The sequence below is a fragment of the Astatotilapia calliptera genome, chromosome 9 (assembly GCF_964374335.1).
Source record: "Astatotilapia calliptera chromosome 9, fAstCal68.1, whole genome shotgun sequence".
Taxonomy (NCBI): Eukaryota; Metazoa; Chordata; class Actinopteri; order Cichliformes; family Cichlidae; genus Astatotilapia; species Astatotilapia calliptera.
Window position 1 is genome coordinate 2,942,862 of NC_137430.1, and position 72,089 is coordinate 3,014,950.

At 37.0% G+C, this 72,089-nt stretch overlaps 1 protein-coding gene and 3 long non-coding RNA genes across 8 annotated transcripts in view; all 4 read right to left on the bottom strand.

The window, feature by feature from the left end:
- LOC145430877 (uncharacterized) overlaps positions 1 to 1,233 on the bottom strand; it is a 3,447-nt gene extending 2,214 nt beyond the window's left edge. Inside the window, exons 1-2 of the long non-coding RNA XR_013911192.1 lie at positions 700 to 1,233; positions 1 to 613 (exon numbers count right to left, since the gene is read on the bottom strand). The exon at positions 1 to 613 is cut by the window's left edge and continues 2,214 nt beyond it. This is a non-coding gene — a long non-coding RNA (uncharacterized LOC145430877). The remainder of the gene's footprint in view (positions 614 to 699) is intronic.
- Positions 1,234 to 9,847: 8,614 nt separating this feature from the next.
- On the bottom strand, positions 9,848 to 16,120 carry LOC113029852 (uncharacterized). Its single transcript, XR_013911395.1, has 4 exons — positions 15,467 to 16,120; positions 13,445 to 13,476; positions 12,248 to 12,274; positions 9,848 to 10,959 (listed from the first exon to the last, which is right to left on the bottom strand). It is a non-coding gene; the product is annotated as an uncharacterized LOC113029852 (long non-coding RNA).
- A 20,961-nt stretch (positions 16,121 to 37,081) lies between these two features.
- LOC113037463 (ATP-dependent DNA helicase PIF1-like) lies at positions 37,082 to 43,593 on the bottom strand. Of its 5 annotated transcripts, none has more exons than XR_013911385.1 (3): positions 41,629 to 43,593; positions 40,312 to 40,680; positions 37,082 to 40,130 (listed from the first exon to the last, which is right to left on the bottom strand). XR_013911385.1 is itself a non-coding variant. In XM_080306297.1 (3 exons), exons 1-2 carry the CDS (start codon positions 43,414 to 43,416, stop codon positions 41,638 to 41,640), a joined length of 1,587 nt encoding a protein of 528 aa, XP_080162423.1. In that variant the 5' UTR covers positions 43,417 to 43,593; the 3' UTR covers positions 37,082 to 40,665; positions 41,629 to 41,637. The 5 variants fall into 5 exon arrangements, 4 of the variants coding, with proteins under 4 accessions (XP_080162423.1, XP_080162422.1, XP_080162421.1 ...); XM_080306297.1 differs by having other exon boundaries at positions 37,082 to 40,665; positions 41,629 to 41,727; positions 41,920 to 43,593; XM_080306296.1 differs by having other exon boundaries at positions 37,082 to 40,680; positions 41,629 to 41,727; positions 41,920 to 43,593.
- A 6,111-nt stretch (positions 43,594 to 49,704) lies between these two features.
- LOC145431018 (uncharacterized) lies at positions 49,705 to 53,436 on the bottom strand. The gene is made up of 3 exons (XR_013911393.1): positions 52,414 to 53,436; positions 51,565 to 51,590; positions 49,705 to 50,318 (listed from the first exon to the last, which is right to left on the bottom strand). It is a non-coding gene; the product is annotated as an uncharacterized LOC145431018 (long non-coding RNA).
- Positions 53,437 to 72,089: the final 18,653 nt, after the last annotated feature.

Below are 72,089 nucleotides of genomic sequence, written 5' to 3' on the forward strand. Positions count from 1 at the left end.
ATGACACAAACACAGTCAATAATTCATTGCTAGTGTGACATGTGGTCCTTTTTGCCTTTGACCAATGATATGCTGGGTACTTGGACCAGTTTAGTATTTGCTGTCACAGAGGAATGTTAACCAGAAATCCAGAAGATAAAACTTAAAAAAAATATGTTAATTGCAAACATGTTTTTGCTTAGTAAAAGGATTGAAATTACATGGAAACTGTCACCTTAAAGCCTCATTGTAAATATCATCACAAACAGATGTTTTCCACACAGTTAACAAAGCTCCACCACATCCGATCAGTGCACATAAATCTAAAAGAAAACAAAAACAAATAAAATAAAAAAAATTAACACAAGGGAAGACTTTTGATTTAATAACTAAGCTTAAAACAAGTGTTACCTTTGAATATTTGTGGGAAAAATCTGATGCTACCCCAAGAATACAAAGCCACACTGGAAACGATGACAGGCTTGCAGCCCTGTGTCTTCCTGGAGTGAGGTGCCTGATCAGTAGCAGTGAGTTGACAGAAGTTGGTGTCTGTAAGAGTGGCCAAACACTGATACTCTGTCCACTTGAGTAGAGTCTAAGAAGCTGGAATGCAGGCACACTGGACGAGCTTGTTCTAAAAAATACAGAAAAAGGAACATTTTATTTGTGTTAAGGCCTAAAAACTACAAATAAGTTATACAATGAACAATGTTGAAATACCTTATAGGTGCTGCAGGCCACATAACCAGAATCCAGAGCAATCTCACAGTCACATGATGGTGAGGAAAGACATGAGCTCTGCAATGAGGTTTGAAGGCCTCAGTTGGGACACGGAAGAACTCAGAAGACAGCAATACCTGCACAGAGAGACAGAGTAGAAAAAGCATAGATTTGTAATCCGTAATGTGAATTAAAACTCAAAAAGTGTCAACAAGTATAATCATTTGAGTGTGGAATTATTTATGCACTAAACAGGATTTTAATTAATTAATTGAATTAAAAACACTGCCATTTTTTATCAAAGATAAAGAATGATACCTCTCTCTGCTCTGAGGATCACTGAGCATCTCTGACAGGAAATAGTTTCCTCAGTAGGAGTCATCATTCATGGTCTCAGAGGTGTGTAGTGTGGCAGCATCATGACGGTCTCCAGATCAGGCAGGAGGTCAGGTGATGGGTGTGTCATCTTCTCCATTGAAGACACACTGGTATAGCAGTTCATAAAACAGCAGTCTCTGTGTGGCATGTGGTTATCTGTGCAGTCCAGCACTGATGGATCAGATTTGGCTTAGCAGTTCATGAAGATGGTGTTAAGATGTTGTTGTTTCAGCTGAGGATGGTGAAGTTTGAAGGTTTTCCCACAAAGGAAACAGGACTGTGTGTGCCCTGTCTGAAAAAAATACATCTACAAAACATACAGTGCTTTTAACACCACCCACCCACCCTCCCCACCCACCCATCTCTGCCCCCAAGTGTCTATATAATGCTGGTATGGGGTGTCAGTTACTAAATCTAATTAGTGCGTCAGAAAGCGGGGGCTACACCTAAAGCCCCCGCTTTCTGATGTCTTTGTTTATTATCAGCTTTTTCCAGCTGCTCAGAGAATTCTGACTTGGCCTTTATCCACCCAAACCCAAACCCACCCAGATAAAGGCCAAGTCAGAAAATGGATGCAGAAACTTTCCATGTACTTCTAAATCAGTTTTTATACAAATTCTGTAAGCTGTAAAAATGTTTTTCTCTACATAATGTATAATTATAGACATCTCTGTTAGCCTGAAGATAGTTTAAAACTTTAAAAAAAATTTACCTGTAAAACATGATAAGCAAAACCTCATTCATCCCAAAAACATTTGATTCTACAAAATTTACTATAATCAAGAAAATATAATTGTCTGTATTTATTCATGTGACCCATAATAAATACCTGCATTTATCTGGGATTTATTTATTTACTATTTCATATTTGAAAGCATCTTTGAGGGGAAGATCTCGTTTGTTGAGATACATACGTCAGAGTAAAAAAAGTATCAAAAAAGGAGATAACAATTAACATCCATGAAAAAATGTATAAGTAGATTTAGTCATTTAAAACATGAGAATAAAAAATAAATTATGTCCGTTTAATGCAGTATATTTCAGATCTGAGGTGCATGATAACAGAAAGCAGATCTCCCGGCTCTGCATGAAGTACAGCCATGATTTGGTGAAATGATTAATAACATTGCAATAAGAAAGGGTCTTCTTACAGACAGAGTAGGGAAGACAATTTTTTCCAATGAAAAATATTTTTCATACTCTACAATCAGTAAACTCTGTAACAAACATGATCTGTAATTGTTTCAAAACTCACCAGACGCCTTCATGATTGGCTCAAGGACAGGACACAAAACACAGGGTTGTGGTAACTGTAGTATGATCTCAGAACACCTGAATGACGACATAGCTGTGGCTGAGAAATAAAAATGAGGTCAAGCAGGGTGTTCTTGTCTGTAGTGGCAGAAGTGATCAGCTGTGAATACCCTCTCGACTGAAACTGCTCCAGAATCTGTTTTCTTCCACTCTGCAACTGGTTCTCATTAAAATCTCCACACACAATTATTGGGTGACAGTCCATTATTTCAAGTGAATCTAAAAGACTTACCAGGTTTTGCATGAATGGTGTCAAACTGTAGTCAGGAGGTCTGTACACAACAGCAATGAGTGCAGGGAATGGAGCCTGAACCTTCAACACTAAAAACTCAAGATCAGTGACATTATGCAGATACTGTTTTACCTGAACCTGAAAATGATTCCTCAAATACACAACAACTCCACCACCACTTCTGCTGGCCATGTGAGGAAAGTTTGTGTAGGACACATGTCTGTTGCGTTTGAACATGGTGTAGCCATCCAAATTAAGACTGTCTGCAACAAAGGAGCCTTGGAGGTGAGACTCTGTGAGACACAAAACATCTGCTAAACACATTTCATGATGACTCTTGATGTCACTGATGTGAGATGGCAAACCCTCCGTATTGTGATGGATCAGTGTAAGAGTGTCAAGTCTGTTGGCTGTTTCTCTGACCTGAAGAAGAGGCATCATTTCCTCAACACTGGCTTGTCTCATGGTTTGGAGCGCTGCAGTTACCTCGGGATTGGCGTAAATCTTTTTCTCATCCAAGTCCTGTAAATACAGTCCACTGAGAGACGTCACCCTGCTGAGAGCAACATAAGCCATACCTGGTTCAAAAATGTTCTTCATTGAAACTACAGCTGTCTGTGTTGTAAGACCCTGAGTTTTGTGAATTGTGCAGGCGAATGCTAGCTTTACAGGAAACTGTCTGCGTACCGCTCCTTTAAACTTCAGACTCTCCTCTGCTCTCTCAATGTAAACCAGATCATCAGATGCTGCATTAGCACTGCGGTTGTGTCTCATAGGCTGCCGGTTGTCCATTCTGAGCCCCAGTTTAATTATGTGTCCATCATTTTCAGATCTCACCACCTTTACCAGTATACCAAAAGCACCGTTGACCAAACCGTTTAGTGTGTCCAAGTTTCTGGTCAGCATAACTCGAGCTCCTTCAGCAACATTCAGAGTGTCAGGTAAATCATTTCGCCCACCTGTAAATGGTTTGTCTCTTCGTTCCATTCTGCCTGTACGTTTATCCTTCTGGAAATCGTCTGCAGTGATGATTATGATGTTTGAATGAAGCTTCTTCAGGGTATCTGTGTTATGGGATTCCACATTCTTGTTGGTGGCATAAATGTGTAAGACCTCAGTTGGACATTCTTCTGGTGCAGTCACAGCCTGTGACAACAAATCTCTGTCGCACTGAGAAAGCTCTTCTGTCTTTTCTTTGACTCTAATCCTGTTCAACATCTCTGCAAAGGCCACATCATCTTTCTGACGCATGATCTCGGTTAGAGTGATCATCTGAAAATGTTCCTGCCATAGGTCAATCTGTTCTGGATCGTAAACGCAGAGAGGTTTAGACTGTCGCACTGGTGGCAGCTGGTAAAAATCTCCAACAGCTAAAACTGACATTCCACCAAAAGGTCTCTGAGTGCCTTTGATTTGTTTCAGTCTTGCATCCACATAAGCAAAAAGGGGTTTTGAAACCATTGAAATCTCATCAATAACAATAATTTCAGCATTCATCAGCTCAGATCTGACTTCATCCAGTTGGTTACCAAGTCCTTGAATGGGTGGTTTCAGACTCCTGGGTAGTTTCAGTAGAGAATGTAATGTAGAGCCATTGATAGAAAAAGCTGCTGTCCCGGTAAATGAAGTCAGTAAAACAGTTGGATTTGATATGTCAGCTTCTTCTGCATTAGCAGGCAGTCTGCTCAGGATCTTTGATGCTTCAGAGTGAATACACTTAATCAGATGTGACTTTCCAGTTCCTGCACCACCGTTGATATAGAAGAAAAATGGATCTGGGTTCAAACCACAAACTCGCTGAATACACCAGTCTCTTATGGCATAGAACACGCAGGCCTGCTTCTGGTTCAGATTCTGATACATTACACGTACCACGGCTGGATCGACTGCAGGTTGTTCTCTGATGGCTCTGATCTCTGTTACAGCATCAGACTGACGACTGTAGTCGGGGACATTCTCCTGTTCGTTCTCATCATCAGAATGTCTCTCAGGAAGATTCTCATCACATTGCAGCCTCACAACTTCAGATTCAGGAGCCAGATTACACCATTCATCGATCACAACATCCCTATTTTGTTCAAACTCTTCCAGTGCACTCTCAATATCCTCAGAGTTCTTCTCATACTTGTCTTTATTTCTCTTCACAATCCGTTTCACAGACTCACTGTGGTCTGAACATGGAAGTCGCACAAAACCTGAGTTGTAGAAGGACTGATAGGTTTGGAAACATTGTGGTTTCAGTTCCTGCTCTGATCTGTGTGGAAGGTAAAGTCTCAACAGTCGACCATAATATTGCTCAGGATCTTTTTCCTGTGAACAGTGGTAATATCTGATTATAGCTGGTTTATCATTCTTTCGCCTTTGTACAAATCCAAGCTGGTTTAGAAGAGGAAGCACATCTTTTCCTTCATTTGGACCACTCACCAACCTGCACAAGGCAGCAAAATCAGCCAGTGACATTTCCTCATATTCTGGGGTCTCAGGTCTGCATTTGTATTTATCACTCAAACTTGTCATCCAAATATTACAACTGTCATGTGTTGTGGTTTCCAGGAAGCTCATGGGCCGACTCATTTTTACCGGGTTATCATCTGTTGGTACAAATACAACACTGCGGGAACATTTTTTCATTTTTAGGCCACAGACTCGAGTCACACACTCCTGTGCACTGATCTCTCTCTTTTTTGAGTAAGCCTGCATCACAGCTCTCATTTCATCACATTCATTGACCATGTTGTTTCCAGAGTTATCAATAACTGTCTTCAGGTATTCAGAGAGGCCAGATTCTTTCTTCGTTATATATTTACAGAGGTATTCTACACATGAATAGGCATTCAAAATGAATGAGACATCTAAATTAGAGTTCCAGGCTTCAAGCAGGTGTGGGTTGTAATTGTTGATCCAACAGTCCTTTGGGTCACGTTTCAGAATCAGACCTGTTTTCTTGTTTATGTTCTGGAGGCATTGTTCATACTCATTCATTGTCAAGTTGCATCGTGACAGAATCTGCTCTATGGTGAGGGAAGCAGCTTCAGGTTCCTTCAGCAGGTTCAACAAAGGTCTGAGTTTGGCTTTTGCAGCTTCAGTGTCTGAATCCTCATCCTGTCTCACAATCATTGTTCTTGTGGATGGTGGTTTTGGAAACCCAAATCTACAACCAGAGTTCACACTCTTAAAGCATGTTTTTGTGTGGTTTTTGCTGTGCTTTTGTAGTTCAGTGACTTTTTTGTGCAGTTCAGGTTGCTTTTCTGGATCAGGGAGTTGAGCTGAGATGTATCTGTCCACAAAGTCACAGACAGTTTGGTCGTCATCCACATCTGCTTCTACCTTTTCTCGAATCCACAGCAACATGTGTATATGCGGACTACCTCTGTGCTGGAACTCAACTCTGTAAAAGTAATCAATGATCTCACCAAGGGGCTGTGCAGGAGAAAAAAGCAAATCTCTGAACAAAGCCTCAACACGCTTATCAAACATCCGCATGGTAGTTACTGGATTTGATCTTAGAATTTCACACTTTTCTGACCAGTCCAGGGCTCCAAAATCAACCTCTTCACCTTGCTGTCTCTTTATTGCTTGAATCACTTCAGGCCATCTCATCTCAGCAGCAGAGAAAGTGACAAAGAACTGAGGTGTTCCTATTTGACGAATCATACTGAATAAATCTTTGGTAGTTTTCTGCCAGTAAGCTGGAGTTCCTCTGAGTGGCTGCATAAATCTGATTGCATCTTTATTTCTTACCAGCTTCTCTACTTCTGTCTTACTTTGTAACATTCCTGATGTGATTTTGCGTCCATCTTTGGTCATAGTTTTACCTTTCCTTAGCTGTATTGTCATGCTGGAATTAGCCAAATGTATTTCAGTGACAAACTGTGAGAAAAACAGGTAATTTGTGTCTTTAGCAAATCTTGCATCAATGTTGAAAAGCCTTGACTTGAAGTAAGCACTTGGTGTGAGTTTAAGAAGTCTCTTTTCATCCAGTGTATTCTGACCAGTAGGAAACTGCACAGGAAATGCCATGGCTTCCAAATGAGGAGTTCTGAAGAAGCTGACAGGATTGTTTCTTTCTGCAGGAGCCACACAATATGTGTTATCACTGAAACAGAGAATCTCTTCTGAAATGTCAACAGGCTGCAGACAACTTTCTAGAGCAAAACCTCCATTGTTCAAATCACTTTCTGGTTCATCTGGATTTTGTTCCTCTGGTTGTTCATCACAGGATTGCATATTAATAGCTTGTTCACTTTCAGACTCACTTTCGCACAAAAGGGCATCTTTTTCATAGTTGTCAATTTCCATTAAATCTGCTTCATCATAATCATCACTTCCCATGCTGGCTTCATCACTGCTGTCATCATCAGGTAATGTTGGATCACAAAGCAATGCATCATCTCTGATAACAATATCTGTGTACTGTGGGTGAATCTGTTTCAGTTTACGCAGGGCTTCGATCAGTTTAGACCAGGTGACAGTCTGGAACAGCTGATGGCCTTTGTAGCACAGTCGTCTTTTCAATTTCACCCTCATGATCTGTGATTGGCTTCTGAGCCGAGGTAGATAGTCAACTGTTTGTTGGACTTCAGATGGTACACACACCACATTACCACGTATGAGTCTTTGTCTGCCCTTTGGAAGAGGAATAATCTTTGCAAATGGTATGCATTTGGCAATCAGATGTCTCTCCAGAATGTTGAGATCACACAGTTCAGCTGGAATATCCTGCAGTTCTAAACCGTTGACAGCAGCAAGCCTGGGCATGCATCCACTTTTGAGGGAACTGTGACACGTGTGACAGATATACTCCTTTTTTCTCTCAACAGGAAAGCTGCAGTGATCATTACATGCTTCATCACACACATGAACAAATTTACCAGTTAGACACTGCTGAGCTACAGTTTGGTGTTTTGAGTAATTTTCTCTTTTGCAGATTTTCACCTGATTAGGAAAAGAAGCTTTTAGACAAACAGTACAAACATAAGATGGTGCTGACTTAATGTTGGATCTGAAACGAGATATGGCCTCATTCATTAAACTGTTATCTGGATGACACTGTAAACTTTCAGCTGGTCGATGCATCTGACGATATTTTCTTTTTATGTTCATTGCACATCTGATATTATGCATCTGTCTAAAAGAAAAACCGTTCCAATATTTTACTCTCATTCGTTCTCTCATATTCTCTTTGTGTTGTTGCTGAAATTGTCTCTCTTCTCCATAACGTTTAGTGATGTAACATTTTTTTTTCTGTCTAAATTCTACACTTTCTTTATATAGGTTAGAAACATATGACCTCATGTAAGCTTTATGTTTCTCTCTGAATTCGGCACAAGTTCTGTATGTTCTTGTTATTCGTTCCTTCTGCTTTTCTCGGAACACGGGAGATTCTCTGTATGTTCTTGTTATTCGTTCCTTCTGCTTTTCTCGGAACACGGGAGATTCTCTGTATGTTCTTGTTATTCGTTCCTTCTGCTTTTCTCGGAACACGGGAGATTCTTTGTATGTTCTTGTTATTCGTTCCTTCTGCTTTTCTCTGAATAAAGAATCTTCTTTATACATCCTTATGACACGTTCTCTTTTTCTCTCTCTAATTTTAGCACTTTCTCTATAGATCCTTCTCATTTGCGCCTTCTGTTTTTCCTTAAAATCATCTCTTTCCTTATAGATCTTTCTCAAATGTTCCCTCTGTTTCTCTCTATATATAGGATTTAGCTTATATAGATTACTTTTGTACACAGTCTTCTTTTGTCTGTGATCAGGATCCTTTCTTTTTGGTAGTTTTTGTTGGGCCAATGATCTTCTCCTCATTTTTTTCCTTCCCTGTTTACTATATTTCAGCAGTTTATGTGAAAGTTCCTGTGTTGTCTTTGTTGAACAGCGGTTGGCAGCGGTTGGATCCTTCTGAGGAACAGAATCTGATGTTACCTGAGGTTCTCTCACAGAAGATGCAGAGGTTTCTATTTCTAAATAATCAGAATTGTTCAGCTCAGCAGCTGGCTCATTTGAATAATCCACTCTGGATGACATCACTTCAGTAGCTAAAGTGTCGGCCACAGTTTTCTGTGTCTGCTCAGTGGACTTTGGGGTTTCAAATTCAGGTTCATTTAAAGCTGGTGCTGAAACAGTTGTAGCTGTTTGTCTGTTTTCATCAGCATTTCTTTGGTCAGCAGCGTTTTCACTGTGGAACTCAACAGGCTGTAGCTCATAAGCACAGGTTGGTGCGATGCTACACATTCGGTACAAACGTTTGATCCTGTCAATCATGTCGTTAAGACGTGTGAATTTTAACATAACTGCAGTTCCACCACTTACACTTAGCGACAATGGCATTCCTGTAGACTTACGTGGGTGAGGGTCAAAGTATGCGTATTCACCTGAAGTCAGCCTGGAAACTGCGATGGCTGTTCCTCCCATGACTAGCAAAGCGTAGCGAAACTCTGAAGCCAAACGCTGTAGTCCCTGTTCAAGGCTCGGAAGATGATCTGTACCGTCAAATGTGCCATAATGAGCAAACTGAGACATGTCGACTTGATACTCGTGTCTGCGGCTGATGATCACAGTGGGAAGTTCATCACAGGCTAGAAACACGCTGTTCACAAACCTCTTTCTGGCATCTGAATACACGGCATGGCCTTTGTCCAACACACGGTTGAGATCTGCTCTGGTAATGAATTCATCCTCGTGTAAGAATGACAGGAAAACCAAACTGTTCGCCATGCATTGCTGATTCCGGTACTTTCCATACTTAGCATTGGCCTGGCTTCGAGACGCACAGATGCTACTCACTCGTGGACGACTTTCACTGTTTGTAACCTGTACATGAGACGGTCCTGGAGCTTCTCCATCATGCTGCGTTTGCACAGTTAGCTGGGGTTCAGTCTGGATTACCTGTTGTTCTTTAGCATTTGGCACAGATGATGAGCAAACACCTCTCTTTACCACATCTGCATAAGACACTGCGGCCGTCTGAACGCTGAGCTGCACTTCTGGACTGGGAATACTTGTAACAGACACCTTTACCTGCTCACCGGTCTGAGAAAGATTTACCTGCTCCTTCTGCTTTTGCCATCTAAGCTTCTGGGACTGTGACCTTTGACCTTTCCTTGGCATTTTGTGCAAGTACAAACTGGACCTTATATGTATTTATACACAAATGTATACAAAACTCAACCTGTAAACACTGAAAAACTCAAGTTTCTATTAAATGGATCAACTATACAAATGGTAAAGTGTTCTTATGACCGTTTAATTGATGTAAAAGGCTGGCTTAAATACAAACTCAATATAAAAGTTATTGAAAGATCCTTAAAAACGTTTTATTGTAGCTTTTTCAACAACTGTATATTATTACTTCTTTTTTTTAACCAGACTGGTTAATGAATAGGTCTATACTTCTGTGAAGTAATATGCAGAATAAATCTCAACAATCAACAGGCTATAATAAAACTCTTAGCTTTGAAGTAGACTTTGTGTAAATCTTTGAGATATCTAAAATCTAAAGCAAATATAAGGAGCTGTGGTGGTGTGGTGATCAGATGACAGGCGATGAGGATTCTTCAGCTGGATGTTCTGCAGCAGTCAGGAAACAGGAAGTCTGGGTCCTCAGGGCAGCTTCTCAATGACAATTGTAACTCAATACTTACACTGAGTAATAGAAATGGGTTTTTCCTTAAATAATATTAGTATAAACTTACTGTAGTCAAATGTTATAGTCAATGAAACAGACTTGAAAAATGTATTTGAATCTAATTTAATATTTATGTAAATAGAGCAGTCTGAATGTATATATTACAAAATAACCAGATTGTCTTATTACAAATAAACCTTTAAGAGGTGTATATTTTATATAATTTATCAAAGCAATTGCACCTGTAAGCCAATCAATGTTTATTCCAAAGTGTAATGCAAAATTAAAATGACAAATGTAGGGCTGTGTAAGTAGTTTCTACAGTGACTTCTACTATACTGTATATTCAACTTCTTACTTGTAATTTCCAGTAAAATGAGTGGATATGAGAGAGTTTAACGACAGGAAAGAAGGAGCAGTGAGAGCAGAGATCTCTCAGATTTCTGAAAACAGATCGTCGAAGTTGCGGTAACTTCAATTTCCAAAAACTTGGTTTGTTGTCAACCTTGGTTTGTTGTCAAACTTGGTTTCTTGTCAAACTAGGGCTTATGCTTGTCAAAATTAGATAGAGTACATGGCGGAGAATGGATAGAAGATAGAATGGCTTGTCAAAAAAGATGGAGCAGGGAGAGGGAGAGTGATAGGACAGACTGAATTTGCTTGTTAATGGCTTGTTAATGATAGAGGGAGAGGGTTTTCTGCAGCAGGTCACCTGTAAGACAGAAAGAAAGTGGAATTAGACACACTTCCAATAAACCTGGCTTTACCGTATTTTTCAGACTATAAGGCACATTTAAAAGCCTTTAATTTTCTCAAAAATAGACAGTGCACCTTCTGTATGGTTGTGCTTACTGATTTCAAACCAATTCTATGTGGTACACGGCACTCTGTCAAATGTTTTAGTATGACTTTGGTAAGCTACAAAGCAGCACCACTTGATGTATTGTCGGAGCATGGCTTTTCTTTTTTTTTTTTTTCTTTTTTTCTAAGGAGCATGGCTAACATAGTCAGCACCCTCATAGAGTAATTCGTACTGTGCTTCAACATAATATGGTGTGTGTGTGTATAAGGGCCTGGCACCTGTTGAGAGCCATGCTTATGAAGCAGATTTCAAACTGATCAATCCACATTCATCAGTCCATAAATCCTGAAAAGTGAGTGTATTGTTCTGTATTTTATGTCTTACAACTGAACAATTTTGAGAGTTATTGTAAATGAGTTGAATAAAGTTTGACTTATCTGTTTTGTTTGGCTTAATGTGCCTTAGAATTTAGTGCGCCTTACAGTCCGAAAAATACAGAACATATATATCATTACACACTGAAGAGTCGTACAGTACATTATTAGATTCAACTGAATGAAAATGTTTATCATATGGTGGTGGAACATTTCTAAGGACATTTTTGCATTCTATTAACACAATAAAAACAAACACAGTCTGTAAACCAAGATGTGGTGCTACAGTAACTTACTATAAACATTATATGGTCAAGCTAAACCCACACAATGAAGTCAGAGCAGACAGTTTCAGACCACCTGCTTTAAACACTTCACAGCACTCAACTCACATGATCCTAAATGCCCAAAGGTCTCAAATTCCCGTTTCTGTGTGTACTTACCTGGTTCAACAGTATATCATAATGTCTGGGGAGCCGTTAACATAAAAGTAAAAAATAATTTACTCAGTATGACTTTTGGCAAAATGAAAAATTTGGAGACAGATGACTCCTAAACAGCAGTTTCTACATTTTTCAGTCAAATATGGGGCATGTTTAATACACACTCCACTAAATCTACAATAAACTTAGCATGGCCGATATTAGGGCCTAATTAAAAATGTACTATGATGATAAGAGAGATCTGTAAGTCTGGAAATGTTTACACAGACTTTTCTACGATCTGATTATTCCCAAGAGCTGTGCTGACTCACTCCACTAAACTGAATGTCCTATAATGAGAAACATTTCCCAGCACTGTACCTCAGACAAACCTTTACTTACCAGACTGGAGACGATCAGATCAGCAGTCTAGAGAAAGGAAACAATTAATCAGATCACTGTTTGATGATTCAGACTGTTGAGCCTCTTCACACACAATCCAATTTACTGTGACATAAATTAACTAGTAAAATTCTTAATTTATTTAAGGCTTTATGAGCTTAATGTAGTCTAAAGAGGAGATAAATGAACTGCAGCGTCTCACATGGCTGTAGCAAGTGTAATAAAAGCATTCCTTACTACAGAAATATAAAGAATAGCCACCAATATTTGTTGGCACAAGTGCAGGATATACCAAATATTTCCTACACAGAAGCTTTGTGGCTCCAACATTTTCTACAACAGGTCAGTACTACTAAAGTGTGAAAGCCAAAACTTTTAAAAATGTTAGATACAAAATAATTATATAAATCAGAAGCAACAGAAAACCTCGTCATGTCTGATATGAATATGTAAATCTTAAAATAGTTTTAAATATTGACATGTTACAATAGCAGAGGTGCACCATGTTTTGTAATTAAAATTAAATGTCTTAAATTTTTACACTAAAAAGTCCTTTCATTATACCTGTTGCTAGGAATATTTATGTATTTTGCAGTGTACCTTTTTGGCAACTTTTCTATTAAATTTTAAAACACATTATATTCACCAAATAAGTGATAAACTAATTAGACACACTGGCTGTAATGTACCTAACAATGTCCACTCACACCTCTGGTTTTCTTAGTTTTTCATTATTGCTTAACTGTACAAAATACTTCTACAGTGTTCTGACTTTAATGTAACACATCAGCAGAATTTGAGAGACAATATGAATCAATACCTGTGCAGCTCTTAAGTGTTTGAGCAACCACTTATACTGACTCCCCTAAAACACTTTCATTGTTTTGTCTGCTACTTAAATCCACAAACATAAGGAGAAAATGAACAACTGACATTTAGCTATGTTTGGATTCAATAAGCCATAAGAAATTTAAATCATACATAAATGGGCTATTAAACTTCAGGGACATTTTCAGGGACAGTCAGAGGTCCCGTGTGAGGACTTTGCTGCTACAGGTAATAAATCCTGACTTTGTGTTTTTGCCCATCAGTAAATGGAAACATATCACAAAAAGTCAAACTACTGTATGTAAGTTGTCAAATGTGCTACGCAATGCCAGGTTCATACTGCCTCAGTTACAATCACTGTTTACTTACCAGCAAAGGCAAAACCAAAGATCTCTTTCACTCTGTGTAACAAAAGACAAAGCAAAAAAATACAGAATGAGACAACTCAAATCAGCATCACAGTCAATACTGCATCACTCTGTGTAGTACAAAAGATTCAGTACATTCTTTGTTTACCACAGCAACAAACAACTCACCTTTTTCTACACCTTATTAAAGATTACTGTCTTCATTAAGGTAAAATATGGTTTCATCCATTTGTAATAAGCCACACACGTCTCTTAGTTATGTGATAGCTCTATTAGTTTGGTGCTATTAGATAACACAGTAGATTTAATAAGCAATGATTTGCTACACCTAGCTCTGCACACTTTATCAAATTCTGACATCACAATTTCAAAGCATGAACAATCATAAATGAAAGCTTGGATGATATTTTTGTAGGCTTCAACATTTGAGTTCGTCTGCATTCAAATTCTGCTTCCTAAAAATATTATCACCTGCACACAGTATCATTTAATATGCTGTTGTTTTAAATATCTACATATCATATTTATAATATTAATGGTGCACTGCTGCATTTTATTTATTTGAAGGTGGACTTTTTTATATTTCGTTAGTTTTTCACAAAGTGAGAAGTTAAACAGAGCTGCAGGTGTAGGTTTCATTTAAAAAAAAAAAAAAAAACCTGCACAAACAAGTGTTTGTTAAACAGTTCTTAAAATTTAACTAAAAAACTAAAATTACCTAATTAAAAAAAACTTCTTGTTAAGAGATGTTATTATTCTTATATTATGTGTTTCATCCTCACTCTCTCTCTCCCTTCTGTTAATTAACCCACAGCACAAAAACACACCGGTACAGGCACGTGACTCTTTTTCTCCCGGCTTTCAGTCAGAAGCTGTGTCCCAAAATGTCGGCTGCATCCTCCGGAGGCCGCATTTGAAGGCCGATTATGTCACAGCCAGTCGACGAAGGCTGTCTCAAATGCGGCCGACAAATGAGTCCTTCATTTCCCCGAATAAACTTTTAACATATTTTTAGGCGAGAAAGTAGCGGTGTAAATATCTGCTTGGTTTATCAAGACATCGCATATTTGCAAAAGTGTGCCGACGTTTTCAGAGACGTCTGTCACCCACCGGCTCGATGGCAAGCTGGGAGGGGGGTTCAGACCCCCGCTCTTTCGCTACTCAGGTTAAACATGATATACAAGTCACTCTGATAACTTAAAAATGTAATTGTTTGCCTTTTTCTGTGTTTTATTTGTTCTGGAGTAAATCGGTTTGGCTGAGATCAAAGTTATTAGATTATTAGATTAAATAAAGCTTTATTAATCAATCCGGTGGGTTCCTCCGGGATTTTCACACAGCTCAATAAACGTTAAACGGTCGAGAATTTACGCCAGTGTCCTGTTATATTTTAAATAGCAAGGAGCAGACGGCCGAGTTTATTAAACTCCAGCGAGACAGCGGTGACGCAAATCTGAAGGCTAGACCGTCCAGTTTCACAGCCTTCTCGGTCCACGTAGACCGCGAAGGCTGGGTCCTCCGAAAGATGCAGCCGACGTTTTGGGACACAGCTAATGGCGGTAAAATGGCTCCTTTGAAGTTGCCGACCCTGCTGCTTCAGCAGCTAATCAGTGGTTCTAAAATGACGGCTCATTACCTTACAACCGAAAGAATGAGGCCGTTTTTAACTGACTGATTTGTGAAGAGAATTAACTTCAGCTTCCCTAACAGACTCAGAAACACTAACACACCGAATGAACCAAATACAACACAATAACTGTAATAAACAATCAAATGAACCATATTAATTTCACACTGGGCCTATAGCAGCTAGGCTAGGCGTTAGCACTTAGTGCTAGCATACCAAACACTCCTTTTAAATAGTAAAATTACAACGTTTCACTAAAAAAGCAGCCATTGTGTTACTTTAACATGACTTATACTTCGACTGGCTTCATAAGTCACTAACAACAACTGGGTAAATCCCTCATACAGCTTATAGACATTTCATTTCAGAAAAGAGAGACAGAGAAGCAGCGCTTACCGGTGGGGATCGAGCTGAGAGTGGACGGAGATTCAGGAGTCAGGCAGAGACGTTAAAAAAAGAGGCATTCACGGGTAGTGGGAAACTCCGCAATTACACAAAATTGGCATGGAAAACGTGAAAAATATATGTAAATTTAAATATTATTATACTAGATTTTTTTGCAACAAAAAGCAACTAGCAGAAATTTAATTCTATAAGTTTAATAAATGTTTAAAACAGGATTCTTTGAATTTGAAATAATGGTTAAAAGACATAAATAAACACAAGGTCATTATGTTAAAATGTACTTTATTATGATAGATTTATTTAACTGACTGCAGTAATAAGAACAGTCTTCTGCTGAACACCAACACCAAGGAGCTGGTGTTGGTGATCGCCTAAGCATCCTCACAGTAGGAGCTGCAGAGGTTCATCTCACTCCACTGCAGGACTCAAGAGGTTCAGGAGGTCCCTTAACCACACTGCTATGAGACTTTTTAACAGGGACTCCTGATATGTTCATTGCACATTTGTTTCTTTTATTCTACTACATATTGGTTGTAATCATGAATTCTGAATTGCTTTAAAGCTGAAGCTGTCTGCTAAAACTAGCTGAAAAAGCTGAAAAGTTGCAGAAATTGTAAAAACTTTGCAGAAGCAAAGGAACTTTGCTAAAATGAACATTACAGAAACACTATGATTTAGAAAAATAGTACAACAGAGCAGAAATATTGTGATTTACCAGAGACACTGTGATGAACTATGAATATTGTAATTTTAAATTAAGACTATGTTTTAGCACAAATATTATAATTTGGCAGAAATACTATAATTTAGCAGAAATACTATAATTAATCAGAAATACTACATTTAGCAGAAATACTATATTAAGCACAAATCCTATGAAAAGCAGAAATAGTATGATTAAGCATAAATACTACATTTAGCAGAAATACTATATTAAGCACAAATCTTATAAAAAGCAGAAATACTATATTAAGCACAAATCCTATAAAAGCAGAAATACTATATTAAGCACAAATCTTATAAAATAGCAGAAATAGTATGACTTAGCACAATAGTAATAAGTTAAACAGAAAAATTGGAAAAGCAAAATGGACAGCTGAAAAAATGCTGAACATGCTGAGGGTCCCTCAAATATACTTGTTAAATGAAAAAAAAATCAGCAAAAAAATATATAACAGCCACACAATCACAAATATGTACACATAAGGAAACACACATGCACAGAGAGACACACACACAAGATCCAATTCAGTCAACCAGTCTAAATATATTGAATTTGAATCTTACAATGAGATCATCCCATTAAAAGGCTTTCTCTCTCTCTCTCTCTCTCTCTCTCTCTCTCTCTCTCTCTCTCTCTCTGTCACACACACACACACACACACACACACACACACACACACACACACACACACACACACACACACACACACACACACACACACAGGGAGAGAGGACTAAGTTTCTAGGTCAGCCTGGGAACTGCTGAATTTGAATCCACCAATCAGAGAGCCTGTGCACTTTTCCCCACCAAAACAGGTGCATCTGTTTACACACGCAGCAGCACAGAGAGACACAGGATTTTTGCAGTCTATTTCTCATAGTGACGACTCCCTCAAACAAATGACCGTAATTTCCTAACCGTAGGGGCTAGAACGGTCATTCTTACACCGTTTTGTTCAGAAGAGGTGGGGGAATCTTCAAGTGTTGACAATTTAATATTAAAATATGAATTTTTAGAGATATATGACATGGATGACTTGTTGACTTAGAAGCCACGAATTCCCCAATATGCAAATTTGAATGCCTGAGACCACATATGTGATTGGCTGGCTGGGAAGCCGTGCAGGCCCTGATTTGTGGATTTGAATTCCTCAGCCCTCAGATATGATTGGCTGGCTTAGAAGCCATGAAGTCCCCAATATGCAAATTTGAATGCCTCAGGACACATATATGATTGGCTGGGAAACCGTGCAGGACCTGATTTGAAAATTTGAATGTCTAAGTCCTCACAGAGGATTGGCTGCCTGGGGACCTGGCAGAAATATATAGAAATACTATGATTAAGCATAAATACTACATTTAGTAGAAATACTATGTTTTAGCACAAATCCTATAAAAAGCAGAAATACTATAATTTAGCAGAAATACTATATTAAGCACAAATCATATAAAAAGCAGAAATACTATATTAAGCACAAATCCTATAAAAAGCAGAAATACTATATTAAGCACAAATTCTATAAAAAGCAGAAATACTATATTAAGCACAAATTCTATAAAAAGCAGAAATACTATATTAAGCACAAATCCTATTAAAAGCAGAAATACTATATTAAGCACAAATCTTATAAAATAGCAGAAACAGTATGATTTAGCACAATAGTAATAAGTTAAACAGAAAAATTGGAAAAGCAAAATGGACAGCTGAAAAAATGCTGAACATGCTGAGGGTCCCTCAAATATACTTGTTAAATGAAAAAATCAGCAAAAAAATGCACAGGGAGAGAGAAGTAAGTTTCTAGGTCAGCCTGGGAGCTGCTGAATTTGAATCCACCAATCAGAGAGCCTGTGTACTTTTTCCCGCCAAAACATGTGCCTCTTTTTACACACGCAGCACAGAGAGGCACAGGATTATTGCAGCCTATTTCTCATAGTGAGGACTCCCCTCAAACAAATGACCATAATTTCCTAACCATAGGGGCTAGAGCGGTCATTCTTACACCGTTTTGTTCAGAAGAGATGGGGGAATCTTCAAGTGTTGACAATTTATCATTAAAATATGAATTTTTAGAGATATATGACATGGATGACTTGTTGACTTAGAAGCCACGAATTCCCCAATATGCAAATTTGAATACCTGGAGCCCACATACATGATTGGCTGGCTGGGAAGCTGTGCAGGCCCTGATTTGTGGATTTGAATTCCTCAGCCCTCAGATATGATTGGCTGGCTTAGAAGCCATGAAGGCCCCAATATGCAAATTTGAATGCCTCAGGACACATATATGATTGGCTGGGAAACCGTGCAGGCCCTGATTTGAAAATTTGAATGTCTAAGTCCTCACAGAGGATTGGCTGCCTGGGGACCTGGCAGAAATATATAGAAATACTATGATTAAGCATAAATACTACATTTAGTAGAAATACTATGTTTTAGCACAAATCCTATAAAAAGCAGAAATACTATAATTTAGCAGAAATACTATATTAAGCACAAATCCTATAAAAAGCAGAAATACTATATTAGGTACAAATCCTATAAAAAGCAGAAATACTATATTAGGCACAAATAGTATAAAAAGCAGAAATACTATAATTTAACAGAAATACTATGTTTGGCACAAATCCTATAAAAACTAGAAAAATTTGCATTTCCTGCGAAAATGCAGTGTGGATGCTTAAAACTGAAGCTGTATGCAAAAAGTAGCTGAAAAAGCTGAAAAGTTGCAGAAATTGTAAAAACTTTGCAGAAGCAAAAGTAGTTTGCTAAAATGGAATAACTTAGCAGAACTGCAATATCTTAGAAGAAACATAATACTTGGCAGAAATACAATAGCATAGCAGAATTTAGCAGAAATATTGTAACTTACCAGAAACATGATAACTTCTCAAAAATACAAGAATTTAGGAGAAATAGTATAAGATAACAGAAAGAATATATTTAGCCAAAAATACTTAAACATTACAGAAACACTATGATTTAGAAAAATAGTACAACAGAGCAGAAATATTGTGATTTACCAGAGACACTGTGATGAACTATGAATCTTGTAATTTTAAATTAAGACTATGTTTTAGCACAAATATTATAATTTAGCACAAATACTATAAAAAGCAGAAATACTATAATTTAGCAGAAATACTATATTAAGCACAAACCCTATAAAAAGCAGAAATACTGTACTATGATTTGGTAGAAAAAACTATAATTAATCAGAAATACTATATTTGGCAGAAATACGGTATTTGGCACAAATCTTATAAAATAGCAGAAATAGTATGATTTAGCACAATAGTAATAACTTAAACAGAAAAATTGGAAAAGCAAAAATGGACAGCTGAAAAAATGATGAACATGCTGAAGGTCCCTCAACTATACTTGTTAAATGAAAAAAATCAGCAAAAAAATCTATAACAGCCACACAATCACAAATATGTACACATAAGAAAACACACATGCACAGAGAGACACACACACAAGATCCAATTCAGTCAACCAGTCTAAATATATTGAATTTGAATCTTAGAATGAGATCATCCCATTAAAAGCCTTTCTCTCTCTCTCTCTCTCTCTCTCTCTCTCTCTCTCTCTCTCTCTGTCACACACACACACACACACACACACACACACACACACACACACACACACACACACAGGGAGAGAGAAGTAAGTTTCTAGGTCAGCCTGGGAGCTGCTGAATTTGAATCCACCAATCAGAGTGGCTGTTTATGTTTTCCTGCCAAAACAGGTGCATCTTTTTACACACGCGGCACAGAGAGGCACAGGATTATTGCAGTCTATTTCTCATAGTGAGGACTCCCCTCAAACAAATGACCATAATTTCCTAACTGTAGGAGCTAGAGCGGTCATTCTTACACCGTTTTGATCAGAAGAGATGGGGGAATCTTCAAGTGTTGACAATTTATCATGAAAATGTGAATTTTTAGAGATATATGACATGGATGACTTGTTGACTTAGAAGCCATGAAGGCCCCAATATGCACCTGGCAGAAATATATAGAAATAGTATATTAAGCACAAATCCTATAAAAAGCAGAAATAGTATATTAAGCACAAATCCTATAAAAAGCAGAAATAGTATATTAAGCAGAAATCTTATGAAATAGCAGAAATAGTATGATTTAGCACAATAGTAATAACTTAAACAGAAAAATTGGAAAAGCAAAATGGACAGCTGAAAAAATGCTGAACATGCTGAAGGTCCCTCAACTATACTTGTTAAATGACAAAAATCAGCAAAAAAATCTAAAACAGCCACACAATCACAAATATGTACACATAAGGAAACACACATGCACAGAGAGACACACACACAAGATCAAATTCAGTCACCCAGTCTAAATATATTGAATTTGAATCTTACAATGAGATCATCCCATTAAAAGGCTTTCTCTCTCTCTCTCTCTCTCTCTCTCTCTCTCTCTCTCCCTGTCACACACAGACACACACACACACACACACACACACAGGGAGAGAGAAGTAAGTTTCTAGGTCAGCCTGGGAGCTGCTGAATTTGAATCCACCAATCAGAGAGGCTGTGCACTTTTCCCCACCAAAACGGGTGCTTCTGTTTACACACGCAGCACAGAGAGAGACACTGGATTATTGCAGTCTATTTCTCATAGTGACGACTCCCCTCAAACAAATGACCATAATTTCCTAACCGTAGGGGCTAGAACAGTCATTCTTACACCGTTTTGTTCAGAAGAGATGGGGGCATCTTCAAGTGTTGACAATTTATCATTAAAATATGAATTTTTAGAGATATATGACATGGATGACTTGTTGACTTAGAAGCCACGAATTCCCCAATATGCAAATTTGAATGCCTGAGGTCACATATATGATTGGCTGGCTGGGAAGCTGTGCAGGCCCTGATTTGTGGATTTGAATTCCTCAGCCCTCAGATATGATTGGCTGGCTTAGAAGCCATGAAGGCCCCAATATGCAAATTTGAATGCCTCAGGACACTTATATGATTGGCTGGGAAACCGTGCAGGCCCTGATTTGAAAATTTGAATGTCTCAGTCTTCACAGAGGATTGGCTGCCTGGGGACCTGGCAGAAATATATAGAAATAGTATGATTAAGCATAAATACTACATTTAGTAGAAATACTATGTTTTAGCACAAATACTATAAAAAGCAGAAATACTATAATTTAGCAGAAATACCATATTAAGCACAAATCATATAAAAAGCAGAAATACTATATTAAGCACAAATTCTATAAAAAGCAGAAATACTATATTAAGTACAAATCTTATGAAATAGCAGAAACAGTATGATTTAGCACAATAGTAATAAGTTAAACAGAAAAATTGGAAAAGCAAAATGGACAGCTGAAAAAATTCTGAACATGCTGAGGGTCCCTCAAATATACTTGTTAAATGAAAAAATCAGCATAAAAATGCACAGGGAGAGAGAAGTAAGTTTCTAGGTCAGCCTGGGAGCTGCTGAATTTGAATCCACCAATCAGAGAGCCTGTGTACTTTTTCCCGCCAAAACAGGTGCATCTTTTTACACACGCAGCAGAGAGAGGCACAGGATAATTGCAGCCTATTTCTCATAGTGAGGACTCCCCTCAAACAAATGACCATAATTTCCTAACCGTAGGGGCTAGAGCGGTCATTCTTACACCGTTTTGTTCAGAAGAGATGGGGGAATCTTCCAGTGTTAACAATTTATCATTAACATGTGAATCTTTAGAGATATACGACATGGATGACTTGTTGACTTAGAAGCCACGAATTCCCCCAATATGCAAATTTGAATGCCTGAGGCCACATATATGATTGGCTGGCTGGGAAGCCGTGCAGGCCCTGATTTGTGGATTTGAATTCCTCAGCCCTCAGATATGATTGGCTGGCTTAGAAGCCATGAAGGCCCCAATATGCAAATTTGAATGCCTCAGGACACATATATGATTGGCTGGGAAACCGTGCAGGCCCTGATTTGAAAATTTGAATGTCTAAGTCCTCACAGAGGATTGGCTGCCTGGGGACCTGGCAGAAATATATAGAAATACTATGATTAAGCATAAATACTACATTTAGTAGAAATACTATGTTTTAGCACAAATACTATAAAAAGCAGAAATACTATAATTTAGCAGTAATACTATATTAAGCACAAATCCTATAAAAAGCAGAAATACTATATTAAGCACAAATTCTATAAAAAGCAGAAATACTATATTAAGCACAAATTCTATAAAAAGCAGAAATACTATATTAAGCACAAATCCTATTAAAAGCAGAAATACTACATTAAGCACAAATCTTATGAAATAGCAGAAACAGTATGATTTAGCACAATAGTAATAAGTTAAACAGAAAAATTGGAAAAGCAAAATGGACAGCTGAAAAAATGCTGAACATGCTGAGGGTCCCTCAAATATACTTGTTAAATGAAAAAATCAGCAAAAAAATGCACACAGGGAGAGAGAAGTAAGTTTCTAGGTCAGCCTGGGAGCTGCTGAATTTGAATCCACCAATCAGAGAGCCTGTGCACTTTTTCCCTCCAAAACAGGTGCTTCTGTTTACACACGCAGCACAGAGAGGCACAGGATTATTGCAGTCTATTTCTCATAATGACGACTCACCTCAAACAAATGACCATAATTTCCTAACCGTAGAGGCTAGAACGGTCATTCTTACACCGTTTTGTTCAGAAGTGATAGGGGAATCTTCAAGTGTTGACAATTTATCATTAAAATATGAATTTTTAGAGATATATGACATGGATGACTTGTTGACTTAGAAGCCACGAATTCCCCAATATGCAAATTTGAATGGCTGAGGCCACATATATGATTGGCTGGCTGGGAAGCCGTGCAGGCCCTGATTTGTGGATTTGAATTCCTCAGCCCTCAGATATGATTGGCTGGCTTAGAAGCCATGAAGGCCCCAATATGCAAATTTGAATGCCTCAGGACACATATATGATTGGCTGGGAAGCCGTGCAGGCCCTGATTTGAAAATTTGAATGTCTCAGTCCTCACAGAGGATTGGCTGCCTGGGGACCTGGCAGAAATATATAGAAATACTATGATTAAGCATAAATACTACATTTAGTAGAAATACTATGTTTTAGCACAAATCCTATAAAAAGCAGAAATACTATAATTTAGCAGAAATACTATATTAAGCACAAATCCTATAAAAAGCAGAAATACTATATTAGGTACAAATCCTATAAAAAGCAGAAATACTATAATTTAGCAGAAATACTATGTTAGGCACAAATCCTATAAAAAGAATAAATACTATAATTTAGCAGAAATACTATATTAGGCACAAATCTTATGAAAAGCAGAAATAGTATGATTTAGCAGAAATACTGTATTTAGCACAAGTACCAAAAAGTACCAGAAATACTATGATTTAGCAGAATAGTAATAACTTACAAAATTACAAATATGGAGGCATATTGAAACACAAATGCACAGAGGGACACACAAACACAGGCTCTAATCCAGTCAACCAGTCTAACTATATTCAATTTAAATCCTACAATGACATGCTGCCAAATAAGGGCAGGGTCCTCTCTCTCCCACTAAACACACACACACACACACACACACACACACACACACACACACACACACACACACACACACACACAGAGGGAGAGAGCTGCCGAATTTAAATCCACCAATCAGAGTGGCTGTTTACGTTTTCCCGCCAAAACAGGTGCATCCTTTTTAGACAAGCAGCACAGAGAGGCACAGGATTATTGCAGCCTATTTCTCATAGTGACGACTCCCCTCAAACAAATGACCATAATTTCCTAACCGTAGGAGCTAGAACGGTCATTCTTACACCGTTTTGTTCAGAAGAGATGGGGGAATCTTCAAGTGTTGACAATTTATCATTAAAATATGAATTTTTAGAGATATATGACATGGATGACTTGTTGACTTAGAAGCCACGAATTCCCCAATATGCAAATTTGAATGCCTGAGACCACATATGTGATTGGCTGGCTGGGAAGCCGTGCAGGCCCTGATTTGTGGATTTGAATTCTTCAGCCCTCAGATATGATTGGCTGGCTTAGAAGCCACGAAGGCCCCAATATGCAAATTTGAATGCCTCAGGACACTTATTTGATTGGCTGGGAAACTGTGCAGGCCCTGATTTGAAAATTTGAATGTCTCAGTCCTCACAGAGGATTGGCTGCCTGGGGACCTGGCAGAAATATATAGAAATACTATGATTAAGCATAAATACTACATTTAGTAGAAATACTATGTTTTAGCACAAATATTATAAAAAGAAGAAAAACTATAATTTAGCAGAAATACTATATTAAGCACAAATCCTATAAAAAGCAGAAATGCTATAATTTAGAACAAATAGTATAAAAAGCAGAAATACTATAATTTAGCAGAAATACTATGTTAAGCACAAATCCTATAAAAAGCAGAAATACTATAATTTAGCAGAAATACTATGTTAGGCACAAATCCTATAAAAAGCAGAAATACTTTAATTTAGCAGAAATACTATATTAGGCATAAATCCTATGAAAAGCAGAAATACTATGATTTAGCAGAATAGTAATAACTTATTGAAACACAAATGCACAGGGGGACACACAAACACAGGCTCTAATCCAGTCAACCAGTCTAACTATATTCAATTTAAATCCTACAATGACATGCTGCCAAATAAGGGCAGGGTCCTCTCTCTCCCACTAAACACACACACACACACACACACACACACACACACACACACACACACACACACACACACACACACACAGACAGACACAGAGGGAGAGAGCTGCCGAATTTAAATCCACCAATCAGAGTGGCTGTTTACGTTTTCCCGCCAAAACAGGTGCATCTTTTTACACACGCAGCAGCACAGAGAGGCACAGGATTATTGCAGCCTATTTCTCATAGTGAGGACTCCCCTCAAACAAATGACCATAATTTCCTAACCGTAGGGGCTAGAGCGGTCATTCTTACACTGTTTTGTTCAGAAGAGATGGGGGAATCTTCCAGTGTTAACAATTTATCATTAAAATGTGAATTTTTAGAGATATATGACATGGATGACTTGTTGACTTAGAAGCCACGAATTCCCCAATATGCAAATATGAATGCCTGAGACCACATATATGATTGGCTGGCTGGGAAGCCGTGCAGGCCCTGATTTGTGGATTTGAATTCCTCAGCCCTCAGATATGATTGGCTGGCTTAGAAGCCATGAAGGCCCCAATATGCAAATTTGAATGCCTCAGGACACATATATGATTGGCTGGGAAGCCGTGCAGGCCCTGATTTGAAAATTTGAATTTCTCAGTCCTCACAGAGGATTGGCTGCCTGGGGACCTGGCAGAAATATATAGAAATACTATGATTAAGCATAAATACTACATTTAGTAGAAATACTATGTTTTAGCACAAATACTATAAAAAGCAGAAATACTATAATTTAGCAGAAATACTATATTAAGCACAAATCCTATAAAAAGCAGAAATAGGATGATTAAGCATAAACACTACATTTAGTAGAAATACTATGTTTGAGCAAAAATCCTATAAAAAGCAGAAATACTATATTAGGCACAAATCCCATAAAAAGCAGAAATAGTATGATTAAGCATAAATACTACATTTAGTAGAAATACTATGTTTTAGCACAAATAGTATAAAAAGCAGAAATACTGTAATTTAGCAGAAATACTATATTAGGCACAAATCTTATAAAATAGCAGAAATAGTATTATTTAGCACAATAGTAATAAGTTAAACAGAAAAATTGGAAAAGCAAAATGGACAGCTGAAAAAATGCTGAACATGCTGAGGGTCCCTCAAATATACTTGTTAAATGAAAAAATCAGCAAAAAAATGCACAGGGAGAGAGAAGTAAGTTTCTAGGTCAGCCTGGGAGCTGCTGAATTTGAATCCACCAATCAGAGAGCCTGTGTACTTTTTCCCGCCAAAACATGTGCCTCTTTTTACACACGCAGCACAGAGAGGCACAGGATTATTGCAGCCTATTTCTCATAGTGAGGACTCCCCTCAAACAAATGACCATAATTTCCAAACCGTAGGGGCTAGAGCGGTCATTCTTACACCGTTTTGTTCAGAAGAGATGGGGGAATCTTCCAGTGTTTACAATTTATCATTAAAATATGAATTATTAAAGATATTTGACTTCTAATGCACCATAACTGAGTAGAGCGAAGCAAAAACTGCCTTGACTTGCCCTCAAACAACGCTTTGTGACTTGAAATCTATTTGGAGTATCGATATCATTCTTTCACCGTAAGAGACAGCAGACTTTGGTGAACAATCATGGAAATTTTCAGGTCTCTGTGGAAATCCAACAAAAAGTTATGACGAGAGAAAAAAGTGGTTCATTTCCACAGTTTGAAATCTGAAGAAATCTGAGCGACGGACGAATTTCCTACCCTCAAACAAGTCCAACTCATTTCAGAACGTTAATAGTTGAGAAAGAAATTCTTGAATTGTGAGCGTCAGGAGTGTCTGAAGATATACCGGGACAAGCCTCATGTCTTAACTTTGCTTCGTTAAGGAGATATGACGATTCGAATATGCCTCTCATTACAGAAATGCAGCGGTGATTTTGAACAAACTCTCCATTGACTTTATATGGAGAGTTTTGAGACCTTGTGTTGGTCTGAGGAGATTTGCCAAAATTCTATAAATCCCACAACAATGATAGTGACATTTTCTGAAAGCCAGCAAAAATACCTACGTTTTGATGTATAATTTGTGGAAGTTGAGTGAAAATTGAGCAAGTAGCAAGAAGTTGTTCGGACATGAAGTGAAAATTGCAAAACCTTTAGTGACACACTGGAAGCCAAGAGCATAGCAACCATAACAACGCATGTATTTTGTGAAAAATCATAATTTTGAAACTCAAAACTTTAAGGGGCATAAAAGTAAAACGGTAAAAGATTTGAAAAAGCTGCTTTATACCTGAATAGCCCAATAATTTGAGAACATTTTAAAGTTTGAATGGTTGTTCTAGGTGAAAGTATGAGGAAGTAGTTAAGTTTCAAAAACAAGCAAAATTTAGCAGAATTTTGGAAGTTTCCCATTCATTTCAATGGGACAAATTAAAGGAAAAAAGCTTAATATTTTAAAAAGTATAATAGCAAAAAATAGCAAAAGTCATAGCAGGAATTAGCAAAAATAGCAGAATAGTTTAAAATTTGAACGGTGAAAATCGGCTGAAAATTGTGGAAGTAGTTAGCGGACGAAAAACGAGCAACTTGAAGAATAATAAAGTATAAAGAGAAACAGGAACTCAATAGTGTGGATGCTTAAAGCATCCACACAATAATAAAGAATAAAGAAAAACAGGAACTCAATAGTGTGGATGCTTAAAGCATCCACACAACTAGAAAAATTTGCATTTCCTGCGAAAATGCAGTGTGGATGCTTAAAGCTGAAGCTGTATGCAAAAAGTAGCTGAAAAAGCTGAAAAGTTGCAGAAATTGTAAAAACTTTGCAGAAGCAAAAGAACTTTGCTAAAATGGAATAACTTAGCAGAACTGCAATATCTTAGAGGAAACATAATACTTGGCAGAAATACAATAGCATAGCAGAATTTAGCAGAAATATTGTAACTTACCAGAAACATGATAACTTCTCAAAAATACAAGAATTTAGGAGAAATAGTATAAGATAACAGAAAGAATATATTTAGCCAAAAATACTTAAACATTACAGAAACACTATGATTTAGAAAAATAGTACAACAGAGCAGAAATATTGTGATTTACCAGAGACACTGTGATGAACTATGAATCTTGTAATTTTAAATTGAGACTATGTTTTAGCACAAATATTATAATTTGGCAGAAATACTATAATTTAGCAGAAATACTATATTAAGCACAAATCCTATAAAAAGCAGAAATGGCATGATTAAGCACAAATACTACATTTAGTAGAAATACTTTGTTTTAGCACAAATCCCATAAAAAGCAGAAATACTGTACTATGATTTAGTAGAAAAACTATAATTAATCAGAAATACTAAATTTAGCAGAAATACTATATTAAGCACAAATACTATGAAAAGCAGAAATAGTATATTAAGCACAAATCTTATAAAATAGCAGAAATGCTATGATTTAGCACAATAGTAATAAGTTAAACAGAAAAATTGGAAAAGCAAAATGGACAGCTGAAAAAATGCTGAACATGCTGAGGGTCCCTCAAATATACTTGTTAAATGACAAAAATCTGCAAAAAAATTTATTACAGCCACACAATCACAAATATGTACACATGAGGAAACACACATGCACATAAAGACCCACACACAAGATCCAATTCAGTCAACCAGTCTAAATATATTGAATTTAAATCTTAGAATGAGATCATCCCATTAAAAGCCTCTCTCTCTCTCTCTCTCTCTCTCTCTGTCACAGACACACACACACACACACACACACACACACACACACACACACACACACACACACACACACACACACACAGGGAGAGAGAAGTAAGTTTCTAGGTCAGCCTGGGAGCTGGTGAATTTGAATCCACCAATCAGAGAGGCTGTGCACTTTTCCCCACCAAAACAGGTGCATCTGTTTACACACGCAGCAGCACAGAGAGACACAGGATTTTTGCAGTCTATTTCTCATAGTGACGACTCCCCTCAAACAAATGACCGTAATTTCCTAACCGTAGGGGCTAGAACGGTCATTCTTACACAGTTTTGTTCAGAAGAGGTGGGGGAATCTTCAAGTGTTGACAATTTAATATTAAAATATGAATTTTTAGAGATATATGACATGGATGACTTGTTGACTTAGAAGCCACGAATTCCCCAATATGCAAATTTGAATGCCTGAGACCACATATGTGATTGGCTGGCTGGGAAGCCGTGCAGGCCCTGATTTGTGGATTTGAATTCCTCAGCCCTCATATATGATTGGCTGGCTTAGAAACCACGAAGGCCCCAATATGCAAATTTGAATGCCTCAGGACACTTATTTGATTGGCTGGGAAACTGTGCAGGCCCTGATTTGAAAATTTGAATGTCTCAGTCCTCACAGAGGATTGGCTGCCTGGGGACCTGGCAGAAATATATAGAAATACTATTATTAAGCATAAATACTACATTTAGTAGAAATACTATGTTTTAGCACAAATACTATAAAAAGAAGAAAAACTATAATTTAGCAGAAATACTATATTAAGCACAACTCCTATAAAAAGCAGAAATACTATAATTTAGAACAAATAGTATAAAAAGCAGAAATACTATAATTTAGCAGAAATACTATGTTAGGCACAAATCCTATAAAAAGCAGAAATACTATAATTTAGCAGAAATACTATGTTAGGCACAAATCCTATAAAAAGCAGAAATACTATAATTTAGCAGAAATACTATATTAGGCATAAATCCTATGAAAAGCAGAAATACTATGATTTAGCAGAATAGTAATAACTTATTGAAACACAAATGCACAGAGGGACACACAAACACAGGCTCTAATCCAGTCAACCAGTCTAACTATGTTCAATTTAAATCCTACAATGACATGCTGCCAAATAAGGGCAGGGTCCTCTCTCTCCCACTAAACACACACACACACACACACACACACACACACACACACACACACACACACACACACACACACAGGGAGAGAGGACTAAGTTTCTAGGTCAGCCTGGGAACTGCTGAATTTGAATCCACCAATCAGAGAGGCTGTTTACGTTTTCCCGCCAAAACAGGTGCATCTTTTTACACACGCAGCACAGAGACATAGACCTGCTTCTTTCAGTTTATTTCACATAGTGAGGATTCCCCTCAAACAAATGACCATAATTTCCTAACCATAGCGGCTAGAGCGGTCATTCTTACACCGTTTTGTTCAGAAGAGATGGGGGAATCTTCAAGTGTTGACAATTTATCATTAAAATATGAATTTTTAGAGATATATGACATGGATGACTTGTTGACTTAGAAGCCACGAATTCCCCAATATGCAAATTTGAATACCTGGAGCCCACATACATGATTGGCTGGCTGGGAAGCTGTGCAGGCCCTGATTTGTGGATTTGAATTCCTCAGCCCTCAGATATGATTGGCTGGCTTAGAAGCCATGAAGGCCCCAATATGCAAATTTGAATGCCTCAGGACACATATATGATTGGCTGGGAAACCGTGCAGGCCCTGATTTGAAAATTTGAATGTCTCAGTCCTCACAGAGGATTGGCTGCCTGGGGACCTGGCAGAAATATATAGAAATATATAGAAATACTATGATTAAGCATAAATACTACATTTAGTAGAAATACTATGTTTTAGCACAAATACTATAAAAAGCAGAAATACTATAATTTAGCATAAATACTATATTAAGCACAAATCCTATAAAAAGCAGAAATGGTATGATTAAGCATAAATACTACATTTAGTAGAAATACTTTGTTTTAGCACAAATCCCATAAAAAGCAGAAATACTGTACTATGATTTAGTAGAAAGACTATAATTAATCAGAAATACTAAATTTAGCAGAAATACTATATTAAGCACAAATCTTATAAAAAGCAGAAATACTATATTAAGCACAAATCCTATAAAAGCAGAAATAGTATATTAAGCACAAATCTTATAAAATAGCAGAAATAGTGTGATTTAGCACAATAGTAATAAGTTAAACAGAAAAATTGGAAAAGCAAAATGGACAGCTGAAAAAATGCTGAACATGCTGAGGGTCCCTCAAATATACTTGTTAAATGACAAAAATCAGCAAAAAAATTTATGACTGCCACACAATTAGAAATATGTACACATGAGGAAACACACATGCACAGAGAGACACACACACAAGATCCAATTCAGTCAACCAGTCTAAATATATTGAATTTGAATCTTACAATGGGATCATCGCATTAAAAGGCTTTCTCTCTCTCTCTCTCTCTCTGTCACACACACACACAAACACACACACACACACACACACACACACACACACACACACACACACACAGGGAGAGAGAAGTAAGTTTCTAGGTCAGCCTGGGAGCTGGTGAATTTGAATCCACCAATCAGAGAGGCTGTGCACTTTTCCCCACCAAAACAGGTGCATCTGTTTACACACGCAGCAGCACAGAGAGACACAGGATTTTTGCAGTCTATTTCTCATAGTGACGACTCCCCTCAAACAAATGACCATAATTTCCAAACCGTAGGGGCTAGAACGGTCATTCTTACACCGTTTTGTTCAGAAGAGATGGGGGAATCTTCAAGTGTTGACAATTTAATATTAAAATATGAATTTTTAGAGATATATGACATGGATGACTTGTTGACTTAGAAGCCACGAATTCCCCAATATGCAAATTTGAATGCCTGAGACCACATATGTGATTGGCTGGCTGGGAAGCCGTGCAGGCCCTGATTTGTGGATTTGAATTCCTCAGCCCTCAGATATGATTGGCTGGCTTAGAAGCCACGAAGGCCCCAATATGCAAATTTGAATGCCTCAGGACACTTATTTGATTGGCTGGGAAACTGTGCAGGCCCTGATTTGAAAATTTGAATGTCTCAGTCCTCACAGAGGATTGGCTGCCTGGGGACCTGGCAGAAATATATAGAAATACTATTATTAAGCATAAATACTACATTTAGTAGAAATACTATGTTTTAGCACAAATACTATAAAAAGCAGAAATACTATAATTTAGCAGAAATACTATATTAAGCACAAATCCTATAAAAAGCAGAAATAGGATGATTAAGCATAAACACTACATTTAGTAGAAATATTATGTTTGAGCAAAAATCCTATAAAAAGCAGAAATACTATATTAGGCACAAATCCCATAAAAAGCAGAAATAGTATGATTAAGCATAAATACTACATTTAGTAGAAATACTATGTTTTAGCACAAATAGTATAAAAAGCAGAAATATTGTAATTTAGCAGAAATACTATATTAGGCACAAATCTTATAAAATAGCAGAAATAGTATTATTTAGCACAATAGTAATAAGTTAAACAGAAAAATTGGAAAAGCAAAATGGACAGCTGAAAAAATGCTGAACATGCTGAGGGTCCCTCAAATATACTTGTTAAATGAAAAAATCAGCAAAAAAATGCACAGGGAGAGAGAAGTAAGTTTCTAGGTCAGCCTGGGAGCTGCTGAATTTGAATCCACCAATCAGAGAGCCTGTGTACTTTTTCCCGCCAAAACATGTGCCTCTTTTTACACACGCAGCACAGAGAGGCACAGGATTATTGCAGCCTATTTCTCATAGTGAGGACTCCCCTCAAACAAATGACCATAATTTCCAAACCGTAGGGGCTAGAGCGGTCATTCTTACACCGTTTTGTTCAGAAGAGATGGGGGAATCTTCCAGTGTTTACAATTTATCATTAAAATATGAATTATTAAAGATATTTGACTTCTAATGCACCATAACTGAGTAGAGCGAAGCAAAAACTGCCTTGACTTGCCCTCAAACAACGCTTTCTAACTCGAAATCTATTTGGAGTATCGATATCATTCTTTCACCGTAAGAGACAGCAGGCTTTGGTGAACAATCATGGAAATTTTCAGGTCTCTGTGGAAATCCAACAAAAAGTTATGACGAGAGAAAAAAGTGGTTCATTTCCACAGTTTGAAATCTGAAGAAATCTGAGCGAAGGACGAATTTCCTACCCTCAAACAAGTCCAACTCATTTCAGAACGGTAATAGGTGAGAAAGAAATTCTTGAATTGTGAGCGTCAGGGGTGTCTGAAGATATTCGGGGACAAGCCTCATGTCTTAACTTTGCTTCGTTAAGGAGATATGATGATTCGAATATGCCTCTCATTACAGAAATCCAGCGGTGATTTTGAACAAGCTCTCCATTCACTTTATATGGAGAGTTTTCTGACCTTGTGTTAGTCTGAGGAGATTTGCAAAAATTCTATAAATCCCACAACAATGATGGTGACATTTTCTGAAAGCCAGCAAAAATACCTACGTTTTGATGTATAATTTGTGGAAGTTGAGTGAAAATTGAGCAAGTAGCAGGAAGTTGTTCGGACATGAAGTGAAAATTGCAAAACCTTCAGTGGAACACTGGAAGCCAAGAGCATAGCAACCATAACAACACATGTATTTTGTGAAAAATCACAATTTTGCAACTCAAAACTTTAAGAGGCATAAAAGTAAAACAGTAAAAGATTTGAAAAAGCTGAATCATACCTGAATAGCCCAATAATTTGTGAACATTTTAAAGTTTGAATGGTTGTTCTAGGTGAAAATATGAGGAAGTAGTTAAGTTTCAAAAACAAGCAAATTTTAGCAGAATTGCTGAAGTTTCCCATTCATTTCAATGGGACAAATTAAAGGAAAAAAGCTTAATATTTTAAAAAGTATAATAGTTAAAAATAGCAAAAGTCATAGCGCACATTAGCAGAAATAGCAGAATAGTTTAAAATTTGAACGGTGAAAATCGGCTGAAAATTGTGGAAGTAGTTAAGTGCCAAAAAGTGTACGGAAGCAACTAGAATAATAACTAGAAGAATTTGCATTTCCTGCGAAAATGCTGTGTGGATGCCTTAACGCTGAAGATGTCTGCAGAAAAAAGCTGAAAAAGTTGAAACAAAAAAACAAAAAAAAAAACATTGCCCTGAGCAAGATTCGAACCTGGCCCTTCTGGTCTAAGGGCGGTTATTTAGCTCACTGAGCCAAACACTTTCTCACAAAGAAGAGGTGGAGAGACTGACAATTGTGCTGAAATGAGCGGAAGCTGCTGAGAATTGTGCTGATAAGAGGTGGAAAGGCTGAAAATGTTGCAGAAAAGAGGTGAATCAGCAGAATTTGGGCAGAAAAGAGGTAAATCAGCAGAATTTCATCTCATACTCATCTCACTGCGCCAAACCAGTTCTCATATGATACCACTTCTTACAGGGTTCACGTTTACTAAGGCACTACCCAAAAGGCGCCACAAGAGGGCACTCCAACACAAGAGATGACCTATTTACACTGATGCACTTAGTAAACAGTCAGCCCCCTACTTAGCTACTACATAATACAGTGATATTACAGTATACAAATTCACACAAATACTATGATTTGGCAGAAATACTATGACTTAGTAGTAATACTATAACATAACAGATTTCCTAAAAAAACTATGAAATTGCAGTAATTCTATGACTTGGCAGAGATACTACGTTTTAGCACAAATACTATAACAACGCAGAAATACTATGACTTAGTAGTAATACTATAACATAACAGTTCAATGTTCTTGCACAAATACCACAATATGGCAGAAATACTATGTTTTAGCACAAATACTGTGATTTGGTATAAATACTATGATTTGGCACACATACTATATTCCGCAGATACACTATAACATAACAGATATTCTACGACTTAGTAGTAATACTATAATATAACAGAATTATTAATTGGGCACAAATACCACGATTTGGCAAAAATACCATGATTCGGCACAAATACGATGACATGGCACAAATACTATGATTGGGTACAAATACTATGACTTGGCAGAAATACTGTGATTTGGCAATAATACTGCGTTTTAACACAACTACTGAGATTTGATTGAGATACTATGATTTAGAAGAAAAACTATGACTCCATACAAATACGATGCTTTCGGACAAATACTGTTTTGGTTCCAATACTGATGTGCAACAAATACTATGATTTGGCACAAGTACTATGATTTAGTACAAATACTATGATTTGGCAGAAATACTATGCCTTAGTAGTAATACTATAACATAAGAGATATACTATGGTTTTGCAGACATACTATGTTTTTACATAAATACCATGATTTGGCACACATGCTATGATTTAGCAGAAATACTATGATTGGGTACAAATACTATGATTGGGCAGAAGTACTATGTTTCAGTACAAATACTATAATTTGGCATAAATACTATAATTTGGGATAAATACTATGATTTGGCACATATAATATATTCAGCACATATATTATAAAATAACAGAAATATTATGATTTAGCCCCAAAACCATGATTTTGCACAAATACCATGATTTTGCAAAAATACTATGATTTAGCAGAAATACTATGATTTAGCAGAAGTACTAAGATGTAGTAGAAGTACTTTGCTTTAGCAGAAATACTATGATTGAGGAGTAATACTTAAACATAGGACAAATATTGATACACAGACACACATACACAGACAGTAAAGGGAACAGGAGCTGTTGAGAGTCTGGGCTTGGTATATGTAGGTCAGTTAAATTAGCTGCACCTGCTGTAGTCAGCCCTTACACACACAGACACAGAGAGAGGTGTGAGTTTTCTTCAGTGTATTTCTGACATTCAGGATTCCCCTCGAACAAATGGCCATAATTTCCTAACCGTAGGGGCTAGAACGGTCATTCAGACATCGTTTTGTTCAGAAGAGATGGGGGAATCTTCAGGTCTTCATAATTCAGAGATAAAATATAAATTATTAAAGATATATGACTTGTAATACACTGTAACTGAGTAGAGGCGAAGCAAAAACTGCCTTGACTTGCTCTCAAACAACCTTTGGTAATTCTAAATCTATTTGGAGTATCAATATCATTCTTTCACCGTAAGAGACAGCAGGCTTTGGTGAACAATCATGGAAATTTTCAGGTCTCTGTGGAAATCCATTAAAAAGATATGATGAGAGAAAAAAGTGCCTCATTTCCAGAGTTTGAAATCTGAAGAAATCTGAGCGAAGGACGAATTTCCTACCCTCAAACAAGTCTAACTCATTTCAGAACGGTAATAGGTGAGAAAATAATTCTTGAATTGTGAGCGTCAGGAGTGTCTGAAGATATACTGGGACAAGCCTTATGTCTTAACTTTGCTTCATTAAGGAGATATGACGATTCGAATATGCCTCTCATTACAGAAATCAAGTGGTGATTTTGAACAAACTCTCCATTGACTTTCTATGGAGAGTTTTGCGACTTTGTGTTGGTCTGAGGAGATTTGCCAAAATTCTATAAATCCCACAACAATGATAGTGACATTTTCGGAAGGCCAGCAAAAATACCTACGTTTTGATGTATAATTTGTGGAAGTTGACTGAAAATTGAGCAAGTAGCAAGAAGTTGTTCAGACATGAAGAGAAGACTGCAAAACCTTCAGTGGCACACTGGAAGCCAAGTGCATAGCAACCATAACAACGCATGTATTTTGTGAAAAATCACAATTTTGCAACTGAAAACTTTAAGAGGCATAAAAGTAAAACAGTAAATGATTTGAAAAAGCTGATTTATACCTGAATAGCCCAATAATTTGAGAACATTTTAAAGTTTGAATGGTTGTTCTACGTGAAAATATGAGGAAGTAGTTAAGTTTCAAAAACAAGAAAATTTTAGCAGAATTGCAGAAGTTTCCCATTCATTTCAATGTGACAAATTAAGCTTAATATTTTAAAAAGTATAATAGTGAAAAATACCAAAAGACATAGCACACATTAGCAGAAATAGCAGAATAGTTTAGAATTTGAACGGTGAAAATCGGCTGAAAATTGTGGAAGTAGTTAAGTGCCAAAAAGTGTACGGAAGTATCAAGAGGAACTCAATAGTGTGGATGCTTAAAGCATCCACACAACTAGAAAAATTTGCATTTCCTGCGAAAATGCAGTGTGGATGCTTAAAGCTGAAGCTGTCTGCAAAAAGTAGCTGAAAAAGCTGAAAAGTTGCAGAAATTGTAAAAACTTTGCAGAAGCAAAAGAACTTTGCTAAAATGTAATAACTTAGCAGAACTGCAATCACTTAGAGGAAACTGTAAAGCTGAAGCTGTCTGCTGAAAATAGTTGAAAATAGCTGAAGAAGCTGAAGAAATCAAAGTCAGTGTTTAAAAAGTTGCTGAAATTTTAATAACTTTGCAGAACAATATCAAGTTAAGAAAAATGTAATAACTTAGCAGAAATGCAATAATTTAGAATAACATAACTTAACATAACATAACAAACAAAAGTAGTGTAACCTAGCAGGAATAATATAATTTAGTAGAAAATTAAAAACTTGGCAGAAATATTACAACTTATCAGAACTGCTAGAAATTTGCAGAAATGTAATAATTAGGCAAAACTGTCAACAGATAACAGCTGAAAATGCTGAAGTAACCTCAAAGTTACTTGTTTAACTGTGAAAAATTACCAAAAACATTAGAAAAGGAAGAAAACGTGCCGGCAGATAAACTAATGTGGAACAAAACCAAGGTAAAATTGCGAGTTTGCACAGCTGGTGAAATCTAAAAATGGCAAAAAAACATAACAAAGGCAAGACCCACACAAACAACATTTAGGTAATAAATGCACAAGATGCTGCGGTCAGAGATTAAAACACCCAAAAATAATGTTATTGAAATGCCAAAAAGTGGCAGAAAGTTTAGAAAGTAGAAAACCAGTAGTAGAAAAGTAGAACATTCAAATATTTTTAGAAACATATGATACAAAATATTTACTCAGTTGTTTCCAATGATTACAATAATGGCATAAAGAAATAAAAATACCATTTGGGACAAACAGAAAAATATTAATAGAAAATGCAAATCAAATTGATCTAAAATCTATACAAACAATTGAAGCATCTGTTGGAATTGTGAACATATCCTTGTTTGCCATGTTTATGTTTATGGCCCTAAGATGCGCAGACACATGATAGGCTATTAACTGCAAAAATATACACATATATAGCAAGTGAGAGACAAAAATATATCCTCTGATTTGCTGGAGTTTTGTGTAAATACCATTTGGCAAGGATAAACAACATGTTCCTATGCCACATTAAAATTTTCATAAGCTTAATTTTTTCAATTAGTTTACAGTTTCCTGATTTGATGATAAATATGGTACCAATCTACAAAATACTGTCAAAATGAAGTCCACATTGTGATATATTTGAGGTGTGGAGAGTCACACAGCTGAACAATCGATTTGCATATTTAAAGAAACAAGGATCAAATAAAGAACATCGTTGTGGAATAAATTACAGTGAAAAATAATCACTGCTTTGCGTTAGAGAGTGACTTATGATGAGGTATTAATTGGCTTAACTTTACCTCTAACAGCTTTTCACATAGTGCTGTGACCAGGGTGAAATCCATCATAAAGTAACTGTAAACAGTAGAACCATTAGCATGAATGTTATGGTTCTACTCTGATCAAAACTCAAGTCAGCTGTTTGACCTGATATAAAATGATAAAGAGGAACACATATAAATGACCTTTATGAACTTTTCAAAATGACTTTATATGTCTGACCCATTATCTATATATATTACAGCAGCGGTCCCCAACCCCCGGGCCTCGGACCGGTACCGGTCCGTGAGTCGTTTGGTACCGGGCCGCGAGAGATGAGGCTCAGGTGTGAAATGTATCGTTTTCAGGGTTTTTATCGGTTTTCAGCGTTATTTTGTTATCGTTTTTATCGTTAACTCGGTTTTCCTGGGTCTTTTGACGTGTGTTATGAATAAATTTTCTTTTTTTCGGTACCGGTACTAGTTTTATTTTGTTATATTTATCCGCGACACCTTAAAGGCCGGTCCATGAAAAATATTGTCGGGCATAAACCGGTCCATGGCGCAAAAAAGTTTGGGGACCGCTGTATTAGAGCAGATGTGGAAAACCACTGTTAGACCTACTCTATACTAATGTAGTTACTGACACCCCATACTAAGGCAGGATTCATACAAACACACATTATTTATTCTCTTAAACACTTTCTTTTTTCACATTTTGAGATTGTGTAATTTCTAAAAAGAATACATGTAATGGTTCAATAGATATAGTTATTTAAATGTCCATAATAATCACATGATCATTTTTGTACATCCTACAATCCAGGATTTAGAGCTGTGTGTCTGTATGAATTCAGCTTGCTATACTTATAGACTTAGATATATTAATCCACTATTTACCCAAACAAGTTACATTGTTTGGGTAAATAGATTGGGTTTGTTCTACAAAATAATTATTCAACAATAAAAAAAAACACAAAAAAAATCTGCACATTAATCCAGAGTTCAGTTTCATGTCTGATATTGTTTGTTAAATCTGGTGACACAAACACAGTCAATAATTCATTGCTAGCGTGACATGTGGTCCTTTTTGCCTTTGACCAATGATATGCTGGTTACTTGGACCAGTTTAGTATTTGCTGTCACAGAGGAATGTTAACCATAAATCCAAAAGACAAAACTGAAAAAAAATATGTTAATTGCAAACATGTTTTTGCTTAGTAAAAGGATTGAAATTACATGGAAACTGTCACCTTAAAGCCTCATTGTAAATATCATCACAAACAGATGTTTTCCACACAGTTAACAAAGCTCCACCACATCCGATCACTGCACATAAATCTAAAAGAAAACAAAAACAAATAAAAAAAATAAAATTAACACAAGGGAAGACTTTTGACTTAATAACTACGCTTAAAATAAGTGTTACCTTTGAATATTTGTGGGAAAAATCTGATGCTACCCCAAGAATACAAAGCCACACTGGAAACGATGACAGGCTTGCAGCCCTCTGTCTTCCTGGAGTCAGGTGCCTGATCAGTAGCAGTGAGTTGACAGAAGTCGGTGTCTGTAAGAGTGGCCAAACACTGATACTCTGTCCACTTGAGTAGAGTCTAAGAAGCTGGAATGCAGGCACACTGGATGAGCTTGTTCTAAAAAATACAGAAAAAGGAACATTTTATTTGTGTTAAGGCCTAAAAACTACAAATAAGTTATGCAATGAACAATGTTGAAATACCTTATAGGTGCTGCAGGCCACATAACCAGAATCCAGAGCAATCTCACACTCACATGATGGTGAGGAAAGACATGAGCTCTGCAATGAGGTTTGAATGTCTCAGTTGGGACACTGAAGAACTCAGAAGACAGCAATACCTGCACAGAGAGACAGAGTAGAAAAAGCATAGATTTGTAATCCATAATGTGAATTAAAACTCAAAAAGTGTCAACAAGTATAATCATTTGAGTGTGGAATTATTTATGCACTAAACAGGATTTTAATTAATTAATTGAATTAAAAACACTGACATTTTTTATCAAAGATAAAGAATCATACCTCTCTCTGCTCTGAGGATCACTGAGCATCTCTGACAGGAAATACAGTTTCCTCAGTAGGAGTCATCATTCATGGTCTCAGAGGTGTGTAGTGTGGCAGCATCATGATGGTCTCCAGATCAGGCAGGAGGTCAGGTGATGGGTGTGTCATCTTCTCCATTGAAGACATACTGGTATGGCAGTTCATAAAACAGCAGTCTCTGTGTGGCATGTAGTTATCTGTGCAGTCCAGCACTGATGGATCAGGTTTGGCTCAGCAGTTCATGAAGATGGTGTTAAGATGTTGTTGTTTCAGCTGAGGATGGTGAAGTTTGAAGGTTTTCCCACAAAGGAAACAGGACTGTGTGTGCCCTGTCTGAAAAAAATACATCTACAAAACATAAAGTGCTTTTAACACCACCCACCCCCCCTCCCCACCCACCCATCTCAGCCCCCAAGTGTCTATATAATGCTGGTATGGGGTGTCAGTTACTAAATCTAATTAGTGCGTCAGAAAGCGGGGGCTACACCTAAAGCCCCCGCTTTCTGATGTCTTTGTTTATTAGCAGCTTTTTCCAGCTGCTCAGAGAATTCTGACTTGGCCTTTATCCACCCAAACCCAAACCCACCCGGATAAAGTTCAAGTCAGAAAATTGATGCAGAAACTTTCCATGTACTTCTAAATCAGTTTTTATACAAATTCTGTAAGCTGTGAAAATGTTTTTCTCTACATAATGTATAATTATAGACATCTCTGGTAGCCTAAAGATAGTTTAAAACTTTTAACATTTTTTACCTGTAAAACATGATAAGCAAAACCTCATTCATCCAAAAAACATTTGATTCTACAAAATTTACTATAATCAAGAAAATATAATTGTCTGTATTTATTCATGTGACCCATAATAAATACCTGCATTTATCTGTGATTTATTTATTTACTATTTCATATTTGAAAGCATCTTGGAGGGGAAGATCTCGTTTGTTGAGATACATACGTCAGAGTAAAAAAAGTATCAAAAAAGGAGATGACAATTAACATCCCTGAAAAAATGTATAAGTAGATTTAGTCATTTAAAACATGAGAATAAAAAATAAATTATGTCCATTTAATGCAGTATATTTCAGATCTGAGGTGCATGATAACAGAAAGCAGATCTCCCGGCTCTGCATGAAGTACAGCCATGATTTGGTGACATGATTAATAACATTGCAATAAGAAAGGGTCTTCTTACAGACAGAGTAGGGAAGACAATTTTTTCCAATGAAAAATCTTTTTCATACTCTACAATCAGTAAACTCTGTAACAAACATGATCTGTAATTGTTTCAAAACTCACCAGACGACTTCATGATTGGCTCGAGGACAGGACACAAAACACAGGGTTGTGGTAACTGTAGTATGATCTCAGAACACCGGAATGGAGACATTGATCTGGCTGAGAAATAAAAATGAGGTCAAGCAGGGTGTTCTTGTCTGTAGTGGCAGAAGTGATCAGCTGTGAATACCCTCTCGACTGAAACTGCTCCAGAATCTGTTTTCTTCCACTCTGCAAGTGGTTCTCATTAAAATCTCCACACACAATGATTGGGTGACAGTCCATTATTTCAAGGGAATCTAAAAGACTTACCAGGTTTTGCATGAATGGTGTCAAACTGTAGTCAGGGGGTCTGTACACAACAGCAATGAGTGCAGGGAATGGAGCCTGAACCTTCAACACTAAAAACTCAAGATCAGTGACATTATGCAGATACTGTTTTACCTGAACCTGAAAATGATTCCTCAAATACACAACAACTCCACCACCACTTCTGCTGGCCATGTGAGGAAAGTTTGTGTAGGACACATGTCTGTTGCGTTTGAACATGGTGTAGCCATCCAAATGAAGACTGTCTGCAACAAAGGAGCCTTGGAGGTGAGACTCTGTGAGACACAAAACATCTGCTAAACACATTTCATGATGACTCTTGATGTCACTGATGTGAGATGGCAAACCCTCCGTATTGTGATGGATCAGTGTAAGAGTGTCAAGTCTGCTGGCTGTTTCTCTGACCTGAAGAAGAGGCATCATTTCCTCAACGCTGGCTTGTCTCATGGTTTGGAGTGCTGCAGTTACCTCGGGATTGGAGTAAATCTTTTTCTCATCCAAGTCCTGCAAATAGAGTCCACTGAGAGACGTCACCCTGCTGAGAGCAACATAAGCCATACCTGGTTCAAAAATGTTCTTCATTGAAACTACAGCTGTCTGTGTTGTAAGACCCTGAGTTTTGTGAATTGTGCAGGCAAATGCTAGCTTTACAGGAAACTGTCTGCGTACCGCTCCTTTAAACTTCAGACTCTCCTCTGCTCTCTCAATGTAAACCAGATCATCAGATGCTGCATTAGCACTGCGGTTGTGTCTCATAGGCTGCCGGTTGTCCATTCTGAGCCCCAGTTTGATTATGTGTCCATCATTTTCAGATCTCACCACCTTTACCAGTATACCAAAAGCACCGTTGACTAAACCGTTTAGTGTGTCCAAGTTTCTGGTCAGCATGACTCGAGCTCCTTCAGCAACATTCAGAGTGTCAGGTAAATCATTTCTCCCACCTGTAAATGGTTTGTCTCTTCGTTCCATTCTGCCTGTACGTTTATCCTTCTGGAAATCGTCTGCAGTGATGATTATGATGTTTGAATGAAGCTTCTTCAGGGTATCTGTGTTATGGGATTCCACATTCTTGTTGGTGGCATAAATGTGTAAGACCTCAGTTGGACATTCTTCTGGTGCAGTCACAGCCTGTGACAACAAATCTCTGTCGCACTGAGAAAGCTCATCCGTCTTTTCTTTCACTCTAATCCTGTTCAGCATCTCTGCAAAGGCCACATCATCTTTCTGACGCATGATCTCGGTTAGAGTGATCATCTGAAAATGTTCCTGCCATAGGTCAATCTGTTCTGGATCGTAAACGCAGAGAGGTTTAGACTGTCGCACTGGTGGCAGCTGGTAAAAATCTCCAACAGCTAAAACTGACATTCCACCAAAAGGTCTCTGAGTGCCTTTGATTTGTTTCAGTCTTGCATCCACATAGGCAAAAAGGGGTTTTGAAACCATTGAAATCTCATCAATAACAATAATTTCTGCATTCATCAGCTCAGATCTGACTTCATCCAGTTGGTTACCAAGTCCTTGAATGGGTGGTTTCAGACTCCTGGGTAGTTTCAGTAGAGAATGTAATGTAGAGCCATTGATAGAAAAAGCTGCTGTACCGGTAAATGAAGTCAGTAAAACAGTTGGATTTGATATGTCAGCTTCTTCTGCATTAGCAGGCAGTCTGCTCAGGATCTTTGATGCTTCAGAGTGAATACATTTAATCAGATGTGACTTTCCAGTTCCTGCACCACCGTTGATATAGAAGAAAAATGGATCTGGGTTCAAACCACAAACTCGCTGAATACACCAGTCTCTTATAGTATAGAACACGCAGGCCTGCTTCTGGTTCAGATTCTGATACATTACACGTACCACGGCTGGATCTACTGCAGGTTGTTCTCTGATGGCTCTGATCTCTGTTACAGCATCAGACTGACGACTGTAGTCGGGAACATTCTCCTGTTCGTTCTCATCATCAGAATGTCTCTCAGGAAGATTCTCATCACATTGCAGCCTCACAACTTCAGATTCAGGAGCAAGATTACACCATTCATCGATCACAACATCCCTATTTTGTTCAAACTCTTCCAGTGCACTCTCAATATCCTCAGAGTTCTTCTCATACTTGTCTTTATTTCTTTTCACAATCCGTTTCACAGACTCACTGTGGTCTGAACATGGAAGTCGCACAAAACCCGAGTTGTAGAAGGACTGATAGGTTTGGAAACATTGTGGTTTCAGTTCCTGCTCTGATCTGTGTGGAAGGTAAAGTCTCAACAGTCGACCATAATATTGCTCAGGATCTTTTTCCTGTGAACAGTGGTAATACCTGATTATAGCTGGTTTATCATTCTTTCGCCTTTGTACAAATCCAAGCTGGTTTAGAAGAGGAAGCACATCTTTTCCTTCATTTGGACCACTCACCAACCGGCACAGGGCAGCAAAATCAGCCAGCGACATTTCCTCATATTCTGGGGTCTCAGGTCTGCATTTGTATTTATCACTCAAACTTGTCATCCAAATATTACAGCTGTCATGTGTTGTGCTTTCCAGGAAGCTCATGGGCCGACTCATTTTTACTGGGTTATCATCTGTTGGTACAAATACAACACTGCGGGAACATTTTTTCATTTTTAGGCCACAGACTCGAGTCACACACTCCTGTGCGCTAATCTCTCTCTTTTTTGAGTAAGCCTGCATCACAGCTCTCATTTCATCACATTCATTGACGGTGTTCTTATCAGAGTTATCGATAACTGTCTTCAGGTATTCAGAGAGGCCAGATTCTTTCTTTGTTATATATTTACAGAGGTATTCTACACATGAATAGGCATTCAAAATGAATGAGACATCTAAATTAGAGTTCCAGGCTTCAAGCAGATCTGGGTTGTAATTGTTGATCCAACAGTCCTTTGGGTCACGTTTCAGAATCAGAGCTGTTTTCTTGTTTATGTTCTGGAGGCATTGTTCATACTCATTCATTGTCAAGTTGCATCGTGACAGAATCTGCTCTATGGTGAGGGAAGCAGCTTCAGGTTCCTTCAGCAGGTTCAACAAAGGTCTGAGTTTGGCTTTTGCAGCTTCAGTGTCTGAATCCTCATCCTGTCTCACAATCATTGTTCTTGTGGATGGTGGTTTTGGAAACCCAAATCTACAACCAGAGTTCACACTCTTAAAGCATGTCTTTGTGTGGTTCTTGCTGTGCTTTTGTAGTTCAGAGACTTTTTTGTGCAGTTCAGGTTGTTTTTCTGGATCAGGGAGTTGAGCTGAGATGTATCTGTCCACAAAGTCACAGACAGTTTGGTCATCATCCACATCTGCTTCTACCTTTTCTCGAATCCACAGCAACATGTGTATATGTGGACTACCTCTGTGCTGGAACTCAACTCTGTAAAAGTAATCAATGATCTCACCAAGGGGCTGTGCAGGAGAAAAAAGCAAATCTCTGAACAAAGCCTCAACACGCTTATCAAACATCCGCATGGTGGTTACTGGATTTGATCTTAGAATTTCACACTTTTCTGACCAGTCCAGGGCTTCAAAATCAACCTCTTCACCTTGCTGTCTCTTTATTGCTTGAATCACTTCAGGCCATCTCATCTCAGCAGCAGAGAAAGTGACAAAGAACTGAGGTGTTCCTATTTGACGAATCATACTGAATAAATCTTTGGTAGTTTTCTGCCAGTAAGCTGGAGTTCCTCTGAGTGGCTGCATAAATCTGATTGCATCTTTATTTCTTACCAGCTTCTCTACTTCTGTCTTACTTTGTAACATTCCCGATGTGATTTTGCGTCCATCTTTGGTCATAGTTTTACCTTTCCTTAGCTGTATTGTCATGCTGGAATTAGCCAAATGTATTTCAGTGACAAACTGTGAGAAAAACAGGTAATTTGTGTCTTTAGCAAATCTTGCATCAATGTTGAAAAGCCTTGACTTGAAGTAAGCACTTGGTGTGAGTTTAAGAAGTCTCTTTTCATCCAGTGTATTCTGACCGGTAGGAAACTGCACAGGAAATGCCATGGCTTCCAAATGAGGAGTTCTGAAGAAGCTAACAGGATTGTTTCTTTCTGCAGGAGCCACACAATATGTGTTATCAGTGAAACAGAGAATCTCTTCTGAAATGTCTACAGGCTGCAGACAACTTTCTAGAGCAAAACCTCCATTGTTCAAATCACTTTCTGGTTCATCTGGATTTTGTTCCTCTGGTTGTTCATCACAGGATTGCATATTAATAGCTTGGTCACTTTCAGACTCACTTTCGCACAAAAGGGCATCTTTTTCATAGTTGTCAATTTCCATTAAATCTGCTTCATCATAATCATCACTTCCCATGCTGGCTTCATCACTGCTGTCATCATCAGGTAACGTTGGATCACAAAGCAATGCATCATCTCTGATAATAATATCTGTGTACTGTGGATGAATTTGTTTGAGTTTACGCAGGGCTTGAATGAGTTTAGACCAGGTGACAGTCTGGAACAGCTGATGGCCTTTGTAGCACAGTCGTCTTTTCAGCTTTATCCTCATGATCTGTGATTGGCTTCTGATCCTCGGTAAACTGTCAACTGTTTGTTGGACTTCAGATGGTACACACACCACATTACCACGTATGAGTCTCTGTCTGCCCTTTGGAAGTGGAATAATCTTAGCAAATGGTATGCATTTGGCAATCAGATGTCTCTCCAGAATGTTGAGATCGCACAGTTCAGCTGGAATATCCTGCAGTTCTAAACCGTTGACAGCAGCAAGTCTTGGCATGCGTCCACTTTTGAGGGAACTGTGACACGTGTGACAGATATACTCCTTTTTTCTCTCAACAGGAAAGCTGCAGTGATCATGACATGCTTCGTCACACACATGAACAAATTTACCAGTTAGACACTGCTGAGCTACAATTTGGTGTTTTGAGTAATTTTCTCTTTTGCAGATTTTCACCTGATTAGGAAAAGAAGCTTTTAGACAAACAGTACAAACATAAGATGGTGCTGACTTAATGTTGGATCTGAAACGAGATATGGCCTCATTCATTAAAGTGTTCTCTGGATGACACTGTAAACTGTCAGCTGGTCGATGCATCTGACGATATTTTCTTTTTATTTTCATTGCACATCTGATATTATGCATCTGTCTAAAAGAAATACTGTTCCAATATTTTACTCTCATTCGTTCTCTCATATTGTCCTTGTGTTGCTGCTGAAATTGTCTCTCTTCTCCATAACGTTTAGTGATGTAACATTTTTTTTTCTGTCTAAATTCTACACTTTCTTTATATAGGTTAGAAACATATGACCTCATGTAAGCTTTATGTTTCTCTCTGAATCCAGCACAAGTTCTGTAATTTCTTCTTATACGTTCCTTCTGCTGTTCTTTGAATATAGGAGATTGTCTATAAGATTCTTTATATGTTTTTCTCATACGTTCCTTCTGCTTTTCTCGAAAAATGGGAGATTCTCTATATGTTCTTGTTATACGTTCCTTCTGCTTTTCTCGAAAAATGGGAGATTCTCTATATGTTCTTGTTATACGTTCCTTCTGCTTTTCTCTGAATGAAGAATCTTCTTTATACATCCTTATGACACGTTCTCTTTTTCTCTCTCTAATTTTAGCACTATCTCTATAGATTTTTCTAAAATGTTCTCTCTGTTTCTCTCTATATGTAGCATTGAGTTTACACAGATTATTTTTGTACACACTCTTCTTCTGTCTGTGATCAGGATCATGAGACTTTCTGCTAGAATCTTTTTTCTTTGCCTTAAAGCTTTCATCAAAAGCGTACATCTGTCTTTCTTTCTTTTTCTGATTTTCCCTTCTCTGTGGTAGTTTTTCTTGGACCAACAGTCGTCTCCTAATCTTTCTCCTTTGCTGTTTATTATGCTTCAACAGTTTATGTGAGAGTTCATCTGTTGTCATAGTTAAACAGGAGGCAGTGTTTAAATCATTCAGAGGAACAGAATCTTTTGTTACCTGAGTGTCTCTTACAGAAGATGCAGAGGTTTCTATTTCTAAATAATCAGAATTGTTCAGCTCAGCAGCTGGCTCATTTGAATAATCCACTCTGGATGACATCACTTCAGTAGCTAAAGTGTCGGCCACAGTTTTCTGTGTTTTCTCAGTGGATTTGGGGGTTTCAAATTTAGGTTCATTTAAAGCTGGTGCTGGAACAGTTGTAGCTGTTTGTCTGTTTTCATCAGCATTTCTTTGGTCAGCAACGTTTTCACTGTGGAACTCAACAGGCTGTAGCTCATAGGTACAGGTTGGTGCGATGCTACACATTCGGTACAAACGTTTGATCCTGTCAATCATGTCGTTAAGACGTGTGAATTTTAACATAACTGCAGTTCCACCACTTACACTTAGCGACAATGGCATTCCTGTAGACTTACGTGGGTGAGGATCAAAATATGCGTATTCACCTGAAGTCAGCCTGGAAACTGCAATGGCGGTTCCTCCCATGACTAGCAAAGCATAGCAAATGTCTGAAGCCAAACACTGTAGTCCCTGTTCAAGGCTCGGAAGATGATCTGTACCGTCAAATGTGCCATAAAGAGCAAACTGAGACATGTCGACTTGATACTCGTGTCTGCGGCTGATGATCACAGTGGGAAGTTCATCACAGGCTAGAAACACGCTGTTCACAAACCTCTTTCTGGCATCTGAATACACGGCATGGCCTTTGTCCAACACACGGTTAAGATCTGCTCTGGTAATGAATTCATCCTCGTGTAAGAATGACAGGAAAACCAAACTGTTCGCCATGCATTGCTGATTCCGGTACTTTCCATACTTAGCATTGGCCTGGCTTCGGGATGCACAGATGCTACTCACTTGTGGACGACTTTCACTGTTTGTAACCTGTACATGAGACGGTCCTGGAGCTTCTCCATCATGCTGCGTTTGCACAGTTAGCTGGGGTTCAGTTTGGATTACCTGCTGTACTTTAGCATTTGGCACCAATGATGAGCAAACACCTCTCTTTACCACATCTGCATAAGACACTGCGGCTGTCTGAACGCTGAGCTGCACTTCTGGACTGGGAATACTTGTAACAGACACCTTTACCTGCTCACCGGTCTGAGAAAGATTTACCTGTTCCTTCTGCTTTTGCCATCTAAGCTTCTGGGACTGTGACCTTTGACCTTTCCTTGGCATTTTGTGCAAGTACAAACTGGACCTTATATGTATTTATACACAAATGTATACAAAAATCAACCTGTAAACACTGAAAAACTCCTCAAGTTTCTATTAAATGGATAAATGTAAAACTATACAAATGGTAAAGTGTTCTTATAACTGTTTAATTGATGTAAAAGGCTGACTTAAATACAAACTCAATATAAAAGTTATGGAAAGATCTTTAAAAAGTTTTATTGTAGCTTTTTCAAAAACTGTATATTATACTTTTTTTTTTTTTTAACCAGACTGGTTAATGAATAGGTCTATACTTCTGTGAAGTAATATGCAGAATAAATCTCAACAATCAATCAACAGGCTATAATAAAACTCTTAGTTTTAAAGTAGACTTTGTGTAAATCTTTCAGATATCTAAAATCTAAAGCAAATATAAGGAGCTGTGGTGGTGTAGTGATCAGATGACAGGCGATGAGGATTCTTCAGCTGGATGTTCTGCAGCAGTCAGGAAACAGGAAGTCTGGGTTCTCAGGGCAGCCTCTAGATGACAATTGTAACTGAATACTTACACTGAGTGACAAAAAAAGGGTTTGTCCTTAAATAATAATAGTTTAAACTTGTAGTCAAATGTTATAGCCAGTGAAACAGACTTGAAAAATGTATTTGAATCTAATTTAATATTTATCTAAATAGAGCAGTCTGAATGTATATATTACAAAATAACCAGATTGTCTTATTACAAATAAACCTTTAAGAGGTGTATATTTTATATAATTTCTCAAAGTAATTGCACCTGTAAGCCAAACAGCCAATCAATGTTTATTCCAAAGTGTAATGCAAAATTAAAATGACAAATTTAGGGCTGTGTAAATAGTTTCTACAGTGACTTCTACTGTACTGTATATTCAACTTCTTACTTGTAATTTCCAGTAAAATGAGTGGATATGAGAGAGTTTAACGACAGGAAAGAAGGAGCAGTGAGAGCAGAGATCTCTCAGATTTCTGAAAACAGATCGTCGAAGTTGCGGTAACTTCAATTTCCAAAAACTTGGTTTGTTGTCAACCTTGGTTTGTTGTCAAACTTGGTTTCTTGTCAAACTAGGGCTTATGCTTGTCAAAATTAGATAGAGTACATGGCGGAGAAATGATAGAAGATAGAATGGCTTGTCAAAAAAGATGGAGCAGGGAGAGGGAGAGTGATAGGACAGACTGAATTTGCTTGTTAATGGCTTGTTAATGATAGAGGGAGAGGGTTTTCTGCAGCAGGTCACCTGTAAGACAGAAAGAAAGTGGAATTAGACACACTTCCAATAAACCTGGCTTTACCCTATTTTTCAGACTATAAGGCACATTTAAAAGCCTTTAATTTTCTCAAAAATAGACAGTGCACCTTATGTATGGTTGTGCTTACTGATTTCAAACCAATTCTATGTGGTACACGGCACTCTGTCAAATGTTTTAGTATGACTTTGGTAAGCTACAAAGCAGCACCACTTGATGTATCGTCGGAGCATGGCTACCATAGTCAGCACCCTCGTAGAGTAATTCGTACTGTGCTTCAACATAATATGGTGTGTGTGTATAAGGGCCTGGCACCTGTTGAGAGCCATGCTTATGTAGCAGATTTCAAACTGATCAATCCACATTCATCAGTCCATAAATCCTGAAAAGTAAGCGTATTGTTCTGTATTTTATGTCTTACAACTGAACAATTTTGAGAGTTATTGTAAATGAGTTGAATAAAGTTTGACTTATCTGTTTTGTTTGGCTTAATGTGCCTTAGAATTTAGTGCGCCTTACAGTCCGAAAAATACAGAACATATATATCATTACACACTGAAGAGTTGTACAGTACATTATTAGATTCAACTGAATAAAAATGTTTATCATATGGTGGTGGAACATTTCTAAGGACATTTTCGCATTCTATTAACACAATAAAAACAAACAGAGTCTGTAAACCAAGATATGGTGCTATAGTAACTTACTATAAACATTATATGGTCAAGCTAAACCCACACAATGAAGTCAGAGCAGACAGTTTCAGACCACCTGCTTTAAACACTTCACATGCACTCAACTCACATGATCCTAAATGCCCAAAGGTCTCAAATTCCCGTTTCTGTGTGTACTTACCTGGTACAACAGTATATCATAATGTCTGGGGAGCAGTTAACATAAAAGTAAAAAATAATTTACTCAGTATGACTTTTGGCAAAATGAAAAATTTGGAGACAGATGACTCCTAAACAGCAGTTTCTACATTTTTCAGTCAAATTTGGGGCATGTTTAATACACACTCCACTAAATCTACAATAAACTTAGCATGGCCGATATTAGGGCCTAATTAAAAATGTACTATGATGATAAGAGAGATCTGTAAGTCTGGAAATGTTTACATAGACTTTTCTATGATCTGATTATTCCCAAGAGCTGTGCTGACTCACTGCACTAAACTGAATCTCCTATAATGAGAAACATTTCCCAGAACTGCACCTCAGACAAACCTTTACTTACCAGACTGAGACGATCAGATCAGCAGTCTAGAGAAAGGAAACAATTCATCAGATCACTGTTTGATGATTCAGACTGTTGAGCCTCTTCACACACAATCCAATTTACTGTGACATAAATTAACTAGTAAATTTATTTAAGGCTTTATGAGCTTACTGTAGTCTAAAGAGGAGATAAATGAACTGCAGCGTCTCACATGGCTATAGCAAGTGTAATAAAAGCATTCTTTACTACAGAAATACAAAGAATAGCCACCAATATTTGTTGGCACAAGTGCAGGATATACCAAATATTTCCTACACAGAAGCTTTGTGGCTCCAACATTTTCTACAACAGGTCAGTACTAGTAAAGTGTGAAAACCAAAACTTTTAAAAATGTTAGATACAAAGTAATTATATAAATCAGAAGCAACAGAAAACCTCATCATGTCTGATATGAATATGTAAATCTTAAAATAAATATTGACATGTTACAATAGCAGAGGTGCACCATGTTTTGTAATTAAAATTAAATGTCTTAAATTTTTACACTAAAAAGTCCTCTCATTGTACCCGTTGCTAGGAATATTTATGTATTTTGCAGTGTACCTTTTTGGCAACTTTTCTATTTAATTTTAAAACACATTATATTCACCAAATAAGTGATAAACTAATTAGACACACTGGCTGTAATGTACCTAACAATGTCCACTCACACCTCTGGTTCTCTTAGTTTTTCATTATGACTTTGTGTTTTTGCCAATCAGTAAATGGAAACATATCACAAAAAGTCAGACTACTGTATGTAAGTTGCCAAATGTGCTACGCAATGCCAGGTTCATACTGCTTCAGTTACAATCACTGTTTACTTACCAGCAAAGGCAAAACCAAAGATCTCTTTCACTCTGTGTAACAAAAGACAAAGCACAAAAACACAGAATAAGACAACTCAAATCAGCATCACAGTCAATACTGCATCACTCTGTGTAGTACAAAAGATTCAGTACACTTCTTTGTTTACCACAGCAACAAACAACTCACCTCTTTTTTCTACACCTTATTAAAGATTACATCTTCATTAAGGTAAAATGTGCTTTCATCCATTTGTAATAAGCCACACACGTTTCTCAGTTATGTGATAGCTCTATTAGTTTGGTGCTATTAGATAACACAGTAGATTTAATAAGCAATGATTTACTACACCTAGCTCTGCACACTTTATCAAATTCTGACATCACAATTTCAAAGCATGAACAATCATAAATGAAAGCTTGGATGATATTTTTGTAGGCTTCAACATCTGAGTTCGTCTGCATTCAAATTCTGCTTCCTAAAAATATTATCACCTGCACACAGTATCATTTAATATGCTGTTGTTTTAAATATCTACATATCATATTTATAATATTAATGGTGCACTGCTGCATTTTATTTATTTGAAGGTGGACGTTTTTTATATTTCGTTAGTTTTTCACAAAGTGAGAAGTTAAACAGAACTGCAGGTGAAGGTTTTATTTAAAAAAAAAAAAACAACCTGCACAAACAAGTGTTTGTTAAACAGTTCTTAAAATTTAACTAAAAAACTAAAATTACCTAATTAAAAAAAACTTCTTGTTAAGAGATGTTATTATTCTTATATTATGTGTTTCATCCTCACTCTCTCTCTCCCTTCTGTTAATTAACCCACAGCACAAAAACACACCGGTACAGGCACGTGACTCTTCTTCTCCCGGCTTTCAGTCAGAAGCTGTGTCCCAAAATGTCGGCTGCATCCTCCGGAGGCCGCATTTGAAGGCCGATTATGTCACAGCCAGTCGACGAAGGCTGTCTCAAATGCGGCCGACAAATGAGTCCTTCATTTCATAAACTTTTAACATATTTTTAGGCGAGAAAGTAGCGGTGTAAATTGCAAGTATCTGCTTGGTTTATCAAGACATCGCATATTTGCAAAAGTGTGCCGACGTTTTCAGAGACGTCTGTCACCCACCGAGCCGGTGGGTGACAGATGGCAAGCCGGGAGGGGGGTTCAGACCCCCGCTCTTTCGCTACTCAGGTTAAACATGATATACAAGTCACTCTGATAACTTAAAAATGTAATTGTTTGCCTTTTTCTGTGTTTTATTTGTTCTGGAGTAAATCGGTTTGGCTGAGATCAAAGTTATTAGATTATTAGATTAAATAAAGCTTTATTAATCCATCTGGTGGGTTCCTCCGGGATTTTCACATAGCTCAATAAACGTTAAACGGTCGAGAATTTACGCCAGTGTCCTGTTATATTTTAAATAGCAAGGAGCAGACGGCCGAGTTTATTAAACTCCAGCGAGACAGCGGTGACGCAAATCTGAAGGCTAGACCGTCCAGTTTCACAGCCTTCTCGGTCCACGTAGACCGCGAAGGCTGGGTCCTCCGAAAGATGCAGCCGACGTTTTGGGACACAGCTAATGGCGGTAAAATGGCTCCTTTGAAGTTGCCGACCCTGCTGCTTCAGCAGCTAATCAGTGGTTCTAAAATGACGGCTCATTACCTTACAACCGAAAGAATGAGGCCGTTTTAACTGACTGATTTGTGAAGAGAACTAACTTCAGCTTCCCTAACAGACTCAGAAACACTAACACACCGAATGAACCAAATACAACACAATAACTGTAATAAACAATCAAATGAACCATATTAATTTCACACTGGGCCTATAGCAGCTAGGCTAGGCGTTAGCACTTAGGGCTAGCATACCAAACACTCCTTTTAAATAGTAAAATTACAACGTTTCACTAAAAAAGCAGCCATTGTGTTACTTTAACATGACTTATACTTCGACTGGCTTCATAAGTCACTAACAACAACTGGGTAAATCCCTCATACAGCTTATAGACATTTCATTTCAGAAAAGAGAGACAGAGAAGCAGCGCTTACCGGTGGGGATCGAGCTGAGAGTGGACGGAGATTCAGGAGTCAGGCAGAGACGTTAAAAAAAGAGGCATTCACGGGTAGTGGGAAACTCTGCAATTACACAAAATTGGCATGGAAAACGTGAAAAATATATGTAAATTTAAATATTATTATACTAGATTTTTTTGCAACAAAAAGCAACTAGCAGAAATTTAATTCTATAAGTTTAATAAATGTTTAAAACAGGATTCTTTGAATTTGAAATAATGGTTAAAAGACATAAATAAACACAAGGTCATTATGTTAAAATGTACTTTATTATGATAGATTTATTTAACTGACTGCAGTAATAAGAACAGTCTTCTGCTGAACACCAACACCAAGGAGCTGGTGTTGGTGATCGCCTAAGCATCCTCACAGTAGGAGCTGCAGAGGTTCATCTCACTCCACTGCAGGACTCAAGAGGTTCAGGAGGTCCCTTAACCCCACTGCTATGAGACTTTTTAACAGGGACTCCTGATATGTTCATTGCACATTTGTTTCTTTTATTCTACTACATATTGGTTGTAATCATGAATTCTGAAATGCTTTAAAGCTGAAGCTGTCTGCTAAAACTAGCTGAAAAAGCTGAAAAGTTGCAGAAATTGTAAAAACTTTGCAGAAGCAAAGGAACTTTGCTAAAATGTAATAACTTCGCAGAACTGCAATATCTTAGAGGAAACATAATACTTGGCAGAAATACAATAGCAGAACTTAGCAGAAATATTGTAACTTACCAGAAACATGATAACTTCTCAAAAATACAAGAATTTAGGAGAAATAGTATAAGATAACAGAAGCTGGTAAAATCATAAAAGTTTGCAGAATTGTAATAAATGATGAATATGAATTACTGGTCTGTGACAGTGTATTAATTTGTAGGGAAAAAAAAAATGTTGACCAAGGTGGAATCGAACCCACGACCTTTGGTTTGCAGACCCGTGTCATTACCAACTGCGCCACTTGGAAAGAGAGGAGCCACTTTGAAAAACAGGGTGATGAGGAGTCAGATTTAGATCGCGGTGAGAGGCGGAAAACCCCATTTTTTGCAGTTACAAAACGTTGTGTAACTCAAACACTAGGTGGACTAGAAGCATAATTCTTCTACTGGCTGAATCAGTGGACTTTGGTGTACTTTGACTGCGATTTTCATTGCTCTTTGTACAACCGTCACTGAGATATGACGAGAGAGGAAACGGAAGACCTCAGATATGATTGGCTGACTGGGAAGCCGTGCAGGCCCTGATATGTGATATGTGTCTGAGTCCGCACAGAGGATTGGCTGCCTGGCAGAAATATATAGAAATGAGGTCATCCCATTGAAAGCCTTTCTCTCTCTCTCTCTCTCTGTCACACACACACACACACACACACACACACACACACACACACACACACACACACACACACACACACACACACAGGGAGAGAGAAGTAAGTTTCTAGGTCAGCCTGGGAGCTGCTGAATTTGAATCCACCAATCAGAGAGCCTGTGCACTTTTTCCCGCCAAAACAGGTGCTTCTGTTTACACACGCAGCACAGAGACACACAGGATTTTTGCAGTCTATTTCTCATAGTGACGACTCCCCTCAAACAAATGACCATAATTTCCTAACCGTAGGGGCTAGAAGGGTCATTCTTACACCGTTTTGTTCAGAAGAGATGGGGGAATCTTCAAGTGTTGACAATTTATCATTAAAATATGATTTTTTAGAGATATATGACATGGATGACTTGTTGACTTAGAAGCCACGAATTCCCCAATATGCAAATTTGAATGCCTGGAGCCCACATACATGATTGGCTGGCTGGGAAGCTGTGCAGGCCCTGATTTGTGGATTTGAATTCCTCAGCCCTCAGATATGATTGGCTGGCTTAGAAGCCACGAAGGCCCCAATATGCAAATTTGAATGCCTCAGGACACATATATGATTGGCTGGGAAACCGTGCAGGCCCTGATTTGAAAATTTGAATGTCTAAGTCCTCACAGAGGATTGGCTGCCTGGGGACCTGGCAGAAATATATAGAAATACTATGATTAAGCATAAATACTACATTTAGTAGAAATACTATGTTTTAGCACAAATACTATAAAAAGCAGAAATACTATATTAGGCACAAATCCTATAATTTAGCAGAAATACTATATTAAGCACAAATTCTATAAAAAGCAGAAATACTATATTAAGCACAAATTCTATAAAAAGCAGAAATACTATATTAAGCACAAATCCTATTAAAAGCAGAAATACTATATTAAGCACAAATCTTATGAAATAGCAGAAACAGTATGATTTAGCACAATAGTAATAAGTTAAACAGAAAAATTGGAAAAGCAAAATGGACAGCTGAAAAAATGCTGAACATGCTGAGGGTCCCTCAAATATACTTGTTAAATGAAAAAATCAGCAAAAAAAATGCACAGGGAGAGAAAAGTAAGTTTCTAGGTCAGCCTGGGAGCTGCTAAATTTGAATCCACCAATCAGAGAGCCTGTGTACTTTTTCCCGCCAAAACAGGTGCATCTTTTTACACACGCAGCAGAGAGAGGCACAGGATTATTGCAGCCTATTTCTCATAGTGAGGACTCCCCTCAAACAAATGACCATAATTTCCAAACCGTAGGGGCTAGAGCGGTCATTCTTACACCATTTTGTTCAGAAGAGATGGGGGAATCTTCCAGTGTTAACAATTTATCATTAAAATGTGAATTTTTAGAGATATACGACATGGATGACTTGTTGACTTAGAAGCCACGAATTCCCCCAATATGCAAATTTGAATGCCTGAGGCCACATATATGATTGGCTGCCTGGGAAGCCGTGCAGGCCCTGATTTGTGGATTTGAATTCCTCAGCCCTCAGATATAATTGGCTGGCTTAGAAGCCATGAAGGCCCCAATATGCAAATTTGAATGCCTCAGGACACATATATGATTGGCTGGGAAACCATGCAGGCCCTGATTTGAAAATTTGAATGTCTAAGTCCTCACAGAGGATTGGCTGCCTGGGGACCTGGCAGAAATATATAGAAATACTATGATTAAGCATAAATACTACATTTAGTAGAAATACTATGTTTTAGCACAAATACTATAAAAAGCAGAAATACTATAATTTAGCAGAAATACTATATTAAGCACAAATCCTATAATAAGCAGAAATACTATATTAGGCACAAATCCTATAAAAAGCAGAAATAGTATGATTAAGCATAAATACTACATTTAGTAGAAATACTATGTTTTAGCACAAATAGTATAAAAAGCAGAAATATTATAATTTAGCACAAATAGTATAAAAAGCAGAAATATTATAATTTAGCACAAATAGTATAAAAAGCAGAAATACTACATTTAGTAGAAATACTATGTTTTAGCACAAATACTATAAAAAGCAGAAATACTATAATTTAGTAGAAATACTATATTAAGCACAAATCCTATAAAAAGCAGAAATACTATATTAGGCACAAATCCTATAAAAAGCAGAAATACTATATTAGGCACAAATCCTATAAAAAGCAGAAATACTATGTTAGGCACAAATCCTATGAAAAGCAGAAATAGTATGATTTAGCAGAATAGTAATAACTTACAAAATTACAAATATGGAGGCATATTGGAACACAAATGCACAGAGGGACACACAAACACAGGCTCTAATCCAGTCAACCAGTCTAACTATATTCAATTTAAATCCTACAATGACATGCTGCCAAATAAGGGCAGGGTCCTCTCTCTCCCACTAAACACACACACACACACACACACACACACACACACACACACACACACACACACACACACACACACACACACACACACACACAGAGGGAGAGAGCTGCCGAATTTAAATCCACCAATCAGAGTGGCTGTTTACGTTTTCCCGCCAAAACAGGTGCATCTTTTTACACACGCAGGACAGAGAGGCACAGGATTATTGCAGCCTATTTCTCATAGTGAGGACTCCCCTCAAACAAATGACCATAATTTCCTAACCGTAGGGGCTAGAGCGGTCATTCTTACACCGTTTTGTTCAGAAGAGATGGGGGAATCTTCCAGTGTTAACAATTTATCATTAAAATATGAATTATTAAAGATATTAGACTTCTAATGCACCATAACTGAGCAGAGCGAAGCAAAAACTGCCTTGACTTGCCCTCAAACAACGCTTTCTAACTCTAAATCTATTTGGAGTATCGATATCATTCTTTCACCGTAAGAGACAGCAGGCTTTGGTGAACAGTCATAGAAATTTTCAGGTCTCTGTGGAAATCCAACAAAAAGTTATGACGAGAGAAAAAAGTGGTTCATTTCCACAGTTTGAAATCTGAAGAAATCTGAGCGAAGGACGAATTTCCTACCCTCAAACAAGTCCAACTCATTTCAGAACGGTAATAGGTGAGAAAGAAATTCTTGAATTGTGAGCGTCAGGGGTGTCTGAAGATATTCGGGGACAAGCCTCATGTCTTAACTTTGCTTCGTTAAGGAGATATGACGATTCGAATATGCCTCTCATTACAGAAATCCAGCGGTGATTTTGAACAAGCTCTCCATTCACTTTATATGGAGAGTTTTCTGACATTGTGTTGGTCTGAGGAGATTTGCGAAAATTCTATAAATCCCACAACAATGATAGTGACATTTCCTGAAAGCCAGCAAAAATACCTACGTTTTGATGTATAATTTGTGGAAGTTGAGTGAAAATTGAGCAAGTAGCAAACAGTTGTTCGGACATGAAGAGAAGACTGCAAAACCTTCAGTGACACACTGGAAGCCAAGAGCATAGCAACCATAACAACGCATGTATTTTGTGAAAAATCACAATTTTGCAACTCAAAACTTTAAGAGGCATAAAAGTAAAACAGTAAAAGATTTAAAAAAGCTGAATCATACCTGAATAGCCCAATAATTTATGAACATTTTAAAGTTTGAATGGTTGTTCTAGGTGAAAATATGAGGAAGTAGTTAAGTTTCAAAAACAAGCAAATTTTAGCAGAATTGCAGAAGTTTCCCATTCATTTCAATGGGACAAATTAAAGGAAAAAAGCTTAATATTTTAAAAAGTATAATAGTTAAAAATAGCAAAAATCATAGCAAGAAAGAGCAAAAATAGCAGAATAGTTTAAAATTTGAACGGTGAAAATCGGCTAAAAATTGTGGAAGTAGTTAAGTGCCAAAAAGTGTACGGAAGCAACTGGAACTAGAAAAATTTGCATTTCCTGCGAAAATGCAGTGTGGATGCTTAAAGCTGAAGCTGTATGCAAAAAGTAGCTGAAAAAGCTGAAAAGTTGCAGAAATTGTAAAAACTTTGCAGAAGCAAAAGAAGTTTGCTAAAATGGAATAACTTAGCAGAACTGCAATATCTTAGAGGAAACATAATACTTGGCAGAAATACAATAGCATAGCAGAATTTAGCAGAAATATTGTAACTTACCAGAAACATGATAACTTCTCAAAAATACAAGAATTTAGGAGAAATAGTATAAGATAACAGAAAGAATATATTTAGCCAAAAATACTTAAACATTACAGAAACACTATGATTTAGAAAAATAGTACAACAGAGCAGAAATATTGTGATTTACCAGAGACACTGTGATGAACTATGAATATTGTAATTTTAAATTGAGACTATGTTTTAGCACAAATATTATAATTTGGCAGAAATACTATAATTTAGCAGAAATACTATATTAAGCACAAATCCTATAAAAAGCAGAAATGGTATGATTAAGCACAAATACTACATTTAGTAGAAATACTTTGTTTTAGCACAAATCCCATAAAAAGCAGAAATACTGTACTATGATTTAGTAGAAAAACTATAATTAATCAGAAATACTAAATTTAGCAGAAATACTATATTAAGCACAAATACTATGAAAAGCAGAAATAGTATGATTAAGCATAAATACTACATTTAGCAGAAATACTATATTAAGCACAAATCCTATAAAAGCAGAAATAGTATATTAAGCACAAATCTTATAAAATAGCAGAAACAGTATGATTTAGCACAATAGTAATAAGTTAAACAGAAAAATTGGAAAAGCAAAATGGACAGCTGAAAAAATGCTGAACATGCTGAGGGTCCCTCAAATATACTTGTTAAATGACAAAAATCTGCAAAAAAATTTATTACAGCCACACAATCACAAATATGTACACATGAGGAAACACACATGCACAGAGAGACCCACACACAAGATCCAATTCAGTCAACCAGTCTAAATATTTTGAATTTAAATCTTAGAATGAGATCATCCCATTAAAAGCCTTTCTCTCTCTCTCTCTCTCTCTCTCTCTCTCTCTCTCTCTCTCTCTCTCTCTCTCTCTCTCTCTCTCTCTCTCTCTCTCACACACACACACACACACACACACACACACACACACACACACACACACACACACACACACACACACACAGGGAGAGAGAAGTAAGTTTCTAGGTCAGCCTGGGAGCTGGTGGATTTGAATCCACCAATCAGAGAGGCTGTGCACTTTTCCCCACCAAAACAGGTGCATCTGTTTACACACGCAGCAGCACAGAGAGACACAGGATTTTTGCAGTCTATTTCTCATAATGACGACTCCCCTCAAACAAATGACCGTAATTTCCTAACCGTAGGGGCTAGAACGGTCATTCTTACACCGTTTTGTTCAGAAGAGATGGGGGAATCTTCAAGTGTTGACAATTTAATATTAAAATATGAATTTTTAGAGATATATGACATGGATGACTTGTTGACTTAGAAGCCACGAATTCCCCAATATGCAAATTTGAATGCCTGAGACCACATATGTGATTGGCTGCCTGGGAAGCCGTGCAGGCCCTGATTTGTGGATTTGAATTCCTCAGCCCTCAGATATGATTGGCTGGCTTAGAAGCCACGAAGGCCCCAATATGCAAATTTGAATGCCTCAGGACACTTATTTGATTGGCTGGGAAACTGTGCAGGCCCTGATTTGAAAATTTGAATGTCTCAGTCCTCACAGAGGATTGGCTGCCTGGGGACCTGGCAGAAATATATAGAAATACTATTATTAAGCATAAATACTACATTTAGTAGAAATACTATGTTTTAGCACAAATATTATAAAAAGAAGAAAAACTATAATTTAGCAGAAATACTATATTAAGCACAAATCCTATAAAAAGCAGAAATACTATAATTTAGAACAAATAGTATAAAAAGCAGAAATACTATAATTTAGCAGAAATACTATGTTAGGCACAAATCCTATAAAAAGCAGAAATACTATAATTTAGCAGAAATACTATGTTAGGCACAAATCTTATAAAAAGCAGAAATACTATAATTTAGCAGAAATACTATATTAGGCATAAATCCTATGAAAAGCAGAAATAGTATGATTCAGCAGAAATACTGTATTTAGCACAAGTACCGAAAAGTACCAGAAATACTATGATTTAGCAGAATAGTAATAACTTATTGAAACACAAATGCACAGAGGGACACACAAACACAGGCTCTAATCCAGTCAACCAGTCTAACTATGTTCAATTTAAATCCTACAATGACATGCTGTCAAATAAGGGCAGGGTCCTCTCTCTCCCACTAAACACACACACACACACACACACACACACACACACACAGGGAGAGAGGACTAAGTTTCTAGGTCAGCCTGGGAGCTGCTGAATTTGAATCCACCAATCAGAGAGGCTGTTTACGTTTTCCCGCCAAAACAGGTGCATCTGTTTTACACACGCAGCACAGAGACATAGACCTGCTTCTTTCAGTTTATTTCACATAGTGAGGATTCCCCTCAAACAAATGACCATAATTTCCTAACCATAGGGGCTAGAGCGGTCATTCTTACACCGTTTTGTTCAGAAGAGATGGGGGAATCTTCAAGTGTTGACAATTTATCATTAAAATATGAATTTTTAGAGATATATGACATGGATGACTTGTTGACTTAGAAGCCACGAATTCCCCAATATGCAAATTTGAATACCTGGAGCCCACATACATGATTGGCTGGCAGGGAAGCTGTGCAGGCCCTGATTTGTGGATTTGAATTCCTCAGCCCTCAGATATGATTGGCTGGCTTAGAAGCCATGAAGGCCCCAATATGCAAATTTGAATGCCTCAGGACACATATATGATTGGCTGGGAAGCCGTGCAGGCCCTGATTTGAAAATTTGAATTTCTCAGTCCTCACAGAGGATTGGCTGCCTGGGGACGTGGCAGAAATATATAGAAATACTATGATTAAGCATAAATACTACATTTAGTAGAAATACTATGTTTTAGCACAAATACTATAAAAAGCAGAAATACTATAATTTAGCAGAAATACTATATTAAGCACAAATCCTATAAAAAGCAGAAATAGGATGATTAAGCATAAACACTACATTTAGTAGAAATACTATGTTTGAGCAAAAATCCTATAAAAAGCAGAAATACTATATTAGGCACAAATCCCATAAAAAGCAGAAATAGTATGATTAAGCATAAATACTACATTTAGTAGAAATACTATGTTTTAGCACAAATACTATAAAAAGCAGAAATACTATAATTTAGCAGAAATACTATATTAAGCACAAATCCCATAAAAAACAGAAATAGGATGATTAAGCATAAACATTACATTTAGCAGAAATACTATGTTTGAGCACAAATAGTATAAAAAGCAGAAATATTGTAATTTAGCAGAAATACTATATTAGGCACAAATCTTATAAAATAGCAGAAACAGTATTATTTAGCACAATAGTAATAAGTTAAACAGAAAAATTGGAAAAGCAAAATGGACAGCTGAAAAAATGCTGAACATGCTGAGGGTCCCTCAAATATACTTGTTAAATGAAAAAATCAGCAAAAAAATGCACAGGGAGAGAGAAGTACGTTTCTAGGTCAGCCTGGGAGCTGCTGAATTTGAATCCACCAATCAGAGAGCCTGTGTACTTTTTCCCGCCAAAACATGTGCCTCTTTTTACACACGCAGCACAGAGAGGCACAGGATTATTGCAGCCTATTTCTCATAGTGAGGACTCCCCTCAAACAAATGACCATAATTTCCAAACCGTAGGGGCTAGAGCGGTCATTCTTACACCGTTTTGTTCAGAAGAGATGGGGGAATCTTCCAGTGTTTACAATTTATCATTAAAATATGAATTATTAAAGATATTTGACTTCTAATGCACCATAACTGAGTAGAGCGAAGCAAAAACTGCCTTGACTTGCCCTCAAACAACGCTTTGTGACTTGAAATCTATTTGGAGTATCGATATCATTCTTTCACCGTAAGAGACAGCAGACTTTGGTGAACAATCATGGAAATTTTCAGGTCTCTGTGGAAATCCAACAAAAAGTTATGACGAGAGAAAAAAGTGGTTCATTTCCACAGTTTGAAATCTGAAGAAATCTGAGCGAAGGACGAATTTCCTACCCTCAAACAAGTCCAACTCATTTCAGAACGGTAATAGGTGAGAAAGAAATTCTTGAATTGTGAGCGTCAGGGGTGTCTGAAGATATTCGGGGACAAGCCTCATGTCTTAACTTTGCTTCGTTAAGGAGATATGACGATTCGAATATGCCTCTCATTACAGAAATCCAGCGGTGATTTTGAACAAGCTCTCCATTCACTTTATATGGAGAGTTTTCTGACCTTGTGTTAGTCTGAGGAGATTTGCAAAAATTCTATAAATCCCACAACAATGATGGTGACATTTTCTGAAAGCCAGCAAAAATACCTACGTTTTGATGTATAATTTGTGGAAGTTGAGTGAAAATTGAGCAAGTAGCAGGAAGTTGTTCAGACATGAAGTGAGAATTGCAAAACCTTCAGTGGCACACTGGAAGCCAAGAGCATAGCAACCATAACAACGCATGTATTTTGTGAAAAATCACAATTTTGCAACTCAAAACTTTAAGAGGCATAAAAGTAAAACAGTAGAAGATTTGAAAAAGCTGAATCATACCTGAATAGCCCAATAATTTGTGAACATTTTAAAATTTGAATGGTTGTTCTAGGTGAAAATATGAGGAAGTAGTTAAGTTTCAAAAACAAGCAAATTTTAGCAGAATTGCAGAAGTTTCCCATTCATTTCAATGGGACAAATTAAAGGAAAAAAGTGGAATATTTTAAAAAGTATAATAGTTAAAAATAGCAAAAATCATAGCAAGAAAGAGCAAAAATAGCAGAATAGTTTAAAATTTGAACGGTGAAAATCGGCTGAAAATTGTGGAAGTAGTTAAGTGCCAAAAAGTGTACGGAAGCAACTGGAATAATAATAATAATAAAGTATAAAGAATAAAGAGAAACAGGAACTCAATAGTGTGGATGCTTAAAGCATCCACACAATAATAATAAAGTATAAAGAATAAAGAGAAACAGGAACTCAATAGTGTGGATGCTTAAAGCATCCACACAATAAAGAATAAAGAGAAACAGGAACTCAATAGTGTGGATGCTTAAAGCATCCACACAACTAGAAAAATTTGCATTTCCTGCGAAAATGCAGTGTGGATGCTTAAAGCTGAAGCTGTATGCAAAAAGTAGCTGAAAAAGCTGAAAAGTTGCAGAAATTGTAAAAACTTTGCAGAAGCAAAAGAACTTTGCTAAAATGGAATAACTTAGCAGAACTGCAATATCTTAGAGGAAACATAATACTTGGCAGAAATACAATAGCATAGCAGAATTTAGCAGAAATATTGTAACTTACCAGAAACATGATAACTTCTCAAAAATACAAGAATTTAGGAGAAATAGTATAAGATAACAGAAAGAATATATTTAGCCAAAAATACTTAAACATTACAGAAACACTATGATTTAGAAAAATAGTACAACAGAGCAGAAATATTGTGATTTACCAGAGACACTGTGATGAACTATGAATATTGTAATTTTAAATTGAGACTATGTTTTAGCACAAATATTATAATTTGGCAGAAATACTATAATTTAGCAGAAATACTATATTAAGCACAAATCCCATAAAAAGCAGAAATGGTATGATTAAGCACAAATACTACATTTAGTAGAAATACTTTGTTTTAGCACAAATCCCATAAAAAGCAGAAATACTGTACTATGATTTAGTAGAAAAACTATAATTAATCAGAAATACTAAATTTAGCAGAAATACTATATTAAGCACAAATACTATGAAAAGCAGAAATAGTATGATTAAGCATAAATACTACATTTAGCAGAAATACTATATTAAGCACAAATCCTATAAAAGCAGAAATAGTATATTAAGCACAAATCTTATAAAATAGCAGAAACAGTATGATTTAGCACAATAGTAATAAGTTAAACAGAAAAATTGGAAAAGCAAAATGGACAGCTGAAAAAATGCTGAACATGCTGAGGGTCCCTCAAATATACTTGTTAAATGACAAAAATCTGCAAAAAAATTTATTACAGCCACACAATCACAAATATGTACACATGAGGAAACACACATGCACAGAGAGACCCACACACAAGATCCAATTCAGTCAACCAGTCTAAATATATTGAATTTAAATCTTAGAATGAGATCATCCCATTAAAAGCCTTTCTCTCTCTCTCTCTCTCTCTCTCTCTCTCTCTCTCTCTCTCTGTCACACACACACACACACACACACACACACACACACACACACACACACACACACACACACACACACACACACACACACACAGGGAGAGAGAAGTAAGTTTCTAGGTCAGCCTGGGAGCTGGTGAATTTGAATCCACCAATCAGAGAGGCTGTGCACTTTTCCCCACCAAAACAGGTGCATCTGTTTACACACGCAGCAGCACAGAGAGACACAGGATTTTTGCAGTCTATTTCTCATAGTGACGACTCCCCTCAAACAAATAACCGTAATTTCCTAACCGTAGGGGCTAGAAGGGTCATTCTTACACCGTTTTGTTCAGAAGAGATGGGGGAATCTTCAAGTGTTGACAATTTAATATTAAAATATGAATTTTTAGAGATATATGACATGGATGACTTGTTGACTTAGAAGCCACGAATTCCCCAATATGCAAATTTGAATGCCTGAGACCACATATGTGATTGGCTGGCTGGGAAGCCGTGCAGGCCCTGATTTGTGGATTTGAATTCCTCAGCCCTCAGATATGATTGGCTGGCTTAGAAGCCACGAAGGCCCCAATATGCAAATTTGAATGCCTCAGGACACTTATTTGATTGGCTGGGAAACTGTGCAGGCCCTGATTTGAAAATTTGAATGTCTCAGTCCTCACAGAGGATTGGCTGCCTGGGGACCTGGCAGAAATATATAGAAATACTATTATTAAGCATAAATACTACATTTAGTACAAATACTATGTTTTAGCACAAATACTATAAAAAGAAGAAAAACTATAATTTAGCAGAAATACTATATTAAGCACAAATCCTATAAAAAGCAGAAACAGTATAATTTAGAACAAATAGTATAAAAAGCAGAAATACTATAATTTAGCAGAAATACTATGTTAGGCACAAATCCTATAAAAAGCAGAAATACTATAATTTAGCAGAAATACTATGTTAGGCACAAATCCTATAAAAAGCAGAAATACTATAATTTAGCAGAAATACTATATTAGGCATAAATCCTATGAAAAGCAGAAATAGGATGATTAAGCATAAACACTACATTTAGCAGAAATACTATGTTTGAGCAAAAATCCTATAAAAAGCAGAAATACTATATTAGGCACAAATCCCATAAAAAGCAGAAATAGTATGATTAAGCATAAATACTACATTTAGTAGAAATACTATGTTTTAGCACAAATAGTATAAAAAGCAGAAATATTGTAATTTAGCAGAAATGCTATATTAGGCACAAATCTTATAAAATAGCAGAAATAGTATTATTTAGCACAATAGTAATAAGTTAAACAGAAAAATTGGAAAAGCAAAATGGACAGCTGAAAAAATGCTGAACATGCTGAGGGTCCCTCAAATATACTTGTTAAATGAAAAAATCAGCAAAAAAATGCACAGGGAGAGAGAAGTAAGTTTCTAGGTCAGCCTGGGAGCTGCTGAATTTGAATCCACCAATCAGAGAGCCTGTGTACTTTTTCCCGCCAAAACATGTGCCTCTTTTTACACACGCAGCACAGAGAGGCACAGGATTATTGCAGCCTATTTCTCATAGTGAGGACTCCCCTCAAACAAATGACCATAATTTCCAAACCGTAGGGGCTAGAGCGGTCATTCTTACACCGTTTTGTTCAGAAGAGATGGGGGAATCTTCCAGTGTTTACAATTTATCATTAAAATATGAATTATTAAAGATATTTGACTTGTAATGCACCATAACTGAGTAGAGCGAAGCAAAAACTGCCTTGACTTGCCCTCAAACAACGCTTTCTAACTCGAAATCTATTTGGAGTATCGATATCATTCTTTCACCGTAAGAGACAGCAGGCTTTGGTGAACAATCATGGAAATTTTCAGGTCTCTGTGGAAATCCAACAAAAAGTTATGACGAGAGAAAAAAGTGGTTCATTTCCACAGTTTGAAATCTGAAGAAATCTGAGCGAAGGACGAATTTCCTACCCTCAAACAAGTCCAACTCATTTCAGAACGGTAATAGGTGAGAAAGAAATTCTTGAATTGTGAGCGTCAGGGGTGTCTGAAGATATTCGGGGACAAGCCTCATGTCTTAACTTTGCTTCGTTAAGGAGATATGACGATTCGAATATGCCTCTCATTACAGAAATCCAGCGGTGATTTTGAACAAGCTCTCCATTCACTTTATATGGAGAGTTTTCTGACCTTGTGTTAGTCTGAGGAGATTTGCAAAAATTCTATAAATCCCACAACAATGATGGTGACATTTTCTGAAAGCCAGCAAAAATACCTACGTTTTGATGTATAATTTGTGGAAGTTGAGTGAAAATTGAGCAAGTAGCAAACAGTTGTTCGGACATGAAGTGAAAATTGCAAAACCTTCAGTGGCACACTGGAAGCCAAGAGCATAGCAACCATAACAACACATGTATTTTGTGAAAAATCACAATTTTGCAACTCAAAACTTTAAGAGGCATAAAAGTAAAACAGTAAAAGATTTGAAAAAGCTGAATCATACCTGAATAGCCCAATAATTTGTGAACATTTTAAAGTTTGAATGGTTGTTCTAGGTGAAAATATGAGGAAGTAGTTAAGTTTCAAAAACAAGCAAATTTTAGCAGAATTGCTGAAGTTTCCCATTCATTTCAATGGGACAAATTAAAGGAAAAAAGCTTAATATTTTAAAAAGTATAATAGTTAAAAATAGCAAAAGTCATAGCGCACATTAGCAGAAATAGCAGAATAGTTTAAAATTTGAACGGTGAAAATCGGCTGAAAATTGTGGAAGTAGTTAAGTGCCAAAAAGTGTACGGAAGCAACTAGAATAATAACTAGAATAACTAGAAAAATTTGCATTTCCTGCGAAAATGCAGTGTGGATGCTTAAAGCTGAAGCTGCATGCAAAAAGTAGCTGAAAAAGCTGAAAAGTTGCAGAAATTGTAAAAACTTTGCAGAAGCAAAGGAACTTTGCTAAAATGGAATAACTTAGCAGAACTGCAATATCTTAGAGGAAACATAATACTTGGCAGAAATACAATAGCATAGCAGAACTTAGCAGAAATATTGTAACTTACCAGAAACATAACTTCTCAAAAATACAAGAATTTAGGAGAAATAGTATAAGATAACAGAAAGAATATATTTAGACAAAAATACTTAAGCATTACAGAAACACTATGATTTAGAAAAATAGTACAACATAGCAGAAATACTGTGATTTACCAGAGACACTGTGATGAACTATCAATATTGTAATTTTAAATTAAGACTATGTTTTAGCACAAATACTATAATTTGGCAGAAATACTATAATTTAGCAGAAATACTATATTAAGCACAAATCCTATAAAAAGCAGAAATGGTATGATTAAGCATAAATACTACATTTAGCAGAAATACTATATTAAGCACAAATCCTATAAAAGCAGAAATAGTATATTAAGCACAAATCTTATAAAATAGCAGAAATAGTATGATTTAGCACAATAGTAATAAGTTAAACAGAAAAATTGGAAAAGCAAAATGGACAGCTGAAAAAATGCTGAACATGCTGAGGGTCCCTCAAATATACTTGTTAAATGACAAAAATCTGCAAAAAAATCTATAACAGCCACACAATTACAAATATGTACACATGAGGAAACACACATGCACAGAGAGACACACACACAAGATCCAATTCAGTCAACCAGTCTAAATATATTGAATTTGAATCTTACAATGAGATCATCCCATTAAAAGGCTCTCTCTCTCTCTCTCTCTCTCTCTCTGTCACACACACACACACACACACACACACACACACACACACACACACACACACACACACACACACACACACACACACAGAGGGAGAGAGCTGCTGAATTTGAATCCACCAATCAGAGAGGCTGTGTACTTTTTCCCGCCAAAACAGGTGCTTCTGTTTACACACGCAGCACAGAGAGACACAGGATTATTGCAGTCTATTTCTCATAGTGACGACTCCCCTCAAACAAATGACCATAATTTCCTAACTGTAGGGGCTAGAGCAGTCATTCTTACACCGTTTTGTTCAGAAGAGATTGGGGAATCTTCAAGTGTTGACAATTTATCATTAAAATATGAATTATTAGAGATATATGACACGGATGACTTGTTGACTTAGAAGCCACGAATTCCCCAATATGCAAATTTGAATACCTGGAGCCCACATACATGATTGGCTGGCTGGAAAGCTGTGCAGGCCCTGATTTGTGGATTTGAATTCCTCAGCCCTCAGATATGATTGGCTGGCTTAGAAGCCATGAAGTCCCCAATATGCAAATTTGAATGCCTCAGGACACATATATGATTGGCTGGGAAACCGTGCAGGACCTGATTTGAAAATTTGAATGTCTAAGTCCTCACAGAGGATTGGCTGCCTGGGGACCTGGCAGAAATATATAGAAATACTATGATTAAGCATAAATACTACATTTAGTAGAAATACTATGTTTTAGCACAAATCCTATAAAAAGCAGAAATACTATAATTTAGCAGAAATACCATATTAAGCACAAATCATATAAAAAGCAGAAATACTATATTAAGCACAAATTCTATAAAAAGCAGAAATACTATATTAAGCACAAATTCTATAAAAAGCAGAAATACTATATTAAGCACAAATTCTATAAAAAGCAGAAATACTATATTAAGCACAAATCCTATTAAAAGCAGAAATACTATATTAAGCACAAATCCTATAAAAAGCAGAAATACTATATTAAGCACAAATTCTATAAAAAGCAGAAATACTATATTAAGCACAAATTCTATAAAAAGCAGAAATACTATATTAAGCACAAATCCTATTAAAAGCAGAAATACTACATTAAGCACAAATCTTATGAAATAGCAGAAACAGTATGATTTAGCACAATAGTAATAAGTTAAACAGAAAAATTGGAAAAGCAAAATGGACAGCTGAAAAAATGCTGAACATGCTGAGGGTCCCTCAAATATACTTGTTAAATGAAAAAATCAGCATAAAAATGCACAGGGAGAGAGAAGTAAGTTTCTAGGTCAGCCTGGGAGCTGCTGAATTTGAATCCACCAATCGGAGAGCCTGTGTACTTTTTCCCGCCAAAACAGGTGCATCTTTTTACACACGCAGCAGAGAGAGGCACAGGATTATTGCAGCCTATTTCTCATAGTGAGGACTCCCCTCAAACAAATGACCATAATTTCCTAACCGTAGGGGCTAGAGCGGTCATTCTTACACCGTTTTGTTCAGAAGAGATGGGGGAATCTTCCAGTGTTAACAATTTATCATTAAAATGTGAATTTTTGGAGATATACGACATGGATGACTTGTTGACTTAGAAGCCACGAATTCCCCCAATATGCAAATTTGAATGCCTGAGGCCACATATATGATTGGCTGCCTGGGAAGCCGTGCAGGCCCTGATTTGTGGATTTGAATTCCTCAGCCCTCAGATATGATTGGCTGGCTTAGAAGCCATGAAGGCCCCAATATGCAAATTTGAATGCCTCAGGACACATATATGATTGGCTGGGAAACCGTGCAGGCCCTGATTTGAAAATTTGAATGTCTAAGTCCTCACAGAGGATTGGCTGCCTGGGGACCTGGCAGAAATATATAGAAATACTATGATTAAGCATAAATACTACATTTAGTAGAAATACTATGTTTTAGCACAAATCCCATAAAAAGCAGAAATACTGTACTATGATTTAGTAGAAAAACTATAATTAATCAGAAATACTAAATTTAGCAGAAATACTATATTAAGCACAAATCCTATGAAAAGCAGAAATAGTATGATTAAGCATAAATACTACATTTAGCAGAAATACTATATTAAGCACAAATCTTATAAAAAGCAGAAATATTATATTAAGCACAAATCCTATAAAAGCAGAAATACTATGATTAAGCATAAATACTACATTTAGTAGAAATACTATATTAAGCACAAATCTTATAAAAAGCAGAAATACTATATTAAGCACAAATCTTATAAAATAGCAGAAATAGTGTGATTTAGCACAATAGTAATAAGTTAAACAGAAA

Excerpts from the sequence above, each read along its gene's own strand:
- LOC113037463 (XM_080306295.1), bottom strand. The coding sequence starts at position 43,416 with ATGAATGCAGAAATTATTGTTATTGATGAGATTTCAATGGTTTCAAAA.